The sequence below is a fragment of the Coptis chinensis genome, chromosome 8, assembly GCF_015680905.1.
Source record: "Coptis chinensis isolate HL-2020 chromosome 8, ASM1568090v1, whole genome shotgun sequence".
NCBI lineage: Eukaryota > Viridiplantae > Streptophyta > Magnoliopsida > Ranunculales > Ranunculaceae > Coptis > Coptis chinensis.
In genome coordinates, this window is record NC_141463.1 from 2638786 (window position 1) to 2699733 (window position 60948).

At 36.4% G+C, this 60948-nt stretch overlaps 2 protein-coding genes across 2 annotated transcripts; both read left to right on the forward strand.

Moving 5' to 3' along the window:
- Positions 1-5209: 5209 nt before the first annotated feature.
- On the forward strand, positions 5210-14967 carry LOC147479305 (chalcone--flavanone isomerase-like). Its single transcript, XM_086580499.1, has 4 exons — positions 5210-5318; positions 5409-5570; positions 12200-12423; positions 14518-14967. The coding sequence occupies exons 1-4, from the start codon at positions 5210-5212 to the stop codon at positions 14704-14706; spliced, it is 684 nt and encodes a 227-aa protein (XP_086436625.1). The 3' UTR covers positions 14707-14967.
- Positions 14968-32462: 17495 nt separating this feature from the next.
- Positions 32463-60662, forward strand: LOC147479306 (uncharacterized). The gene is made up of 4 exons (XM_086578399.1): positions 32463-32781; positions 57636-57988; positions 58092-59039; positions 60582-60662. The coding sequence occupies exons 1-4, from the start codon at positions 32463-32465 to the stop codon at positions 60660-60662; spliced, it is 1701 nt and encodes a 566-aa protein (XP_086434525.1).
- The last annotated feature ends 286 nt before the right edge of the window (positions 60663-60948 follow it).

Genomic DNA, 60948 nt, shown 5'->3' on the forward strand with positions numbered 1-60948 from the left:
AAGCATCAAACTTCCAAAGCTCCTACCTCTCGAACCGGGACTCTAATGCAACAAGAGAGCTGCTCGGATAATCGTATGCGATGAATTCTACGCGATAGGCGGAAGTTGTAAAACCGCCCAAAAATACCGGATCGCCATCGATCGCACATGGACCCACTATCTTGGGGCCACAAGATTGGATGAGTCATCAATCATGGAGCATGTCAAGACAAAGATAACAAATTATTGGTGCAAAGTTGACACCTTGCATGTAATAAATTAGATTAGGTGTTAATAGTGAAAAAAAAGGCAAGGTGTCACTTTGTTTTAATGTGGTAGATAAAAAATGAATCAATGTGGTTTGATAATTCAATGGGAGGAAATGAGATTTCTCTCAAATGGAGAAGAAATTAGACAAATGTGGGGACACTCCAATTACTCCCTTGACTTATTTTCCTCACATGACATTATTTTAGTTCCTTAGTGAAAATGAGTTTTTAGTTTTTGGATTTTATTAAAAAGCTTGTAATAGTTTTAATGGAGGAACACTTGTTCTTCTAGGAAATAATAGAAGTGAGTTTGGTTGTGGATTTTCTTCTCTCTCTCTCTCTCTCTCTCTCTCTCTCTTTCTCTTTTGAGTTTTTATTAGTTCATAAGTCCTTGTCCCAAGGATCATGAGCTAACTTCCCTTTTGGGGAGTTAGTCTAACTCATGTGAGGGTAAACCAATTGTTGGTTTGGTAGGTTTAGGAAGAACAACTAATCCCCTACATCCTACCCCAAAATGGTAGTTGGTGTAGAGTTTAGTTAGAAATCAAGCAATGAGCTTAGAGATAAGTCATTGTTTGGTTTTTCACTTGCTAGCATGTATGAGCTCTTTAGTAGTGAGCCATGCATGCTAGGGATCAAATCTATTTTTCCGCTTAGGAACTTGTCTATGAGTTTAGGAAGAATCAAAACCTATTTCAAATCAACACTAATGGTAGTTCACATGAGGAGGATTAACTCTCCAACTTCTCTTTCAAATTTCTATTTCGGTATTAAGTGCATGTTTTCATTTTAATGTTTTTGTTAATGTTTGTGTAGGAAGGAAAAAAATCTAGCATTAATAATTACTCCTTACTCTTTAGTTCCCTTATTGTAAATTCCAATTTGTAGTTGTTCTAAGCTTTAGTTTAGTTCGAATCTTTATTCCAACTCTACGAAACGAAGATCGTGAGTAAGGAACCTTGATTGCTTTTTCACCAATTTAGAGAGTTCAAAACTCTAAGTAGTGTTCTCCAAGCTTATATCACCTAACATATAGACTCACAACATATGTAAACATATACTTTTCAAAGAAAAAGACAATAATGTGTAGGATTTGTTTACCTTGAAAAAATGAACATATTACCTTTACTTGAAAAAATATATTCTATCCCAATCATGTGTAGGATATGTTGAGTTGTTACAATAGACAACATATTTTCAATAGATTAAAAAAATGAAAAAGAAAAAAAAAAAAAAAAAAAAAAAAAAAAAAAAAAAAAAGGAACTTCCTAGCTTGTAACAATGCAGTACCACTTGTGAACCTAGATTCCAAATTTTCATGCACAGGTATTGCAAAGATTGACTACAAAATCAACCCCATATAGTAACACTTCGTGAAGTTACATATAATATTGTGTTGCTTTTGACTTGATAAATTTCAACTAACTGTATAGGAAACATTAAATTGCATGTAACTACCTTCATAGCATTTGTTGTGTTCTCCCTGAAAAAGTGATTAATAAGCTCATGACGTGACTAAACTTACAAGCCATAGAGCTGCAAAAGAGAGAGAGGTTATTAATCAATTATCACAAAATCATCAGTGAACACTTCAACAATACCAAAGCCAATTCTAGCACCACTATGAAGAGAAACACAACCATAACATGCCGATTGGGAGTATACAACTTACTGCAAACATTTGGGAACTTTTAGCAGCTTGCAAAGAACGAACGGGTTGGGAGTCTCCACTTACTCTTTAACCAAAACAAAAGACTATCCAACTTATACTGCAAAACATTGGGAAACTTTCCGCCAGCCAGTTGTAAGGAATACCCACTTCTCTGTCAATTTTTGCTCAAGCCCTTGCTAAATAGTTGTATTAACTTGTATGCTTGCTATCATAAGCCCACTGTCCTACCTCCTCCTAACACAAGTGTATACAATTATCAAAACATCAACTATCAAACAACCAGATGAAATAATTTAATTTCACGGGAAGGCTAGAAAATAATCATTCCAATCTAGTGTACAAAACTCTTTGGACTAGTCATGAGCCAAGGACCTTCTATACTCCCAAAAAAACTAGTCAACGAATACATACCACATTCTTATGGTTATAAGTAGGGACCGTATTTTGTAAACAAAGTTTAGCAAGACTCATATAGGTGTAACAAGCAAATCCATGACCTATGGCTTGGCAACATGCCCATGCTGAAAAAAATAACCTCACAAAGGTCAAACACAAGTGTTACAGAGAAATGAGTGATGATACCTACCACTTACCTTAACCAAACGTATTTAGTGTGCACAATTTTTTTTGGTAACCAAGAAATGGCTCAAGTAGTTGATATCGTAACAATTAATTAATAAAAGGTGAATACATATGTTCATCCTAGAATTGCTAGGATTGCATGAAAAATGATAAAAAAAAAAATAAGTACCAACAGATGATAAAGTGAGAAGAAGTGTCAAACTAGCTTCCTGATGCTCAAGTTACAAAGTAAATGCAGACATCCGTGATTATTTGCTTTGGTCTTGTACTAAAACTAAAGCAATAATCTAGGATACCCTATGTGTTATGTTCAGTTTTCGAGCAGACTTCAATACCGAAGTACTTAATCTCCAACAATCTCCCAATGCTTCTAAACACTTGAGCACCTTCAGAAAAGCCACTAGAAGCCCGTGTTATTCACATGAAGGCTAGAGAAAACTAAACACAAATACCACATATCTAGTTTTCACCATTGATTATATATCAACTACAAAGCCTGCATTCCACTTCTCTTAACACTTCAGACCCAACCATTTTTTAAACCTTTGTATTCTAAAAGGTGAGAAAGCAAGATTTATAACCAACTGTTAAATCCACACAATCCATGAAAAACTTCGCTGCCAATTTGACGACAAAGAGAATTTGCAATTTTTAACTGTTGAGAGCAACAAACGGTCGAACACTATAGATCGAGCGATTATTAACTTGTTGTTGCTCATTTGTTGATCTCGCTCGATTCTCTTTTATTTGGAGAGTAAACCAATAAATTCAAAACAAGTAAAAAGGGTGGAATAATCAATGGTGCAATGGTGTTTTGCGACCATCAAAAGAAGATCAGAGTTATAATGGAAAAGGAAAACTAGCTTACCAAATTCGATTCACGTTGAAAGATGAAAGTATGAAGTAAATCCCCTAAGACAGTAACAGAAGAGAGTTGCAACTTGATTGTAAGATGAAAGGGAAAAGGGAATGAACTAGCGCAATGGCGGCATAAGAAGATTAATCCTATTCTATATTCATGAACTCCTCAATTCCCATAGAAAGAAAATGGGGCAGAGATGACCTACAGTTGGGTTGGAGGATAGAACGAGGATTTTTCTAATTCCCGTTTCTCACGAGATAAGGTGAGACTTCGAAGTCCCGCTGAGTGTGGGAGTCCAAGTCTGACAACAATTCTAATTCTAGTAGTTTTTTTTATCCAAACGGGCTGTGAGAATGGTAAAACCCACCAATTTCAGTTATGGTGGGTTTTCTCACTGTTGCAGGAATCCTAAGAGTCGTAGAACTGTAGAAGTTGTGGGGAGAGAAGAGAGAATAGCAGGAATCCAATTTGAATGAGTTTCGTACGTGTATTTTTTTTTCCGTGTATTTGACTATTTGGCATAAACCACGGTAGAAAGTGGAAAATTTATATACCACTGTTTATGTTTAAGGTAGTGGGGATGTGGAGTACTCTCATGCTAAAAAAAAAACTAACCATGGTATATGGCCCAACTTATATATCCCCACGGTTTTCATGTAACTATGGCATATACTAGTAAACCAATGACCAAAGAAGTTTCCGCCATGGTATAAAAGTATTTCCCACGGTTTTTGGAAGAACTGTGGTATACGTTCTTATTGACCGTGGTATATGTGTCATTCTGTAGTAGTGAATAGCTATGAACAATCACTATTCATATCTCAACATGAGCTATGAACAATCAATGTTTATACCTCAACATAATGTATGATCAGTAATAACATCTATTGTTCATATGAACAATCATTGTTCATACTTATTTGGGTTATGAACAATCAATGTTCATAAATTAGTGATTAATATATTGTATGAGGTACGTTTACCTATTTGGGTATGAACAGTCATTGTTCATATATCAGCATAATGTATGATCAGTAAAAACACATATTGGAGTATGAACAATTATTGTTTATACCTTAATATGAGGTATGAACAATTATTGTTCATACATTAATATGTTGTATGAGGTACGTTCACCTATTTGAGTATGAACAATCATTGTTCATATATCAACATAAGGTATAAACACTCATTGTTCATAGCAAAACGACAGAAATGTTAAAATCGGAAAATATTTATTTCAAATCCAGACTATTTGTCCTTATGAGTTATTTTCACTCGAAAATTGGTTTTTAGGATTATTTTCACCCGAAACTTGTCCTTGAGAGTGATAAAAAAAACTCTGGCTGTGAGAGTTATTTTCACTCGGGCCTTGGACCAATTTCTTGCAATGCAAAATCATGTTCCATCTTACTGTTGATGTCGCCATAAAACCACTCAGGGAGATGTCTAGTAATGACCGAGTCAGGTATATGTACTAAAATCATTTTCCGATTGAAGCATTACATTTGTAGAAACATAAATGTATGAATCTTCCACGATGTAACTGATAACTTTATTCTTTTGATAATGCAATTACCCTTCAGCGAAAAACAACAAAAAAAAAAGAATCCTGTTTAAGAGCTCAAGAAACAGTTGAGGCGGTGGTTTAATAGATATATCTCAAACGGTTGTGTTAATTAAGGACAGATTGGTAGTAATCAGTTCACGTTTAACAACTTTTATACCAAATAACAATCAGCAAATTTTTATTACCTATACATTACCACAAAAGGAATTGACAGAAGATACTCAAAAAGACACAGTCCGTAATTGATTCATCTTCGAACTAAAAACTAGAGAGAAATGGCCCGACAAAATACCGTAACAGAAGTGAAGGTGGAAGATATCACTTTCTCTCCAACAATAATAAAGCCTCCTGGTTCAACTAACACCTTCTTCCTTGGCGGTGCAGGTCAGTGCTTCAATATTAGCACTAGTGAAAATCTATTTACATTTTAGTTCATTCTCTTCTAGCATTGGTAATGTTATTTTGCGCATGCAGGGGTGAGGGGTTTGCAGATTCAAGATAAATTTATTAAGTTTACAGCTATAGCCGTTTACTTGGAAGAAGAAAAAGCAATTCCGTTCCTTGCTCTTAAATGGAAAGGCAAAACTGTTGACGAGTTGGAGAACTCTGATGACTTCTACCTCGACATCATTACAGGTAAGAATATATAGTACTACGAAGAGGCCTACCCGCTACAACTGGAAGTTGAAGTTAGAACTAGTCAGTCGAAACTAAATTTTATTATTAGGGATATATGGATGATTATTATGTTGCGCTATATATTCGATCTAGCTCAAGCCTCAACGAGACTTTTCTCAGTCCAATATTTAATCACCAGCTTCGCTCTCTCTACTGAATCTTTGAAGTAAAAAACGGTAGTAGAAATTTTAGTCCTTGATTTGTGTGTGTAGTATGTAGCTGTGAGCCTATGAGACTTGAGTAAACAGAGAATCTGTTCCTCTTTCTAACGGGTTCTATATCTACTATCACCTCTCTCTATATTAAAGCAGAGTACATCTTATGTGGGTTTAGCGTTTAGGGTTGTTTAGGGAGACCTCTAAGAGAAAATTTTCTCTCTCCTAACTAGGTGGCTTTCTACCATGCTTTCTACATGATGTGGAACCTCTTTAGAGAGTTTTACGATTACTACAATAACTCTCCCACTTCGTTTCATATTTCAGTGCAACTCTTACTATATATTAGGACAACTCTCCCATCGTAAGTCTCTAAGAGAAAATTTTCTCTCTCCTAGGTGGCTTTCTACATAATGTGGAACCTCTTTAGAGAGTTTTACGATTAGTATAATAACTCTCCCACTTCGTTTCATATTTTAGTGCAACTCTTACTATTAGGACAACTCTCCCAACGTAAGTGCAATTCAAATTAGTGGCTTCATATTTCACTACTCAGCTAGAAGCTACACCAAGATGAGACATGTTTTGTTTGTATTCATAGACAAGAAAGAAAGCTTTGTGCCTTTGTGCAAGTATAGCTTTCGTCGTTGTTGAGAATGAAGTCGTAGAAAACAGATGAATGGTGGGATGATCATGGTGGTTGAATTAGATGCATTAACTTAAGGAAAGGTAAACAATACGTGAGCCAGAGAAAACATGCATATATACTCTATGAAAAGGAAAACCCCTGAAATTGTTTCGAGAGACCATCAAATCTACATATAGAGGTTCAATACGATGCTCTGATATGATGATCAACAAATTTTCACCCAACTCGGTTTCTTTGATTATCTAACAAGATGTGCTAGCAAGCATGATAGCTCAGTCTCCATGAAAGGCAACATTGGGATTTCAGAAGGGATACCAAACAATACTTCCAGCCTATTTGATTTCCCTGGATAAACTTTTCTCTAAGCACATTCAAGAGATGAGAACCGGTATGGATGTTGGCCCAAAGTGCTATTGTGTGAGATATTTGGAAAGGTGAAGCACCCTAAGAAAATGAGGATTCGAATCCCTACTGCAGAATAATTTTTTTTTTAGTCCAGTCAGCAGAAAACCAACTCATCTTTCGCTTCAGCCTCATCTTTCACTTCAACAGGGAACCAAATATAGTGCATATAAGAATTCCATAGTATGTATATATAGATAAAAAGTTTCGAGGTTTCAAAATTAGATTCTATTGAATTCAAGACGGTGGAAGATGATAATCTTGGTGATATTGCATTATTTGTGGGATTGAAATATTGAATAACTCATTTTCCTTTCTGGCATCTGATTTCCCTAGATGTGAAGGGAATTGCATTTACTTATTCACTGACGACCAAAAAGGTGTCGATCAATTTGGAAGATGGTACTATCGAAATAATTTTTGAAAAAAGATATTCCAAGTGATTCTCAACATGTCTATAAGTTGTTGGAAAGTGAGAAGAAATTGATTATATTGTGCGTTCATGCTTTTCTTGGCACTATGATTTTCCTTTTGTAATCTGTTTGTTGCTTTAGTTTTTAAAATCACGATTATTATTATAATTAATATATAGGGTCTTGCCACTGATCCATTTATTTTTTAACACTTGCCATTGATCCATGAGTGAAAATGAATTGATATTGAAAGTCCAAAACAAGTATGATAATCAAGTTGGGAACCTCGATTAATCCCGGGCCCTATTCCAACCGGGTACTGCCACACCAGTGACCTTGAGGGGAATCGAACTAGTGACCATTGGGGAGCAAACCCAAGACCGGACCAGTTGTGCTACCCCTCAAGGATTTGATGTTAATATCTATCTATACTATCATTAGCTTAGTGTTTTCAGTCTATGAGGATTCTGCCCAATTGGCATCTTGAACATTTTGACCTCAATTAAAAAGGAGATGAAGTGCCAAACTTTGGATTTTTCATTCTCTATTTTGCCTATCCCTCCCTATTCAGTGGAAATGAATTTAGGTAGGCAAGTGAATTTGACTCTTCATTTTCATGGTCCAGTTTGTTTCTCTAGTTTAAATTCATAATTTTTACTAATATAATAGTCTAGACACTGTGGTCTCTGTCCAGGTTCGTCTACCATACCATTTTGCAAAGGAAACTTACAAATAGATAGATAAGAAGAAAAATTTAGAAACTTACAAATAGATGAGGACGAAAATTTGGTAAGATGAGAATGCATATATCTTTAGATCAAGTACTACTTGCACGGATTTTTTAGAAGATGAGAAGACATATATAATACTAATTTGGTAGTTGAGATTGAGACTAAGCGACATAACCACATTCTTAAGCCGAGTGTTAAGATTAACATGTTCCATCGCTTGCAAACATGTGTTGTATTATGTCCTCCCAATTTTTTGTCCATTGTAATATTAACTAGCTAGAAACGCATAAAGGGATATTCTGATTACATTTTATGGTAAGGCAAGTATCATAAAGGGAGGTTCTTACATCAGGAACTAATAAATACTATTGTGGTTGGATTATTAGGTGTAGCTCAAATGAGACTATATATTGACAATTAGATGACTTTCTTAGAGCACTCAGTATCATAAATATGTGATTGAGCACATATATGAGTTTCAGAGCATATTGTGTTTGGGGTTTGACATACAAAGAGGGGTGACATATTAGGGTGGCAGAACATTTTTCCGAGCAATGCAAGTCACAAGAATAAGCATAATGGTTTTGATTTTTTATTTTTTGAAAACTCCAATTCAACTTGGAAACAACTAATTTTTTGGCACACAACTAATGATGCAAACAACATTGAAGTTTTTGAAGGGCAGTTACGTATAGGATGATAACGAATATGAAGGAATAGAGTTTTTTTTTTTTGTATGGTTTCTTACTAAAGCATTGGTCAGACATTCTAATTTTAAGAGGTGAAATATTTAAAAATCCCAGGCGTATGCCCGGGTCCAAAATCTAGTATACTACTAGTTATGTAGTACGCTCAAATTTGCGTTGTATCCCAACCTTAGTGCCCAAGTATACAATATGAGTAATTGTTGGAATTAGTAAATTTAGATCTAGCTATTTTGGTTCAGTTAGAGTTGCAGGTTAATTAATTAGAAAGTTGTGTGATTAGCAAGTATGAGTTGCTATTAGGAACCAAGTTGATATTGGTAATATAAGTAAGATTAGAATTGGGTTGGTATTAGAAGTTTCTAATTAATTAGTAGTTTAGTAGGAATTAGTAATTGGAGAAGCTATATATATGTGTGAGTGCCTAGACATTAGCTTAAGAAGAAGTGAGAGAATAATAAGAGAGATGCATTGTTGAAGTGGTAAGGTCTTTTGTTCATGAAGTTTAATATAAGTGGTTGAATTGATATAGTAAAGTTATTTAGTTCAAGTTTGTCTTCTGCGTATATTATTCAATTTTGTGAGTTTGAATCAAAGTTTATATTTTACATATGGTATCAGAGTTTTACGGTTAAAGATCCAAAAGTGTTGAAATAATGGAAGATAATATGTGGATGGTTCCAAAGTGGGAAGAGATTATGAATTTTGGGCATTGGAGTTTTTAGATAGAGATAAAAGATTGTGTTTAAGTATTTGAATGTATGGGAAGTTGTTGATCAAGGAATTGAAGAACTTGAAGATGAATCATTATTGAGTAAAGAAGAAAAAGATACATTAGAAGAAAACAAAAGAAGAGATAGTCTAGCATTGTGTTGTATTCATAGAGGAGTAGGTGCTCAAATTATATAAGAAAGTTGTTTCTGCTCAAACTTCAAAAAATGCATGGGAGATTTTGCATGATTATTTTGAAGGTACTAGTGAAAATAAAAGGGTTGACAAATCAAAAGTTCGGTGTTACAAGTGTAAAAAATTTGGTCAGTGTAGGTATGAGTGCAAATATATAAAAGATATAGTTGCTAGCTAGAAACCAAGACATTATTAGTAAGAATGGAGAAGATTCTCAAATTTTGTCATTGAGCAATACTATGGATGAAGATCAACACAAGTTGTGCCTAGAAATTGAAATCAGAAGTGTGAAGAAGAAGAGTTGGTTTCAGAAATAGAAATTGAGAAAAATACATAATTGTTTGATCTAGAAGAGTCAATTGCCAGTCTTGATTTTGTTGATGATGGAAAAGAAATTGGGAAAAACCCAAATATGTTAGACTCAGAAGAAGTGATTGTTAGTCTCTTGATTTTAATGATGATGAACATGAAGTACATGATGAAGAAAAAGAAAAAGCAGAAAGAGAAGAAAACGAAGAAAAAGAAAAAGAAAAAATAAATTGAAATTGAAATAGTACATGAAGAAGAAAGTCTTATAGTATATATATAGTAGAGAAAATTCATGGAGATGAGAAATTTGAGATAATGAAGTTTACTGAGTTTCTCTGTGACATGATGGTAATTTGTATCAAACTGATCAATAAGGAAAAATACAAGAAAAATAAGAAAGTGAATCGTTTGAAAACTAGATCTGAAGAAAAACTACACAAGAAGCATTGTTACAAGTCAGGAAATAAAGGAGAAAGTTGTTTAAGAGTCAAATTGGTACAAAAAACACATAAACAAAATAGGAAAAGATACAAGAATGAAAAGGGAGAAAGTTTTGTGAAGATTTTAATGGCACCAAGAGTATGCAAAAAAGATGCTAGAAGATCCAAACCAAACTTGAGAAGATACAAGAAGGGTTCAGTATTTCGTGGGAAGAGTAAGAGTGTAGAAGGGGAGAACTCATCAAAATCTAGATTGGTTCCAAGTGTTCGTAAGAAAAATCAAACACTGTACAAGCAAAAATTAAAGTGGTAGAAGTCTAAACTAGAACGATACAAGAAGGTTTTGATATTTCATGGGAGGAGTAAACACACGGAAGTTAAGTGTAAGTATAATGTTAATGTTGTAATGGAATTTCATCAACTAGGATGTCAAGTAGTAGATATCATCATGGAGCCGCTGAAAGTCAAAAAATTTATCAAGCTGAAGATGTTCTTGGGAATGACTGCGTTCCAAAATCTCAATTTAAAGGAGGTTATTGTTGGAATTACTAAATTGAGATTTAGTACTTGTTGTTATATTTCAAATTAAGAGAGGCTGTTGGAATTAGTAATTTTAGATCTAGCTATTTTGGTTAAATTAGAGTTGCAGGTTAATTAATTAGAAAGTTGTGTTATTAACAAGTATGAGTTGCTATTAGGAACCAAGTTGATATTTTATACAAGTAAGATTATAATTGGGTTGGTATTAGAAGTTTCTAATTAGTAGTTTAGTAGGAATTAATAATTGGAGAAGTTATGTATATGTGTGAGTGCCTAGACATTAGCTTAAGAAGAAGTGACAGAATAATAAGAGAGATGCATTGTTGAAAAGAGATGTATCGGTATGAAGTGGTAAGTTCTTTTGTTCATGAAGTTTAATATAAGTGGTTGAATTGATAAAATAAAGTTATTTAGTTCGATCAAGTTTGTCTTCTACGAATATTATTTAATTTTGTGTGTTTAAATCGAAGTTTAGATTCTACAGTAATGTATAGACACTAACACAACGTGGCTATCGACATTTACACTTCTGAATTGTTGCTTAGATTTATAACTGGAATACACCCTCAGCTTGCAACATGTTTTCTATAGTACTGGAATACCATTCCAATAGCACATACATGGTCTGATAGGTTTTCCAAGATATGATCTTCATTTTAAAGGTTTGTACTGTTGGAAGTTGGAACCCTTGGCCTCTTTTTAAGGCCATGCATATCATTTAATTGCTCTTTTAAACATAATTTGAAAGGGCTTGTGGCCCTCTATTTTGAAGGAATGAATTGGTGAAGCCATGAACTCATATTATATAGAGGGAATTATTTTTTTCTTCTTTCTTCTTTATCTTTTTTATATATTTTTAATTCGTAAACATGTTTTAAATGACATCAATGATTGATTGATGCAGGCGGGATTCGATCCCAAGACCTCTAGTATCATCACCCAAAGGTTTTACCAAATTTGATAGTTTTTTATATTTTGGGTAAAGATAGTTTTTTTATTGAGTACATGATGTACACACACCCATCATATCTTATCTTAAAATATTTACAACAAACTTTGGTGGTCTCACCCACCATGCCGAACATAAAGATGGAAGTGAAGAAAACATATTAGCATTTACATTGTCCCTATGTATCTGAGGCTCTGTCCTCAACCCTTGATCAGCTGCAATATTAGTCGCCCATCTAGCAAATGTGTCAACAGCACAACTTTGCTAGTTAGCACCTATATCATAAAGTTCTATCCATCATTCATGATTTAGTATAATCTCTGGTAAAGTTCGTTGTTCAGTATAATGGAGCAAAGACTTAACTAATACATCTTTGTGAATGCATGCAGGTCCCTTTGAGAAAATAGTTTTAGTCAAGATGATTTCACAATTAATGGGGCAACAATACGCAATGGGGCTAACAGAAAATTGTATCAAATTCTGGAAGACTTTGGGGAACTACACTGAAAGCAAAGATAAAGGCCTTCTAGAGGAGCTGATTCAAGTTTTCCAAGATGAAATTTTCCCTCCTAATTCAACCATCCTATTCACACAATCTTCTCCAACTTTGACTGTAAGTGATATTTAGTAAATATGTGACCTAGTGACTCTAGGTGGTACCAAGGAGGTTGGGATGACATCCTATATGACTGCATTATTCTCATAAGGAGTTGAGGACAACACTAAGAAATAATTCACTGTTATCCCATCCCAAATTTCATAATAACTGAACACATATAACAAGTGGCATTTCTAGTCATTACAAAACTTGACACATGATATGGAACGGCTATTAAGTCCAGACTGGATAATTAACATTACACAAAGTTAAAAGAACCTCAAATGTAAATAAACAATACACGTCAACCACAATACATCCAATCTCAAACCACAAAAAAATAAAAAATTATATATATATATATATATATATATATATATATATATATATATATATATATATATTAGTCCGTAGCTCCTAAAGGATCTAAAACACCAAATCTAAAACAACTTAACTTCACTACAAAATGATTTAAAACCTAATCTTTTGTGCATATGATCTACTAACCATAAAGAACATCTCTACAAAAATTCAACTCGTTTGACAATTTTTAACATTAGCAAAAGATGATTGCAAAAACTAAACATTTCTGAACCGTTAGATATTTTTTCAAAGTGGACAACAATTTTTATATAAGTTAGAAAATATCAAATGAGTTGAATTTTTGTAGAGATGTTATTTATGGTTAGTAGATCATATGCACAAAAGATTAGGTTTTAAATCATTTTGTAGGTGAAGTTATGGTTGTTTTAGATTTGGTACTTATTTAAGGTCTTTTTAGGAGCCGAGCTGATATATATATATACCAAAAAGTATATACACCCTCGCTCAAACGCCTCCATACACACACGAGAAAAGAAACACATATCCTTACTACAAGATCACTCTTTTTCTCACAAAAAGAGTTAAATACAAAAGGTGTTAAAAATCGTAAACATAGTAGAAAACAAAACTGTACAAAAGGTCTCCCATAAGCATCTAACGTTGTTCTCCAGCGTGCTGCTCATAACCCTGGTCGCCTCTATCTACATTACTGGACTAGAACGCACCCAGCGTGCACAAAAGAACACACTAGGTCGGCCTAAGCTGGTGTGAGTTAAACCATAGCACAACAAAGTATATATCTCGTGCACAATAATATATGCAAACCTAACCACTTACCATATTATATTGACATCCGTATAAGGTAGGCAACCTACAGAAAAATTATCTTATTTTCATGTATAATAAAGTCCTAAAATTACCAGTCGTACTCCACAATGGCCGTCACTACTCACATTACCAGCCTACCCAAATATATATGGACAGTATCAATTTTTAAAAACAACAAATGAGTCATTATATGAGCTTCTTTGATCTAAATAGAGTTAATGCGATATTGAACATACAATTATTTACCAAGAAAAACCATCTAAAAACACAACCTCAATCCATAATCAAAGAAGCACAGTTTATTCATTCAGATCAATTCCTAAAAAAAAATATATATATATATATATATATATATATATATATATATATATATATATATATTACCGGCCGTACTCACAATACGTCACTACTCACATTACCAGCCTACCCAAATATATATGGACAATATCAATTTTTAAAAACAACAAATGAGTCATTATATGAGCTTCTCTGATCTAAATAGAGTTAATGCGATATTGAACATACAATTATTTACCAAGAAAAACCATCTAAAAACACAACCTCAATCCATAATCAAAAGCCGCAGTTTTTCATTCGGATCAATTCTAAAAAAGAAATATATATATATATTATATATAAAATATATATATATATATATATATATATATATATATATATATTCAATTCAATGCACACATAAACTGAAAAGTAGAACTTATTGGGTTTAGGTTTTTCCGGGAAAAGTTCATTGTTGCAATTTTTTAAGGAAGAAGAACTCGTTAGTTTTTTTTTATTGTTTTATTTTTTGGGTCGCCCTTAGTAAGTTTCAACTATAGTTTAATTATGTAGGAGGTTAGTTGTTAGTTGGGTCGCCCTTGGTAAAATTAGTGGTGTCAAAATGTGACAACCCTTATCATATTATCTTAATCAGGGTATATCTTTTGTCAATTACTGTAGATTGGATTCTCCGAAGATGGTTCCATACCAAAAGAAGGAAAAGCAAATATAGAAAACAAGCGGCTTTCAGAGGCAATTCTTGGCACTGTACTTTGTAAAGGTGGTGTGTCACCTGCAGCTAGAAGAAGTTTAGCGGTGAGACTATGTGACTTGTTTAAGGTGGAAGAGCAAAAAGCTGCAAAATGTTAAAGTGAAAACCACCAGTTACAGGCGAAAAATGGACTGGATGCAAAAACCATCTAGGAAGGTGTCTTTTTAACAAAGATGGAAAACAAGTGGCCGCCAAGAGAACAAAATAAGAGGTTGCCAAAATTATATTGGCCGATGGAATATGTATTTAACTATATAGTTTTCGTCCATGTTCACTAAACGACTATCGTTCAATGATAAATGAATGATAACAAAGTACATATCTTATATATCAAATTAAATAGCAGTTGAGTCCTTCATATTTCAGGTTCTAAAGATTACATGTTATGTATCCCCTTTGATAAACTGAACCTTTACTCTATCAAGGCCCTCGTGTCACGGTTGAGCGAAACATTTGGAGGATCGTTGGACCTTGTTGTAACTTTCTCCTGATCGTACAATCACATTGAATACATATCCTGTTCATATACCATCTTGTTCCCACCAATCTTAGTTGAACGCGTGCAGTGGGGGTTGTAATAGCTTTATGAATTAAAAAAGAAACGAATTAAATGACAATGACATTGTTCTAGAAAGAAAATTGAAAAATCTCGTCATACGAAACCAAGCTCTGGGTGAAGAATTTGCTCACTCTTAGTCTCTTACTAAACAATGTTATCAAAATTACTAATGGAACAATTATAGGTGGAAACTTGTTGTGAGATGCTAAGAGAGGCATATATAACAACATCATGATATGAAGATCAAAGAATGTGTTAGTGGACGGGATGGAGAAGAAGAAGAATGGAGGCAGGAAAAATTAGGGTTAGAGTTCATAACATTACTCGACCCCGAGATCCATATAAATACTTGAGTCTAATACATGAAAATAAGAAATAGTAAACATAGCCCGTTTTGGCAACCTGAAACGATAGGCGCACGCCTATAAATACCACACAAATGACATGCGCCCGCCTGTATCCTTCAACCAACCAACCCCTAAAGCTAGAGCATAGATTTAGTCCTCTCATCAAATACTGGGTTAGAGGCAATATGAATGGCTGCCTGATTGTCACAATGTAGTGGTATAGGCATCTGTACTGAGAAACCCAACTCGTGTAACATATTGCATATATACATGAACTCACCAGTGCTATGGGCCATAGCCCTATACTCGACATATGCACTCGATTTTGCTACAACTATTTGATTTTTACTCTTCCATGTGACCAATTACCTCCAAGAATTGTTCTCACATGCATGAATGCACGTAGCCTTCATCCCTAAGTCTTTCAACATCTCATTCATTTTCGTATAACTTCTCAAGGCAACCATCGCCTCAACAAAGGATAAGAGTACTGTCATACCAGTTCCAGACCAACCAAATTCCTTCTTTACATTATGAAGTTCTACAAGTGCTGAGAGAGTTGTCTTAGGACCCTCACACAATTTTTCAGTTGCTTTTTTCTTATAATCATAATACCTCTTTCCTAAGTCTGGTTCAGGAACATAAAGTTCATCAAATTCGATTCCTAAACTTCCATCACCCGTCACCGCATCCCAATCCCGACATCCCCAATGGTTTCTTCCTCGGTGTCCCCCATCTCAAACCCATCATCACCCGAGGTTTTTTCCCCAATATTTGCAACCAATGGAAGATGAACAACAACGTTAGATAAGTCATCACCGTGTAAAGTTCATATAGGATAAGACTAGCTTCTCTATACTTTTTGAGATTAAATGGTATCCAACCTCTTTATAAGTCAACTAATACCTATTCCGGCACTTCTTGCACGGGCAAGGACACTTCTTCTCGCCCAACTTCCACTCTGCAAGAAAAACCTCAACTCCCAATGAATAGACTATGCCACCTCTTTTGTTTTCACTCATCCATTCTTTGTCTATTGGTTCTGACATTCTATACTACATTTAGAAACCAAGGAAAATAATGGTCAACATAAATACCATTTAGCTAGTTTTCCAACTATGTATAAACAAAAAACAAGAAAGAAGCGGCACCATAAATATAAATAATATACACTTTACATACGTAAAATAAAAAACTAAATAAAAACAAGTAAATAAGTCCATCCAATCCTAAATACAAGCACGTTTATTATAGAACTGAGGAATAATGCTCTTCAAAGACATATACACGATCCCCTTCACCAAGTAAATATTTTTTCAGTTGAAAAGATAAGATTCAAAGGCAGATAACATTGTTTTCAATCCATAAGGGGTAGCAACAGCTAGAACACTAAATTTTGCAGGTGTTTAGCTCGTCGCTTAATGCAACATATAATTTCCACCATATCTACAACTGAAAACTAACAAATACAATGAATATATGTCATATGCCCATATTTTCATAATGAAAGAGCCACTAGGAAATTGTATTTGTGAGTACAGATGCTACTTTGGCACTACCTATTGATTTACTTTATTCTAGTGCAAGGCAATTACTAATGCAATTAAATATGCACCAACCTAAAAGAAAAGGTCTAGCCTAGTTATATTCTTATATCCTCAGCAACTAATTATCACATTCCAAGTAGTATTCAATCCAGGAGCTATGTACATAACTAACAAAGAAGCAAACTTTTATAACCACGTACATCTATTAAACCAATAAAGATTAATATTTTACCTCAAAATTAGACTTAGTTGCAACAAGTGAAACTTTTTAGAAAATAAGTCAACCCTTCAAAAAGGAAACATATCAAGTATGAGAAAAAAACAAATACACATTGGATAACTGTCATACACCAACATTTTCAGAAAATTGTATCCACGACTCCACTAACACATCTCTCTTTCTCAATGAATAAAAAATAATAATAACGGAATCACTAACTAAAAGAAATTCTATCTTATAGTTGTTTCTCTAAGCCAACTGCCTAGTATGCACTACTCCCACTTACACATCACAGGCAACGTACAACAAATTTAGGATGCTATGAATAGATTAACATATAATCAATAAGTATTTTCCAGTGAATTCTCAATCAAATTGTGCATACATGCTACTAATCTGAGCAACAATCAACATTCAATCATGAACTTAACAACAAAAAACCTAATGATTCTCATATTAGCATGTGAAACAAGGCAGTACGAATGAAATATAAAATAAACAGACAATCACATGCAATGGAGGAATATCATTAAGTGACACCTACGAGTCATTGTTCTAAACTTTCTAAAAGTAACTACACTTGGGAAAGTTAATTTACCACATGTAAACAAAATACATAAACCTTGCATACATACATACATACATACATACATACATACATACATACATTTTCAACAGGACGCGCCGATGAGTACCTTAAAGGTATGGGGTATTATATAGTAAATTAATAAACCAAGACTAATCCTTTTGGGCATTGAGCACTTAATGTAATATTAGCAGACAATCTACACTAATGAATTACACTGTAGTTCCTTTGAAAGGGATGCTAATCTGATTTGAGAGTAGCAATAAGATCAACTACCAATAACAACCAATCCCTTATATTTTCAGTCATAGTCAACTGAACGGTATTCTCTAAACATGAAGTCTGTTGAGTATTTCAGTATTAATTTCTATTTAATACTGAAATTAGCTTGAAACAGTAACAATGATTTCATTATAGTTTCTCATTAGTAGATTGGATAACCAATCTTACCAAATTGAACCTCCAAGTTTGAGCCATCCACAATAAACCAACCTTCAATGGAATTATGCAAAAACATGTTTACAAACAACCAAGAGGGAGAGAGAGAGAGAGAGAGAGAGAGAGAGAGAGAGAGAGAGAGAGAGAGGAATTAGCCAAAAAAACAACCTTTTTTAATTGAGAATCTAGTGAAGAGATTGACCTGGTTCGTCGAGAATCTAGTGAAGAGAAATTGGAGAAGATGCAGAAAAAAGATAAGGTTCTTCAGAGAGTAGTTTTTTTTTTTTTTTTTTGGTTTCTTGCCCTACGAAAAAAGAGGCGAGATTAGAATTCCTAAATAAGTGTTAGCCGGAAAAAAAAAAAAAAAAAAAAAAAAAAAAAAAAAAAAAAAAGGAAATGTAATCGCGTTACCAAATTTGCCCGCTTGTGATATTTCTTTATTTTTCAATTTATTATGTATATTTTTTTCCTTTTCTTACGGATTGGATATAAGTGTTCTCATTTCCTAACATAACTGTGAAAACATTATTAAATATTAATTCAAGACTTTAAGTAATGCTTGTTGTTACTGCTTCAATAACAGTTATATCCGTTACTTATTAAAAATTTGCACTGTTACAAAATAGTTGTTCTAGTGTAGTGGATCTCATGTTGAAAACTAACCCTGCATAATCAACATTTGCATACCTAACAACATCAAGATTATCATTTGAATGATATACAAGTCTGGCCACGTCCCAGAGCACCTTTCAAGTATCACACAATGTGAATAAAAGCCTTAAAGTGAGGAATTCTAGGCGCATGGATATTCTAAGATACTACACTGACTGCAAAAGAGATATCTGAATGAGTGATAGTAGCATAGATTAGTTTTCCCACCAATTGACAATATCCTTTAACATTTGCATACAACTCTTCCACATCTAACTGGAGTTTGTTGTTCAGATCCATAAGAGTCTCCACTAGACGTGCTCCTAAATTACCAGTCTCACTGAGTAGGTCTAGTACATACGTTTGTTGTGAAAGATGAATTTCACCAAGATGCCTTCTGACTTCAATGCCTAAGAAATACTTCAACTCTCTAAGGTCTTTGGCTTGAAATTTTTTTGAGAGATTAACTTTAAGACGAGCAATACCTTATTTGTCAGAACCAATGACAACAATATCATTGACATACACCACTAAGATAATGATGTCTTGCTCTGTCTTCCTGTAAAATACATAATGATCATACACACATCGAGTCATTCCTTTAGCCATTACCACTTGACTAAATTTTACAAACCAAGCTCTAGGAGACTGCTTGAGCCCATACAGAGACTTACGTAATCGTCATACTTTACCCTTAGACCAACAAAACCAGGAGGCTGCACCATATAAATCTTTTCCTATAGGTCACTATGTAAAAATGCTTTCTTCACATCTAACTAGTACAGGGGGCAGTTGTGATGGACTGCAATAGAGATAACAATACACACAGAATCTAACTTTGCTACAGGAGAAAAAGTCTCAGAGTAATCAATACCATATGCTTGGGTGAAACCCTTAGCAACCAAACGAGCCTTTTAACAAGAGACGGTCCCATCTGGATTGTGTTTGACGTACTATGAAAACCCACTTACAATTGACCACTAGCTTTTTTCCCAAAGGGAAAAATGAGTAAGCACCCAAGTCTGATTAGAATACAATGCACTCAACTCTTATTCCATACCTTACTTCCAACTAGGATGGGAAAAGGTATCCCTGTAGTTAGTAGGCACATATATAGGGAGCAACAAGGTAGCATACAAATGGCTTGACAGGCGGTGGTAAATGATCATGTGAGACAAACTAAGAAATAGAATATTGAACATACCTATTAGGATAACATGTGCTACTGGGAGGACGTTCAACTTTCCTGAGAGCAAAATGAACGTCAACCTCAGAAGGAGGAAAAGGAGGATCAGTAGACAAAGTCGCAGGAGGAGGGGGCAGTGGAGCGGTCTCAGGCGGTGTTACAGTAAGATCCAGTTGGGCTACATCAAATTGTTCTATATGGAAGTTTCCATCAAAACAACAGTCTCTGGAGAATCGACAAGGTTATCCTCCAACATAGGAGCCAAAGATATACTAGGTGTAGTGACAGGTTCCTCAAAAGGTTCTTGTGACATTTGTCCTCCTAAAGAGTAATGTGAAACATCTTAAAAAAAGGACACATCAACACATACAAAAACTTTCTAAGATGAGGACTATAACACTCGTACCCTTATTGTGTATAGGAATACCCTTTATGTGTTCGAGCTTATCATGATTAGGTTGGAGATTGTGAACAAAACAAACACACTCAAAAACCCTAGGAGTAAGTGAAAATGATGGTTGACTAGCAAATATGACAAACTTAGTGGTTTTTCCACCTAACACTGAAGAAGGCAGTCAATTACTCAAATATGTGGCAGTAGTGACTTCCTCCGCCCAATAAAAGTTTGGAAGATTGTTTTGATGAAACATTAAATTGTGAGCAACTTCAAGAATAAGGCGATTCTTTCTCTCAGCAACCCCATTTTGTTGTGGGGTGTCAACACATGAGGTTTGATGAGTAATACCGTGTTCATAAAAGAAACGTTTAAACAGAGCAGAATCATAATCCTTTGCATTATCAGTTCTAAAAAAATTCAACTTTGTTGAGTATTGATTAGTGATTTCAGCATAAAATTTCTAGAAAACATAAAAGACGTGAGAATGATTCTCTATGATATAAACCCAACAAACATGAGAGAAATCATCAATAAAAGTAATAAAATATTTGGTTCGTGTAGAAGCGAAACAATGAGCTTGAAAAGAAAAACAAAACTAAAACTTTGAACTTTAAACTGAAAATGATGAAATATCAGCAAAATCGGCATTTTAGCCTCGAAATGGTAAATATGCTACTTGGATACAATTTCTTTCTATCAAGACCTAAAGATGCCCATTTAGATGTTCAAAAAGATCAAATTGAATTGAAGCCTACTAAACCTGATCAAACTTTTCAGAAAGATCAATGAAAGTTTATTTCGAAGCTCATATCTTTTGATTCGGTACTCCGATTTGTGCATGTGACCTATCAAAACGATCAGCGTATCGAGCTTTGGTAAATAGTAATGGTTTTGGGATTTTCTTCATACTTACCATTACTATTCATTATTTTTACAATCAAATAGATAATCAAAATCCAATAACAAAAATCCTTTCTCTCTTCCATCCTCAATGATCTAATTCCAAGGTTTTTAACATGAATTCCCTTGCTTTTGAGGTGGGCATAATGATACCTTGACTCTAACTATATTCCAATGTTGAGAGGAATGATTTGATGGACATATGGACAGTTAGATTTGTTGTATTTCCTTTGGACTTAGTTTTTATGTAAATGTTAGAGTTCTTGTAAGCTGTGACAGAAGGGACACGGATCCAGCGAACCGGATTTTTTTGGGCTTTCTATATTGTAAACAGACTATTTTCCTATATAAGAAAAAGTGTGAGGAGGGACTAAAACCTAACTAAGTCATCCTCTTTTCTCTCTCAACTTTCTTCTTGATTAGCTATAATAAAATTTCACTATAAAAAAAATGCATTCCATGGTTATAATACAATTAAAGAAAAATGGTGTCGATATCGGGGATTTTTAAAAAACTTCTTGGTTGTGAAATATAAGCAACCATCAACATTGGGACTCTAAAAAACTTCATGGATTAAATCATTAGGGTTACCCTTAGCCCAAGACTCCACCCCAAAAAAAACCACCATTTCCAATTTCATCATTTTTGTTTGGTGTTGGTTCAATGGTAAAGAATTGCTGATAAATCCTCAGCAGCAATGCCATTTGATGGTTGCTTAGTTTTCTTTGATTGTATTTTAACTATGGAATGCATTTTTTATGTACAAGGCCAAAGAAAATACAGCAAGTCCAATTGTCCATATGTCCATCAAATCGTTTCTTTCAAAATTGGAGTATAGTTAGAGTCAATGTATCATTCCCACTTCAAAAGCAAGGAAATTCATGTTAAAAACCTTGGAATTAGATCATTGAGGATGGAGGAGAGAAAGGATTTTTGTTGTTGAATTTTAATTATCTATTTGATTGTAAAAACAATGAATAGTACTGGTAAATATGAAGAAAATTATATATTTGATTGTAAAAATAATGAATTAGAAGTGCCTAAATTAAGATGGAGATTAAGATAGAGATAGAAATGTGGAGAATTGATTTACCATGTGATTCAAACTTCTATCAATGGAAAATATTTTAATTGCAAGTTTTCATATTTACTTTGATTTATAGATCGACAAATCAAAGTAAAAATTCAAACTTTGATCCCTACTACGATTTCTCAATCTCTAAAGAGATTCTACTAGCATGAGAGATTAATTTAGCACCATATATGTGTAGTACCAACTAAATTCTAAACTTGGGTTTGGTAAATAGTAATGGCTTTGGGCTTTTCTTCATAATTTGTTTTCCAATTTGGGCTTTTCTTCTTGATCATTTGTCTTGACTTTGAACCTCACCCAGTCTAGTGAATTGGCTAAATTCATATACCGTTACGTAGAGTTCGTTACGCTGATAATTTTGATAGGTCACACACACAAATCGGAGTACCGAATCAAATGATATGAGCTTCGGAAGTTTCGTTGATCTTACTGCAAGGTTTGATCAGGTTTCATGGGCTTCAATTCAATTTGATATTTTTGAACTTCCAAATGGGTTTCTCTTGGTCTTGATAGAGAGGCCTTGTATCCAAGTAACATATTTACCATGTTTCCATGTTAAAATGCCAGTTTTGCGTGTTGATATTTCATCGTTTATGTGTCGATACCTATAAAAGCATAAAAACGATTAGTATTCCCTATTTATTGAATACATAATTTACCTAAGCAAAGTATTATTATTAGAGCATTCCCAATTCAAGAAGTTTTGATCAACAGCTTGTTACCTCCACATAGGCGCCACATAGGACTATTTCTCCTCATAGCTACCTTGCTGGTGAAAAGCTATCAGGGGTTGCCCAATGCAGATGTGACTTTAAACTTCAGACGGAATGTTTCATTCCGTCTAAATGTAAAAAATGAAAAAATATAAAAAAAAAATGGCCTGATGGAATGAAACATTCTGTCCAAACTAAAAATAAATAAATAACCGAAAAAAAATTGAAAAAACATGTGGGACGGAATGAAACATTCTGTCCTTTCAAAAAACACACGAGACGGAATAAAAGGTTCCATCCGAAGCTCACAACTCAGTAACAATCTAAATAGCAAGTGCTACCCTCATTGTTACTTAGTAAAAAACTACCCTTATTGTCACCCTTGCATTGGGCCATTGTTTTTTGCTCAACAAGGGCGACAAGTTGCTATTTCCCCTCAAAGTTGTTTGCATTGGGAATGCTCTTAGGGGGTTTATTATACAGTTTTGGGTGCTTATCAGATCCTACAAAAGCATGAAGACAAGTGGTAGTAATATGAAGATCACAACCATCATATAAACAAAAACTAATATATTTTTTCAACAATCTTATTATTACAAAGTATAAATAAGTCGATTAGTGAATTAGGAAATTATGCATATAAGGAGTGAAACATCATTGTTGATCTTCCACAGTATAATAATTTTTAGTAGTAAATTTCACTACAACTTCTTGAAATGCTCCAATGTGCAAACACTTGATGGTAGAACAGAGTAAGGATTCGGCTCTTGGAGTTTGTGCCAGTTGTAATGATAGCACTATAGGCTTGGGCTCAAGATGATAATCATATGGGAATCCTCCATCTGTTCACCTATTTCGAGATATTGAACTCATCAAGAACACAGAGCAAAAACAAATGGGAAGAACATGACCACGTAATACAAGGAAAGAAACTATTAATGAAAAAATATATTTTATAGGAACATGTAGTATATATAACTTGGCATTATCCATCCCATTAACAAAATAATTGTTCATGACAAAAAAAAAACTAAATTGAATGATGGTTATTAGTTCTTTTTTTGTTTTAATGAAGAATATGTTTTATTTAATATAAAAAAAATAAAAAATAAAAAATAAAAAAAATAATAATAATAATACAAAGGTAGAAGGGGACAAGCGCGCCACAAATTGTTGTGTGCCGCAGGCCTTTTATGAAAAGCGAAACCAATGTGCCTAGATACAAATTCATTAGAACCAGCTATCATGACGTCACTATCCATTATGCGTTGTAATCTTCTGAGGAGTTCTATTGATTCTAATAGTAGAAAACCTATAATGCCTTGAATTTCAGCCAAGGGTATTTTTGTAATTTTTTGAAACGTTATAAGTTCATGCTACTTGAGTTAATCTTATTATAAGCCTCGATATTAAAATGGTTTAGTTTCCAATATCGAGTTACTGAATTTTCTGCATTCCATTGGTATCATATATTGAATTTGGGACGCGATTGTTAGTTACCTTGGTTCATTTTCATTGTTTAAGTATACTATTGAAATAAGTTCGACAAAGGTTGTTTTTCTTTTTAATATGTCGAAAAGTCAATATTATTGGTACTCCCTATTGATTAAATTTTAATTGAAACTTTGTTAATGGATACCCTCACCAGGATTTAACAAGAAATCGATAAGATTTGTGGTACACTTAAAATGTAAGTAAGTAATTGATATCTATCAATAATTTTGTTTTAATGTAATTGATTATTATACATTGACATAATTTGTAATGGTGAGCATTGGAGTTTAATGATAGGGATGAATGATAAGTGCTCAAAAAGTGCAATTTAACCCTCGATTATGCCTCTTGTTTAGCCATCTTAGTGGACTAATAGTGTTTGTAAGTTATGTTTTATGATTCTACAAAAGAAAAAGTGAGTTTTGTGGAATATTAGAGAAAAAGGGGTAAAACGGAGCAATTCGGAGATTAAAGATCACATGGGAAGCTCGTGGACAATCATGGAGAAGGCCAAGGAATTGGAGCTATTAAATATGTAACTTGGACCTATTTTAAAGCCTATTTGGAAGCCCAAGGCCAAATGATTCGTTGCTTGGACCAAAGCCCGCAAAAGAGGATAGAAAGATAGAGCAAAAGAGACAAAATAGGCTTACGTGTCTGGGACGAATGGATCGAGCGTCCAGACGCATTGATCGCATATGAGATGCATGAATAGTGCGTCCAGATGCATGGATCGACACTGTAGCCAATTTCTTCTCAGTTTTGGAGACGAAGTTGGACTCTGAAAGAAGTCTATTTGTATTAGGAAACAAATGACGGTTTGGAATGCTTCTAGAGCTCATTGTAACCTCTATAAATAGAGGACCTAAGTGCCTCATATAATTGGCCAATTCACTTATACTCTTGTCTCCAGAACTTGAGGCAGAGAGAGATTAATAATAAAAGATTGGTTTTAACTAGCTGAGTCTTAATAAATTAGTCTTTCTAGTCTTATGTTCTTCGACTATTCTTCTTCTCATTCTTTGTGTTCTTCCTTCTTTATGGAAGACTAATCTTCTCCTTCAAGGGAGAAGATAAAGCCGGTGCTTAGGGTTTGTTGATTCTTTTGGTTTATGGTGTTCTTCAATTAGGTTAGTTCTTTATGTTTTTAGTTATTAGTTCCATTGCCCAGACCAGGGGATGGAAGTATAGATTAAGGTTTTTATTTATTGCAATCGAATATCATGCTAGTTTAGGGTTTTATTTATTGCAATTGAATATTTGCTAGTGACATGCTTTTATTTATTGCAATTGAATATAATGCTAGAATAGGGTTTTATTTATTGTAATTGAATATTATACTATTATTCTCTACTTTTCTTCTAGTTGTGTAATATTTTAGAGTAAGGGAAGTATTCCTTGTGTTTGTTTTAGATGGTGATTCATTAAATAGCTACCCAAGCTCACATAAAAGGAAAGAAGATACTAGTAACATGAACATAGGAACAACCTTAAGTAGAGTTATTCGTTAACAATGTTTCGTCCAAGAGGGCATCGGCACTCGCTCGATTGCCTAATTGTAGTCTACTTGTGAGAACAACCATGAAGCAGAAGGTCATAGATCAAAAGTATTGGTAGGTTCTAATCTCTTGAATTCCCTCTCTTATAAATTCTCAATAGTTTAGTTTAGTTTAATTTAGTTTAGTTTAGTTTAGCATTAGAATCTAAAATCTTTACAATCATAGTTTTTAATCCCTCAAACCCCCTTTCCAGTCCTGTCTTTCATATAACATACACTTAAAAATGGAACGATACCCTACTCATCTTTTACTTATTGAGGGATAATTAGGTTTTGATACGCTTCTATTTTGTTCAACGACCATCATCTATTTACATCATCCATATACCATCTCACACACAAAAAGAGGCAAGGTCAATGAACAGGGGTTTCCCTACGTACTATGTAGAATGACGACATAATGTATAACTTGTTAGGGACTACAGTCCACGACTCCTTCGCGGTGATTAGGAAAACTTACAAAGAATCAATACCTGTGTGTATGGTTAAAAAGGGATTATTCTATATTGTTTTGTATAATTTTACTATTTTATTTTATTTTTATTTAAGAATTCATCAAAAATTTATTTCACTAATTTGATAATAGGACGTTGACTAGCGCTAACACATGAAATAGATCTAGGGCTACAAAACCAAAACTATCATAGGCAAATGTGATAAACGGACGTTGGTTGGCACACATGCTTGTTCATGTTTCTCCATCTTCATTTCCACTACACAATTAGCTACTTGCCCTACCCCAAGAACTCCATTGCCAAACCTTAATTAACATGGGAGAGACACTTGTAACGTCAACATAAATGTTCTTACCCTATAACCAGTTGTATAGATAGGAACATATACCGGTCGAAGCGACGGTCTACCATCAACTAGGTCTGTCAAAAAATTGACAAGGGCCTTTTTTTCACTTGCACTGCTACCCAACAAATAACATCATACATGGTCATGACGATATCTTAAACCAGGAAAATACCTACAACGTGCTGCATTATCTCCAAAGGCATCCAATCAGTTCTTCTAAAATGCTGGACAACGATCACCATCCTTGTATGTACAATGGGATCATGAGGCAGCAACGTAGGGTGGCCCAGTACTCAACAGGGGTCATGCGCTAGCCATGATCCTCGATTGGAATAGGCGATGGAGGACAACCAACTGCAAGCAACCAATGACAACTTTCTGTCGAGCTGACAACTCATGATAATGGTTGTATCCCTTTCCTCCTTTCACCCTTTTCTCTCTATTTATTTATTTATTTATTTTATTGGTAAGCCTGTTTTAAAATGAGATCAGTAACTCTTTGATGTTGGCGGGGTTCGAGCCCCAGACCTCTGGTATCATCACCCAAAGGTTTTACCGAATTTGCTAGTCGGCTTTTTCTCTTTTTCCCTCCTCCTTCTCTCTACCTCCTATTTCTTTTTATACCCCTTCCTTTTCTCTCTCAATCGTCCACCTGTCTCCCCATCTCACGGTCTCCTCTCTTCCACGTGTATATCCCGTACTGTGGTCTACATATCCGCGGCCCTAATTCCATACTCCACTATTCCCTTTCTTATCTTACCCCCAAGCCAATCTGCCATCTATCCTTGACTTCCACAGATTGTGACACTACAAATGGCCCCTCTCGAGTCCGCAAACATTCATATGTTCGAGGATATAGAATATCCTTTCTCTCTTTGCCCTATGTTCTGTCATGTCCTTTCTCCAGCTTACGTTGCCATAGTGTACCTGTCATCCCACGTGACCCTCATGCGTGCTCTAGTCAGTGACTCCTCATTTCTTGCGCCTCCACGTGTCGTGCTTTCCCTAGTCCCCATAGAGGCTCCTCGATTTCCATCTAAAGGCTTTTACCATTATACCCCTCTCTGGCTTCAAGTCCCGCTCGATTCCCATCCTTCCTCTAATTCGTTTCAAGCCAACTCTCTCTCTCATTTTCGTCTGCCATTTTTGCCCATCCTTTCTCCAATCCAGTGTAACTCTCCTCTCACCAACAACGTTCTCCGTTTCGGTCTCTCTTTTCTCCTTCTTCAGCGTGACTATTCAAACACCCTTTGCTCGATCGGTGCATTAATCCAGGTTGGTTATATCTTTTCTTTCTTTTTGCTTTCACTGTTCTTGAAGTTTTCGTTATCTTTGAATCTGCCCTTCTTCTTCTTCCCTGTTCATCTAATGTCCGAATCTCAGTCTAAGGATTCATCCTCTTCGCAGTCTAACATGGTGGCGTCTCCTCCTCAGGAAGACCCCATCGCGGCCCCATTCACCTCTGGGCGGCCCTCTGCACTTTAGCCACCATCACCACGATACCGTAGACCTAATTTAGAGGCGATTAGGGCTACCTACGAAATTCCTGATGACGTACTCATAGAGCATGTGCCCCGAAGTAACTTACTTTCCTTATCTGGTTCCCTATCGACCGGGGTATCTCGTAACCACGTTCGGTCAAATCATAGCCGGCATGTGGTTCCCATTGTCACTCATAGACGTCGAAGTGTGCAATCACTTCCACATTCCCCCCTGCCAAGGTATTGGTAACTTCTTGAGGATTATGTACGCCGCGAATCACTATAACAAATCCCGGGAACCCCAGATAACCCTCCACAATATCATTTCTCATTATTATATAAAAAAGTGTACCAAAGATGTTAGCGTAGGATACCACTCCTTCTGTGTCAGTCCCGGGAAACAATCTTTCGTCCTTCACATTACCACCTTGGACAAGGCCTGGCATCACTATCTTTTGTACGTATCAGGGAACTTCCTGTCCGCGGACATCCCAAGCGATGTGACTCTTACTCACCTAGCTTTTCTGACCAGCGGTGATTGTCTTTACCTATTTCCTTTCATATATGTGATATATGCCGCTAACTGAACCTATGTTCTCCCTTTGCACAAGTTGGGGGACTGATTCCAAGTCGCACATCTACACGGGGATTACTTCGTACATCTCCCAACAACTCCACAACTTGGGACCAGCTCAATCGGAAGTCCTCGGTATTGACCTTAGCAATGGGACTCCATTGCTATCTAACCCCGCCCTTCACACCCCGGGAAGTATTCCACACCATTCTACCACCCTCCGCTAGTGGTGTCAAATGGGCTGGCCCAGCCCTCAAACAATGAAGCCCTCATGCTTTGAGGGTCGGGCCAGCCCTACCCTCATTTACTTCGAGGGCCGGGTCGGGTCAGGCCAATGCTTAAATCTCGAAGCCTTTACCCGCCCCTCAACCCTCTCGAGAGGGCTTGAAGGGCCGGGCTTGAGGGCCAAACGTGAGGGCAGGATACTATGTTATACATTTAATTTACAAAATAAATTTAGAAACATTAGTTAAAAATGATAAAATCGAATGCACTTCACAATTAAACCTTCAAACTACTAAAAAAACTTGTTAAAGTTGTATTAGTCAATTAAGATCAATTAAATTCATTTCATAAAATATTATAATGAAATTATAAGGTTGGCAAACTTAATAGGTAAACGTTTTTTTAAGTGATTTTTAGCATATTAATGTTAAAATGAAATATATTGTAAATTTTTTTATTAAAATATATGTAATAAATGTTGAGGGCCTAATGAGGGCCGGGCTTAAGGGAGGGCTTAAGTTTCGAAGTCTAGGCCCTTACCCTCCCCTCAAAGGATTGAGGGCCAGGTCGGCCCAGCCCACGAATGTGTGAGGGCCTCATTTTGAGGGCTTTTTCAGCCCATGGGCCGGGCCGGGGCGGGCGGGCTAAGGGTTTGAGGGCCATTTTGACACCCCTACCCTCCGCCTCCCAAGGAAAGGAAGCCTCGGTCTTCTCCTCCTCTCTCAAGAAGAACTCAACCAAAGAAAGGCCCATCTGGGAAGTGCACCGGCCGCAACTTTACCCACAAAACTTATAAATCCCAAGCTCGTGTCCAAGCTTTGGCGGCCATAATTCACAAAGCCCAAGTTGACCTTCACTCTCACTCCAGCAAAGTCGCGGCCCCTTCCTTCAGATCCATCTCCACCTGGGAAGATCAGTATATTTCTCCCGAGACCCCATTAGTTGATTCTGCTCCTCCTGCCATGGACATTTCCGAGATAAAGCTGTTTGACAACGATTCTGATGATGATGTAATGGAAATTCCCCAATCCGCGGCCGTCACTATAGTGGTGGACGTTTCTTCTCCTGTCTAGACTTCGCCTGGTGAGCCTCCCAACAAGTGGATCCAGACCTCAGTGTTTGTAAAGCCCACTCATATTGTCTCCCACACCTCCCAGGCTCGCTGTCCTGGCAAAGAGGTAGCCACCACCAACAAAGGGGCCCCCACTCTGGAGATCTTCCACCCGACCTTCAAGGTCTACAGCCACCATGTCAACACCGCAGACTCCTCTCTAGAAAACCCTGTGGTAGCCTCTACCTTGTTCTACAGCTCTCACCTTCCCAGGGACATCGCTTATGCGGAGGGGGGTTCATTTGAGCAACATCGGACCTCTCTGTACACTAACTGGGAGAAGGTAATTGCCTCTTGCACCGTAACCTTTTACATTATATTATTTTTTTATCTTACCATCTCTTTTCTTTCTAGGTGAGCCTGGACGTGTCTTACATGATCCGCGGCCTATTCTCCTCCATAAACATGGTAGAGCCGCTGGAGAAGGAGGTTGGCGGCCCTAGCGGGTTGTGTGCTACTTGTGCTTGTTTTCTGCAGTTCTAACTTGATACTGGATTTCATAAGAGCTTAACATCACCACCCATTTTAGCATTCTCCCAGACTTCTCCGCATTTAGTGCTTGTTTGAAGGGCAGATTCGTTACCACCACTACCGCATGGTTCAACTTTAGCGCCGAGAAGATTAGAGCCAAAGCATACTTTTCCACTCTATTGTAACGGGTCTCTGCATCCAACAAGGTTTTGCTCTGAAAATACATAGGTCTTTCTACTTTGTTGACAACCCGAATGAGGACTAAGTTAACCGTGTACTCGGTGACCCCCAGATACAGATACGATTTCTCCCCTTGCTCTGGTCGCGACAACAAAGGAGTCTTGCCCAAGTAACTCTTCAGTTCCTAGAATGCCTCCTCACATTCCGCAGTCCATAAGAAATCTGGTGTATTCCTCAGCAATCGATACAATAGTCTACACTTATTCAACCACTTCGAAATGAATCTGTTTAATGCCACGACTTTTCTCGTAAGTCGTTGTACCTCTTTGACATTTTGAGGGGAGGGCATTTCTACCAAAGATCTTATTTGTTCGGGATTTGCCTTTATTCCGCGGTGAGTCACAATATACCCCAGAAACTTTCCAGTGGTCACCCCAAATGTGCATTTCTCCGGATTGAGCTTCAAATTATGTGTCCGCAGTATGCTAAATGTCTCCCTCAGACCTTCTAAGTGTTCCTCTTCAGACATGCTCTTTTCCACTATGTTGTCAATGTAGATTTCAATTCCTTTTCGAATCTTTTGTTTTCTTTTTAAACAAATAAGCTAGGGTTATGCAGACCCCCACCTATATTAAACTCAATGTTTCCTTACATAAAATTTTCCATTTGCATCCTCATTTACAATGGTTTGTAATTCATAATCTAAGGGACTAGCAAAATGGACCGTAAACCAGTGGCGGAGCCAGGGGGACCCAGGGTACACCCTGGCTCACCCTCAACTTTCGGTAAACAAAAAAAAAGTTTTACTTTGAGTGTTTGGCAGAAACTAAAAAGCGGTAACCCAAAAACAGTATAAAAGACTAAATCCCATCGTACTCCTCACTTTCTCACAAGTCAGGACAAATTTTAAAATATCATCACTCAACAGTATTTGCATAATTGCCTCGAACTAAAAACCCAAACCCATAACCCACAAAAAGACAAAAAAAGCACAACATACACCCAAACAAAAAACTCCAATACTCCAAGATAAATAACGAAACAAAAACCCCGGTACTCGATTTTGACTCTTTGCCTCTTTATTCTAAAGTCTTCTAGGTAAGTCTAATATTATTAAATTTCTTGTCTTATTTTTTATCTTTTCATGTTGATTCCTAAATCATGTTTTTTTAATTTTTTTGTATTCTTTTTGTAAATTCATTAAACCACATATTTTTATTTAATTTTATTTTGTGAATATCATAATAACATTGGTGGTTTATTTTAATTAGTGCAATTTCAATTCAATTGATTAATGGTTTATTTTAATTATTTAAACATATATGTTAAAGTTTTTTATCAAAGGAAAGTCATTGCCAGCTCAACCTACTCAGCCACCTAATAACACAAATAATGTTGCTAGTGTTGAAGTAGGATCCTCCTCAAAGCGAAGTCACCAAGAAACTGAGGATGGCGGTGTTGAACAACCCACGTTAAAGAGGGTTCATCGTGAAGAACTTGACTTGTCTAGTCTTCAGGGAGACCCTGCACTGAGGAAAAAGATTTCAGATTATCATCCTAATGATCAAGACTCGGTGAGAAGAGCATATTTGCTTAGGGGTCCTTGCCAGCCTAATCATGTTTTTCCTCCAAGAACAAGAGGCAAGAGAATCCGACGCTTTCAGAAAGAGTGGTATGAGGAGTTTAGTTTGTTGGAATATAGTATTCACGAGGATGCCGCGTTTTGTCTATATTGTTATCTCTTTAAACCTAATAAGGGGACACAAGGAGGTGGGGATGTTTTTTCTCACAGGGGGTTTACTAATTGGGAAAGGAAAACCAAATTAAAAGAGCACATTGGAGGACCAAATAGTGCTCATAATATTGCTTGCAGGGCAGCACAGGCTTTGTTAAATCAAGAGCAGCATATCGAGACATTTCTTCACAGACAATCTGACCAAGTTCGAAGGGATTATCAAATACACTTAACTGCAATAACTGATTGCATTAGGTTTCTTTTGAGACAAGTGATAAGAGCCCAAAACTGTAGTTTTAACCCCTTAACAATCATACTTTTAGACCAATTATGTGAGTAATAATTAAGAGTTAATACTGATTACGTGTTTTTATGCATTTCAGGCTTCAAACTCCATTATGTGCAGAAATGTGCCACTTTAGCGAGATAAAGGAGCAAAGGTCGGTTGCTAAGGAGTTACGTGAATAAAGGCCAAGAATCAAGGAGACAAAGCCTTTGTAAAGCAATCCAAAAGCTGAAAAAGTCAACACGAGGGGATAAGCGATTACACAAGTCATGAGAACTTCCGAAGGCGTATCTTATGTCAAAACGGTGGCTCGGAAAAGAGCTTTCCAATGGTCAAGCCTTGGCCCAATCGAGGAGGAGCATAAGTGGATGAAACATCGTCGAAGCCAACTACAATTTGAAGAGCCCATTTTGGACTAAAGAAATTGGGTTTTGGGCCCGATTTTCCGGCCCAAAACATGGCTCCAAGCTCATGCACGATTTTTGGATCTGAAAGTATAAAAACAAAAGATTGACTATTTGTTAATGGTAGTTAGGTTAGGAACCTAATGTTAATGGAGTTTAGGGTTAGAAAAAGATAGATCTAGATTAGTTTTTAGATCTAGATCTAGTTTTTTTTACATTCATTCAATTAGTTAGTTTAGAATCATATTTTAGTTTTTAGAATAAAGTATTAGTTCTTCATTTCAATTTAGATTATTGCTTAAATTCGTATTTAGATTTAGTTGTCTTAAATTCATAATTAGTTATTCACAATCTTAGTTCTAAATTAGTTTTAATTTCAGTTTAATTTAATTATGTCTTATTGTTATTATTGTTCTTGTATTGGGAATGGTAGTATAGAAATTTCACATCAAATCATTACTCTCACCATTGTTCCTTTTGGGTTTGATTAGTTGAATTCGATTTAAGTCTAGAGAGTTAAGAGTGGACGAATCCTTACTCATTATATTGCATGATTATGTTTTGAGAGTAAGAATAATTGATTTAAACGTAAGAACGGTAGGATTACGTATTAGTGTTGTTAACATTAATATTTAGGATTCTATTATTTCTACGGTTATCAAATGGCGTCGGCACCGCTGCCGGGGATCGAACCCAGGTCACCTGCATGACAGGCGGGAATACTCACCACTATATTCAAACCCATTCTACAGTTTTGGGCTCTTATCAAACCCTTTTAATTCTAGATCTACCCATTCTCTACCCACCCACCCTTTTAATTTTACATTCTTATTTCTTGAATTTTCGAAACTGTTCACTGTTTTAGGCATAAGGGATGCGGATTCACAGAGAAAAGCACTGCAGTGAAGGTATTTCTAAATTTTCGAAAATTCTAAAAATTTTCAGACATAATATTTAATGTGTTGTTGATTTACTAGAATATTTTCAAAATTTTCAAAGTTGGTTTACCTTGTGAAAAAATACGATCCTTACAGTGCTGCATTTCAGTTTTCACACCGTATGTTCTTGAAAAACAGACGAGTAAGGTTACTTAGGGACTTCTAAAAATTCTATAATTTTTACAGGAGTATCTATCCTAAGTGAGGAGTTTGTAGTTAAAATTTGACGAGTTTTTTATTTGTTTTGACCTCCTAAATAGTAGAGTGTTTCCAGTGTGTTTCTGCAGTGTTGCAAACACTTAATATCTGGAACACCAGCCAATAAGGAAAGGTTGTAGAACTCCAATTGCTCTAAAGTTTTTACAAGAACAAGTAGGATCTGTCAGGAGTCTCCAGTAAAAATTTGGAAATTTTTGGCTTTGTTTTGATGGGTTAACCATTCGGTTGTTTGTATTGTGTCCGAAAACTATTTTGCAAACTTTGCAGGGCAGTAGAGGGACTTTCATAGCTCCGATTGATCTGAAATTTTATAGGCTACTTGCTAAACGTCTTAGAAAATTACTGTAAAAATTTCAAATTTTTTGGAGTACGATAAAAGGCCTAAAATTTGAACACCCTGAAGCGCGACCCGCGCTCAAACACTGGACATCTGAAATTCTTGAGCGCGACCCGCGCCCAAACCGAGCGCGACCCGCGCTCAAACACTGGACATCTGAAGTTCTTGAGCGCGACCCGCGCCCTAAGCAAGCGTACCTGCGCTCAAAACACTGGAAGCTGAACGCGACCCGCGCTCAAACACTGGACATTCACAAAACCCTGAGGCGCACCTGCGCCCAAGGAGAGCGCACCCATGCCCTGAGCTGATTTTAGCCGGATTTCCACATTTTTGTTTTGAACTTCGATTTTTCAAGTTTTTCAGTGTTCTAACTTGTTATATACACTGAACACGCGTAAACAAGACGCTATTCATAAGCGAAGCAAGGACGCAATCAGGTATTCCTTTCTTCCACTCCTCGTTTCTTTTGTCAGAAGAGTTTTAATTTTAGTATAATCAGGCTTGTTTTTCGTAGAAATAAATACAACACGCCTATCTAGAATTTCACACACTACACTTGCATCAATGGCTAAAGAACAAGAGACTCCTCTCTCTGATTTTTATAAAGCCCTAAACGATGGCCCTAAGTGGGTGCATCGTTCTTTGCAGACCTAGTGGGGATTTTTGAATCCCCCTAATATATTTAACTTGTTACCCGGTTTTCATGGTTTAGACCACGAGAAGCCTTACCAAAGACATCGCGTAGGATAGACCAAGTTCTCACTACATTCCATCATCCTAGCGTAAGTCCGGATCAAGTTAAACTTAGGGTGTTTCCTTTCACCCTAGCCGACAAAGGCGGCGTCTTGGTTAACTGCCCCAAACGCCAAACTCGTGGACTCATGGGCTCAACTTGTTCAATTGTTCATGGAACAATTTTACCCACCACTAAAGACAAATGAAATGTTTCACAAGATTCATTTCTTGGCCGGAATCCTCATGAATCCTTTTGAGGAGGCACGGAATCGTTTCATCGATCTTCTCATTGAATGCCCAAGATCATAATCTTGCGAAAGACACGCTTTGTTCGTGCTTTCTTCAAGGGGCTTTCACATTATTATAAGGAGGTTCTAGATATTATGGAGGGGTAGTTTTCTTAGTAAAGGAGCCTTGGAGGCTTATAAATTCTTAGAAGATCAATCTAAGAAGAACACCAATTGGGGAGGTAACGATTCCTCCCGCTCCTTTCCTTATTCTCTTGAGGTTAAATATGATCCCGAGAGCTTAAAACTCTTATCGATGCCCTCACTAAAAGGTAGATGCCATCTCGTTTCAACAACAACCCACTCCGGTCATGAACATTAACTCTACTTTCGTTGTAATGTCATTTGTAGTCTTGAGCATTCCGACTTCTATTGTCCTCTTGTCTATGCACAAACACCACCACAACCATCACACTTCAAACCGGTTAACTCAACATCAAGGACAAGGGAACTTAGGTGACCAGAATAGAGGTTTAGTACCCATAACCCAGAACTATCAACATCAAGACATGAACGCTTAACAAGCTTTAATTCCAATACAACCATCTACAGACAAAGTAGTAGTGACCTTGTTGGAGAAACAAAATCAAATTATGCAACAAAACTCAACTTGATGAAAGATCAAAGATGATCAAAACTCTAATATGATGAAACAAACGATGCAAATGATGCAGTCTTTGTGCCAAAAGGTTATTGACATGTCTTCTAACCAAAATAATAACCAAACCGGCGTGTTTCCAAGTCAAGCAGTGCCTAATCCTAAGTTAACAAACACCGCCTTCGAAATAAAAAGTATTGATGTAATGGTAATATAAACCAAAGGAGACCTCTAGGCAAATACTACCCTTCGTTCAGGGAGAGTAGTTGATAACCAAGTGACTATACCTAAAGATCACCCGCAAACTATAAATGATACCATACCAAATACTGTCATAGAAATTGAAGACCCTACACCTGTAGAGGTTCCAATATGGAAACCTAGTTGGAAAGTGATAAAAGATAAAGCAACGGTTAACAAATATGTTCCCCCTCATATTAGGTATAGGATAAAACACCGCATGAACAACTAGATTTTCCTGTAGAAGGTGAAGTTAAGTCTATTGAGAGTTTTGTATATCACATTAGTGCTTCCGACGATGTCATCCCTACACTAGTACATATCCCTCTTATGGAAGAAGACAAAGATCACAATTTTGACTCTTTGAACATAACTGAACTAGAGAAAGAATTTTCAACCCTGCCTTCTGACCATAGAAGAGATGGACTAAACCTCACAATAGACGAGATAGATGAATTCCTTCAAGATGGAGATGAATACCATAATTATATGGATGCGAACAACCTAGATGAGGAATTCGACGAGTTTCTAAGAGCCTGTGATGATCCACCTTCTCAAGCAGTACCTAGAGCACCACCCTACCACCATCCACCTGAGTTAATCCCTCATAAAATCCAATCATTCTTCCCACCCTTTTCTTCTAACACTTATCCACATTCCAAGTATTTTCCAAAACCATTCATTTACTCACGATCATTCACTTGGACACCTTCTTATTCAACTAAGTTGCGCCATAGAAAGTTTTGGAGCTTGATTCTGTTTGGTGGTGCATTCCATGTTAACTATTTATGGAAAGATCCACAATTGTTTAGATTATTGATATATGGGAAACTGCATGTAAATACATATATATCACTTTAAGTCTAGGGAATCTGACTTTAAAAGACCCACATTTTAAAACAAATTTTTACAAACCTGTTTTCAAAAATTTGTTTGGGGGTGGGGTGTTTGGTTTTTCCATGCTTGATCACTAAACTTCCTATTCTTACCCCCACCTCGCTCCCTTAAAAGTAGCTATATTTCTCCTTATTTGTTGTTTTGATGTTGTTTTTTATTATTTTTAGTAGATAGGATGTTACGTTGTTAAATTCCGTAGTTAACTTTGAATTTGGTAGTTAAATGTTGTTTGAATTTCAATTTTAATATAATATTGTTCTTTTCAAATTGTGCATGGATTTTATTGTTAATTCCACCTTTCCGAATTGTTTGGGGGTGGTATTATTTATTCTATCATGATTTGTAGAAGATCCTCCATTTTAGAGTTTGTTTTGGAGTGAAGGTTGAGAATATTGTCGTAATTGGCATACCTATGATTAGATGTGGTGGTAGGATGAAATCTAAGAGAGTTTAGAAGTTACTATTCTAAATCCAGTATAAAAGATACCAGGGTTGTTATAAAATCAAAAATATGGTTTGTTTCCATTTTCGGGTTTGGAAATTTTCTATTTCCGAAAATTGCCTTAAACAATTTGGAAACTTGCCGATTCGTTTTGGAAGCTCAGAACCTATTTAAACTTCCTTCATTCTACACTCACAACCCACACTACACCCCACCATCATCTCTCACCTTTCACTCCAAGCTTTCCTTTCTTTTTCCTCTTAAACTTCTGCTTCAGCACTTACGAGCGCACCTGCGCCCTAGACAATTTCAAAAAGTTTACTCAGAGGACGGGACCGCCAAGTGGAAGCGCACCAGCGCCGCCTTACGAGAACACGGAAAATTCTAGTTTTTCGGGTTGTTTCGGGTGATTTGCAGTTTGTTCCAGGCGTAGTTTTTGAGATGACATCTCCTACAATAATACCAGAACAGTCTTTCGAAGATTTGTTTCAAAGCACTAATTATGGTGCTTAGTTTCGCGAGGTGATCACACACGTAGGCTGGGAACCGCTTATGGTTCTTGCTAGCATTTGTTCTTGGACTTGCCATGCCCGCTGAAATACAAGACCCATGATGCTATTGGGTAGATAATATGCATGTCTACACTTATGACTTTTTGCATGAGGCTTAGGGGGCAGGCATTTTCCGTATCGAGGACCAAGGCGAATATAACGTCGCCCTTGGTAGCTTGTCCATGAACATAGGAACTGTTATGTTTTGGATCATGCTAAACATTTTAGGGGAATGGCGTTTTTTCTTCTGTGAATGATGCCACTTGCAACGTCTTCCTTGCTTTAACCACGGGACGTATGTGTCATGACCTTCCCAGAACCTTGATGTCTAGTTTAGCACAAGCCCATAGCATGAGGCATAAGTATCTTCTTATGCCTGTTTTAGTTTGCCGTATTATGCTATGTTTTTTCCCTATTTTTTGTGCCCGTTTCACGGATTGGGTTGGGGTCGAAATTGTGAGACCCACCAATTGTATTATCCGATCTTTCCGTGCAATGACTTGGCAAGGGTGAAGGATACAACCTCATCAGGTTGCACCTTACACCCCATCCGACCAAGTGGCGCTTAACAAGTTAGCATCCGTAGATGATAAATGGCGGCAAGCTTGGCAAATTATAATGGCATGGCAGGATGCGAAGGAACCTCACTTCTTTATAGAAGAGGAGGATGACGAGTAAACTTATTTGGAGTGGAGGTAAGTTTTTAGTTTCGGTTAGTGTCCGCTTATGTCCCAAGCAATTTAATTACATTTACCCCATAATGGGTGGAACTCTTATAGAGTTCGTCGGTTTTTATTTCCTATATTAGTATGTTCTAACCTTGTTTTGCAGATGTTCCAGAATTTCACGCGTTTCCATGGTATTTTTCTACCCTCTTTATTTAAATGCTTTGAGGACAAAGCATGCTTCTTGTTGGGGGGCATATAGAAACACGTGTAATTAAGGCATCTGTTAGGATATAGATATGTATAATATACATTTGTTTTCAAGTTAAAATTTTCAAAAATATAAATAAATAAGTTTATGCTATACACTTAGGAATATTGGTATTGTTTTCTTTCTCTATGCTCTTAACAATCTAGAAGTCTCACGTAGCTTTTGCATCAGAATAATTGTTAGAAACTTAGGTTAATATGTAGGTAATAATCTTTGCATCTATCTATAAATATATTACATGAGTATCTATGATTGTTAGCAGTAAGTTTCTGAAATCTAGGCTAGAGTACTTATTCTACAAATCCTGTGAGAATATAGCCTAAAGCCTTATATGAGCGAAACATTTGAGAAATGATACAAGGGAGAAGTAAAATCCGGATAGAGAAATCACACGTCCACTTGCTTGATCACTATGCCATATCCTAAGCGAGAATTTAGGCCCTCTTTGGATCGATATAGCCAGAAATTCAAACCTATGAATTATTTTTTCCGCTAAGTAAGCCCCTCGAGCCTTTCTTTAGCCTTCCATAAACCACAATTCCTTTACCCTGTTACAAAAACAAAACAAAATAAAAAAAAATTCAACTTACCCAATCTAGAATAAGTCTGAGAATAGAATGAGTGAAGAAAGAAGAAGAGAAAAACCTGTGTAAACAAAAATTAGTTAGTTGCTTCAGAAAAAGAAAAGAAGTTTCCATCCAAGGAAAAGAAAAAAAAAATAGAAATAAATAAAAACTCCAAAAATAGAATAAAAGGGAGTCAAAAGCCAAAAAAAAAGAAAAAGAAAAATATGGCTAAGGATGGAAACAAAGTATAGAAGCAAAAGAAAATAACAAGGTTTTCTCTAAGTTACATAATATGAAGACTCTATTATCTCAGACTTGTCCTTTTGAATATCCATTTCCTTCCTTCTTAAACCATCTCCTAATCCCATGACACCTAATAAAGACCTCTAGCTCAATTAGAAATATGTTAGTGTGATAGTAAGTGGCGGATGTGTTTGATCGACCGCTTCCTTGTTTGTCATTGAGATTGTAAGGTAAAGTGTGCCCTTTGATTAATGGAGTAAATAAACTTGGAGGAAAAATCAGAGTGGTTTTGTCTTGACATTTATGTGAGGACCTACTTAAGAACACTATTCGAAGTTTTCAAAACGAACTTGCTAGGCATTTCATAGTATTACTCATAGTATATATATTTGTATCATAGATGATTGATTATTATGCATATATTAGTTTAGGTTTTGACTTGGTTATTCTTATTCAATTGCTAGTGAGATGTATAGATAGTTGAGACATGAATGAGGAAACAATAGTTTTATTTCTTAGTCGTTGTAGTATAGATGAAGTTTGTGAGTACCTTCATTGGAAAACTCTCACGAGGTTATAACTTCGTCCACTAGGGAATTCCTAGTGGTTTAAAGGCCTTGTTGCATATGGTCAATGCAATCGCACTCAGTGAAACGAGTGTAGTTAGAACTCCATTTTTGGTCACTTATTCTAATTTCTCATATTTGCTTGAGGACAAGCAAAATGCTGTTTGGGGTAGTTTGATAAGAGCCCAAAACTGTAGTTTTAACCCCTTAACAATCGTACTTTTAGACCAATTATGTGAATAATAAGTAAGAGTTAATACCGACACGTGTTTTATGTATTTCGGGCTTCAAAGTCCATTATGTGCGAAATGTGCCACTTTTAGCGAGATAAAGGAGCAAAGGTCGGTTGCTAAGGAGTTCTGTGATTAAAGACCAATTTCCAAGAAGACAAAGCCTCTGTAAAGCCCGGTCAAAAGATGAAAAGTCAAAGTCCACGCGGGCAGAAACAACACACAAAGTCAGCAGAACTTCCGAAGGCCGTATCTTTAGACTCAGACCCTTGGAATGGGGCCTACCTTATGTCAAAACGACCGGCTCGGAAAAAGCTTTCCAATGGTCTAAGCCTTGATGCAATCAGAGGAGCAGAAGTGGACGAAAAGTCTGTTGAAGCTAACTGCAGCTGAAGAGGCCTTTTTGGACTGAAAGTATTGGGTTTTGGGCCTGATTCTCTGGCCCAAAATGTGGCTCTAAGCCCATGCACAATTTTTGGATCTGAACATATAAAAAAAAAAGCTTAGCTCTTTGTTAATGGTAGATAGTTAGGTTAGAAAATAAGTTAGGTTAGGAAGCTAATGTTAATGGAGTTTAGGGTTAGAAAAAGATAGATCTAGATCTAGTTTTGAGTTTTATCCCATTAATTAATTAGTTTTCATACCTTGTTTTAATATAGATTATTGAATCATTGTTACTTTTCATTAGATCAATAAAGTTAGTTGTTTTTTATAATCTAGCTTCATTTTCCATTAAACATCTATTGCAATTCATTGATTTAGTATTTGTCACTATTAGTTTAAATCAATTCTTACATGAGTAGTTTCCTTTTAAATTCGAATAAGCAAAGTTCAACCCTTTATACCATGTCTTGTTTGATTTGCTTGGGAAATGATAGTATAATGATATTAGAAAATTCACATCACACATTACTCTCACATTGTTCTTTGTGTCGAGTAGTTGAATTCTAATTAAGTCTTGAGGGTTTAAGAGTGGAACGAATCCTGACTCTCTTATATTACTTCGTTATTGAGAGTAGGAATATTGATATAAACACGTATTTACGTAAATTGATTATTTGTGTTTAGGCATAGATAGTTAGAATACGTAAAATCACTTTTATCAAATGGCACCGCTGCCGGGGATATAATGTGTAAAATCATGCGTAAACATTAGCTTGCTTAGTTTGATAAACGTTAAAATGACTAGTTTACCTACGAAATGAACGATGAACTCAAAACGTAAGTAAACTAAAACTATTTACGTGTCTATATTTATCAAAGTTTCTACTCTCAATTCTATCGAAATAGAGTGGAGTAACAAATTCGTTCCACTCCTAGTTCTCTAGCATGGAATGTTTTCTAGTCTAATTAATCGGTCTTAAGTCTAATGAGAGCTTTACGAAGGGTGTTATACTACGATACAATATGAAATTGATTATGTTGAATTTAAACTACTTAATGCTATGGAAATATGATTGTTTTGAATCTAGATAAAGGATTAGAGGGAATTGAATCCACCTCGAATCCAACTTAATAACCTAGCATAGATTCTTGTATCTCGATTCTCACGTTCTTTACGGCAAGAATTTCGAAGTTCTAATCCCTAGTGTTCATGGCATTTCTACCAAATACTAACTAGCATGTGAGGTCGCCCACCCATTCTCATGGCTTAATCACGACCTTCTAGAGTGGAATAGATTCTACAATGCTTCTACACTATACCACTAAGTTTTCATCAAAGCTTCATCAACCCTCTAATGGAGGTTTTAGCCTTGAGTCATCAACCCATCATTTCCCATTGAATTATAACTACACATCATATTAAAATTTAACTTAACTAATTTAACTAACAATGTTTCAATCTACTTAAACTACTTAAAATGATAATCAACAAGAATTAAAATTAGATCTATAAATTGAAATGACAAAAATTGAAATTGATAAAAATAACTATTTTATTTATCTAATCAATCAAGAACAATGATTCAAAGACTTAATCTAAAACAAGAATTGAAAATGGAACTTAAACTTAATTACTCTACTGAAAACTAGATCTAGAATTATATATATTTTTTAGGTCTAACTAGCTACCATTAACAAAGAGTTAAGCTTTGGTTTTTATACTTTCAGATCCAAAAATCGTGCATGGGCTTGGAGCCATGTTTTGGGCCAGAGAATCAGGCCCAAAACCCAATTCTTTCAGTCCAAAAAGGCCTCTTCAGCTATAGTTATCTTCAACAGACTTTTTGTCCACTTCTGCTCCTCTGATTGGATCAAGGCTTAGACCATTGGAAAGCTCTTTCCGAGCCGGTCGTTTTGACATAAGGTAGGCCTCATTCCGAGGTCTGAGTCCAAAAATACGGCCTTCGGAAGTTCTGCTGACTTGTGTGTTGTTTCTGCCCGCGTCGACTTTTCAGCTTTTGACCGGGCTTTAAAAAGGCTTTGTCTTCTTGAATCTTGGCCTTTAATCACGCAACTCCTTAGTAACCGACCTTTGCTCCTTTATCTCGCTAAAGTGGCACATTTCTACACATAATGGACTTTGAAACCTGAAATGCATAAAAACACGTAGTCAGTGTTAACTCTTAATTATTACTCACATAATCGGGTCTAAAAGTATGATTTCGGATGGTTAAAACTACAGTTTTGGGCTCTTATCAAACCACCCCCAAACAGCATTTTGCTTGTCCTCAAGCAAAGATGAGAAATTAGAATAAGTGACCAAAATGGAGTTCTAACTACTCTCATTTCACTGAAAGTCGCGATTGCATTGACCATATGCAACAAAGCCTTAAACCACTAGGAATTCTCTAGTGGACGAGTTATAGCCTCGTGAGAGTTTTCCAGTGAAGGTACTCACAAACTTCAACTATACTACAACGACTAAGAAATAAAATTATTGTTTCCTCATTCATGTCCCAACTATCTATACATCTCACTAGCAAATGAATAAGAATAACCAAGTCAAAAACCTAAGCTAATATATGCATAATAATCAATCATCTATGATACAAATATAAATACTATGAGTAATACTATGAAATGCCTAGCAGGTTCGTTTCTGAAAACTCGGAATAGCGTCCTTAAGTAGGTCCTTACATAAATATCAAGACGAAAACCACTCTGATTTTTTCCTCAAGTTTTTACTACTCAGTGTCACGTTGTGGGCACACTTTACCTTACAATCTCAATGACAACAAGGAAGCCGGAGTCGATCAAACAAATCTGCCACTTACTATCACACTAACCTATTCCTAATTGAGCTAGAGATCTTTATTAGGTGTTGCGGGGATTAGGAGATGGTTTAAAAAAGAAGGAAATGGATATTCAAAGGGACAAGTCTGAGATAGTAGAGTCTTCATATTATGTAACTTAGAGAAAACCTTGTTATTTACTTTTGCTTCTACACTTTGTTTCCATCCTTAGCCATATTTTTTTCTTTTTATTTGGCTTTTAACTCCTTTTATTCTATTTTTTCAGAGTTTTTATTTTATTTCTATTTTTATTTTTCTTTTCTTTAGATGGAAACTTCTTTTCTTTATTTTCTGAAGCAATTAACTAACTTTTGTTTACACCGGTTTTTCTCTTCTTCTTTCTTCCTCATTCTATTCTTAGACTTATTCTAGATTGGGTAGGTTGATTTTTTTTTTTAAATTATTTATTATTTTTTTTTATTTTGTTTTGTTTTTGTAACAGGGTAAAGGATTTGTGGGTTATGAAAGGCTAAAGAAAGGCTCAGAGGGGCGACTAGCGGAAAATAATTCATAGGTTTGAATTTCTGGCTATATCGATCCAAAAGGGCCTAAATTCTCGCTTAGGATATGGCATAGTGATCAAGCAAGTGGACGTGTGATTTCTCTATCCGGATTTTACTTCTCCCTTGTGTCATTTCTCAAATGTTTATTTCATATAAGGCTTTAGGCTATATTCTCACAGGATTTGTAGAATAAGTATTCTAGCCTAGCTTTCGAGAAACTTATCGCTAACAATCATAGATACTCATGTAATATATTTATAGATAGATGCAAAGATTATTATCTACATATTAACCTAAGTTTCTAACAATTATTCTGATGCAAAAGCTACGTGAGACTTCTAGATTGTTAAGAGCATAGAGAAAGAAAACAATACCAATATTCCTAAGTGTATAGTATAAACTTATTTATTTATATTTTTGAAAATTTTTAACTTGAAAACAAATACATATTATACATTTCTATATCCTAACAGATGCCTTAATTACACGTGTTTCTATCCCCCCCCCCCCAAACAAGAAGCATGCTCTGTCCTCAAAGCATTTAAATAAAGAGGGTAGAAAAATACCATAGAAACGCGTGAAATTCTGGGACATCTGCAAAACAAGGTTATAACATACTAATATAGGAAATAAAATACCGACTTTAACTCTATAAGAGTTCCACCCATTATGGGGTTAACAGTAATTAAATTGCTTGGGACATAAGCGCACAATAACAAAACTAAAAACTTACCTTATCTCCCGCTTTAAGCATCCTCCTCCTCATTAAAGAGATGAGGTTCCTTCAAGATCCCGTCCACCCATTATAACTTGCCAAGCTTGCCGCCATTTATCATCTACTAATGCTAACCTCGTTAAGTGTTATTATGTCCGATGGGATGTACGGGCGATTAATTGAGGTCGCGACCGCCATCCCGGCCAAGTCATTATTCGCGAATGAGCTTAACCACCTAATGGTGGGTCTCATGACTTCAACCCTTTTCCAATCTATGAATTGTGCACGTATCATACGTAAACAACTACACATGATGCGGCTTTACCAATACGGGCATAAGAAGATACTTATGCCTCATGGTTTGGGCTCTCTTAAGACTAGCGACTAAAACTCGGGGAATGTCATATCTAACGCCCCTCGGCTAAAGGAGGAAAATGTCACCAGCGAGCATCTTGTTTGCAGAAATGAACTGCCATTCCCCCAAAATATTCATCAGGATGAATAGCATGGTGGTGCCTACGTTTAGGGAAAGGCTACCAAGGGCAATGTTATATCGCCCCTGGTCCATTACTCGAAATGCCCCTCCCCCATAATACTCATGGAAATATGTATAATCATAAAGATATGTATTATCGGTCATATATGCCCATGTGTGAACAGGGTCAGGTATTTGTAATCCTGAAACTAAAGCGACCACATTTTTATTGAATTTATATGTCGTGTCATCGACTACGACAGAGAATTCTTGTTCTCCATCCTGATTAAAATAGAATTTAACGTGGTCGTAGAAATAAGCAAAGAAGTCGTGGTGAATATGAATCGTCATCACTTACCGGTAGATGACGCCATCCTAATCGTAGGATCCCGTGGCCGGAACCAATGTCCATAGGTCTCGGTTCCCAACACGCCTTCGAAAAGACTGTTGGTATGACTATAGGAGATGTCATCTCAACGACTCCTTGAACAGTTCCAAAAATCTTGGAATGACCCTCAAAAAAATTGGAACTTCCGTGTTCACAGATGGCAGTGGCGTCGCTTTTTGAAGCGTTGTTGGCGCTCGTGGGTTTTAGAATTACAGAGTTTGGGCGCAGTCGCTAAGAAGCGCTGGTCGTGGCTCGAAGTTTTATAATTACAGAGTTTGGGCGCGGGTCACACTCAAGGAGGGCGCGGGTCGCGCTCTGACTAAACTTTGTGAAAGTGTACATGCAGGCGCAGCGGCTTCGTAGAATCTTTGAAAACAGGAGTTTAGAGGAAAAAGAAGGAAAAGCTTGGAGTGAAAGGTGCGGGATGATGTTGGGGTGTAGTGTGGTTTGTTAGTGTAGAATGAAGGGAGTTTAAATAGGTTCTGAGCTTCCAAAACGAATCGGCAAGTTCCCAAATTGTTTTAAGGCAATTTTCGGAAATAGAAAAATTCCAAACCCGAAAACGGAAACAAACCATTTTCGTGATTTTTAAAAAATCACGGTATCTTTCATAATGGATTTAGAATAGTAACTTCTAAACTCTCCTACATTTCATGCTACCACCACACAATTCATAGATATGCCGATATCGCCAAATTCTCAACCTTTCCTCCAAGACAACTTTTCTGTTGAGATGATCATATAACGAATTATATTAAAACTTAAATTTAAAACCAAACAACATAAAACAAACACCTTAATATTTAAATTTAACAACTGAATTAAAATCCAACTAATAAAACAAAATCATGAAATAATAGCGAACACAAACTGATGGTGAACACCTAGTTATGTGATGAAGATGGACCCTGAGATGGAGATTGGCCCTGGGATGGAGAATGGCCCTGGGATGGAGAATGGCTTGAACCATCTGTCCTTCGGCGACGACGCTCATGCCTGTCGGACTCGGCTGAAACAGAGTCCTCCACGGGTGGCATGCGTCGTAGCATCTCTATTCGGAACAAGCGGCTGCTTCCATCTCGATCGAAGTTCTCGCATAATCGGGCTTGTTGATCTTTGGTGGATAGTCTCCATGTTAGACAAGATATCGTCCTGAACCCTTTCGAGCATTTCAAGTCTCGTCTGAAGGTTCGTTTGCTTATTTCGAACTACAATCTGTCCATCTCTGATATCTTCACAAATACCATAAACGCAACGCAAGCCAGTTTGCAACACTTGCATGCATTCTAAAGTAGAACTACAAGTATTTAATGCATCGTCATCCAGACATGTCATATCCTCCCTTTCATCCTCCGACTCAACCACCTTTCCTTCAGACAACGGCCACGTCTCTTGGATGCAATCCGTATAGATACTTGCATTAGAATGCAATTTGATCTTAATAGGAGCAGATTTTGCGACAGCTCTAAAGGAGAGCATGATCTTAGTGATCAATACGGGGAAGAGGCCAAGCTCTTTCCCACTCCTCTAATCACATTAAACATTAAATCGAGGATGCAGAAATTATACTTATTTGTTTGCAAAATCCGAGAACGTCGCGCACATTGCAGCCGATATCATCGACTTTGTCTTTCAGGGGCGTTCCTACCAATCCACTAAGCTACTGACCGGTTGATTGGTTCTGGAGGTTGGCGGATGCAATGAGATGTCGGATTGTATTCACCCTCCACGACGGTATCCTTCATCAAAGCGGGAACTCCAAAGATATCGATTCCTGAATTGTCGTTACTAGGTTGCTTTCTGCGTAATTCCTAACGATTCACCAACAACCGCCTCGTTACTTCCCTCCTCGTTCTTGCTACCTTTATGAAAATCCTATCCCTCCAATTCTCGGTTCTTATAAAACTGTTCTACCAAATCATAGTGATAGAACTCCTCGGTCGAAAGTACCGAGTCCGTTCCAATCCCTCCTAATCATCTCCGTGCCGTAAAATGGGCGAAGTCGTTCGGAAGCAAACGCGTGCTCCGGCAAAATTCTTCGTCGTAGCGCCATTGAAGTTTCTGAGACAACTAATGGTTTTGTAGACTGTGGGGGAGGCGAGTTTAAAGAAAAAACAACTAAAAACAACGGTGGTGGCGGTGGTTACTTGAATTGGTGGCTGTTTTCGGAGTTGGGGTGGTGGTGGTAATGGTTTGGAGAAGATTTTAGTTGGATTTGATTTTCTTGGCGTGGGTGCAGTTAGGTTTCTTTTTCTCTCTTTTATTTTTTTTTTATTTTTTTTTTATTTTGTTGTTTAAGGTTTGTTTTAAACCTTGGTAACCGGCGGGATTGAAAAGGAAAGAACTATGCATTTTTGGGAATGAAGGAGACGCACAGTCGTGCGTGCGGTTTGGGCCCAAGCCCAATTTGAATTCCGAGTTTTCCGATTTTTCGCGCAATTTCAAATTCAATTTGGCGCTTCGTTACTGGTCCGATTTTGGCGAATGAGTTATGAAAATGATCAGTAGAGAATTTCCAATTCAATGATCTATAAAACACTCAATTCCAACCATGGGTGACGTATAAGAAGGTGGAAAATGCCTCGAAGTGCGTGTGTGACGTAAGTTATGCGAACGAAGAAAATCTAAGTTTAAGATAACGTCAACCCTATTGAACTACAAGTAATGGGCCTAAGCAACACAAATGGAAAGTTAGGGCAATCCAGATGGAAAGACCGATTGCCCACCCCCAAACAAATTTTTAAACACAAAATTTGTTCTAACGTGGGTCGTTTAAAGTCAGATTCCCCAAGACTTGTTGGATTGCTATTTCTATGATTAAGAATTTTTTATTATTATTTATTTTATTTTATTTTTTTATTAGTTTATTATAAGAAAAACGAAAAACAATAAATACATAATTCACCTCATAGAGGAACATGACTCCAAAACCGAGAAAACATGCAAAAGTGGAAAACGTGAATTATGTTAACCGTGGACTTAGGTTCTGGTACTTACAGCCACACACTCCCTAGGGAGGGCCTGGTTACCTGAATGGTGCACTTACCACTATATGGAAGTGAAAGGAAGTACACCAAGGACAAAGGTCAATCCTCATAGACAAGGTCCTGTAAAAGGACTTCCTCTACATCAGGGGACAGAAGTTCGTAAAAATGTTTTAACTATTGACCATTAACTTGAAAGGTACTGTTGTCATTGGGATTTACCAAGGTGATTGCCCCGTAAGGGGTGACTTCAGTAACCAGAAAAGGACCAAACCAACGGGTTTTTAGTTTCCCTGGGAAAATATGTAGACGGGAGTTGGCCACCCACCCTTTTAAGTCTAGAGAGTTAAGAGTGGACGAGTCCTTACTCATTATATTGCATGATTATGTTTTGAGAGTAAGAAGAATTGATTTAAACATAAGAACGGTAGGATTATGTATTAGTGTTATTAACATTAATATTTAGGATTCTACTATTTTTACGGTTATCAAATGGCGCCGCTGCCATCTTAATCTCGTTCAAGACAAGAATTCAATTGTTTGAATCCAAGAGGCAATCCCCCATTCTCTACCCACCCACCCTTTTAATTTTTCATTCTTATTTCTTGAATTTTCGGAACTGTTCACTATTTCAGGCATAGGGGCTGCGGATTCACAGAGAAAAACACAGCGGTGAGGGTATTTCTAAATTTTCGAAAATTCTGAAAATTTTCATACATAATATTTAATGTGTTGTTGATTTACTGGAATATTTTCAGATTTTTCAAAGTAGGTTTACCTTGTGAAACAAATACGATCTTTACAGTGCTGCATTTCAGTTTTCACACCGTATGTTCTTGAAAAACAGACGAGTAAGGTTACTTAGGGAGTTCTAAAAATTATATAATTTTTACAGGAGTATCTATCCTAAGTCAGGAGTTTGTAGTAAAAATTTGACGAGTTTTTTATTTGTTTTGACCACCTAAATAGTAGAGTGTTTCCAGTGTGTTTCTGCAGTGTTGCAAACACTTAATATCTGGAACACCAGCCGATAAGGAGAGGTTGTAGAACTCCAATTGCTCTAAAATTTTTACAGGAACAAGTAGGATCTGTCAGGAGTCTCCAGTAAAAATTTGGAAATTTTTGGCTTTGTTTTGATGGGTTAACCATTCGGTTGTTTGTATTGTGTCCGAAAACTGTTTTGCAAACTTTACAGGGTAGTAAAGGGACTTTCGTAGCTCCGATTGATCTAAAATTTTACAGGCTACTTGATAGATGTCTTATAAAACTACTGTAAAAATTTCAAATTTTTTGGAGTACGATAAAAGGCCTAAAACTCGAAAACCCTGAGGCGCGACCCGCGCTCAAACACTGGACATCTGAAATTCCTGAGGCGCACCCGCGCCCATACCGAGCGCGACCCGCGCTCAAACACTGGACATTCGAATTTGCACTGAGCGCACCTGCGCCCAAGTGAAGCGCACCCGCGCCCTGAGCTAATTTTTGCCGGATTTCCACATTTTTGTTTCGAACTTCGATTTTTCAAGTTTTTCAGTGTTCTAACTTGTTATATACACTAAACACGCGTAAACAAGACGCTATTCATAAGCGAAGCAAGGACGCAATTAGGTATTCCCTTCTTCCATTCCTCGTTTCTTTTGTCAGAGGAGTTTTAATTCTAGTATAATCAGGCTTATTTTTCGTAGACATAAATACCACACGCCTATCTAAGAATTTCACACACACCACCCCGATATAATGTCGAAGAAGAAAGAGAGACTCCTCTCTCTGACTTCTACAAAGCCTTGAGCGATAGTCCCAAATCTTGCATCGTTCTAGCAGACCCAGTGGGGGATTTCTGAATCCCCCCAAATATTTTTAATTTATCAGCACATGCGTAGGATTGAACAAGTCCTAACAACATTCCACCATCCTACGGTTGGTGCGGAACAAATTAAACTGAGGGTATTCCCTTTCACCTTAGCCGATAAGGCGGCGTCTTGGTTAACTGCCCAAACGCCAAACTCTGTGGACTCATGGGCTCAACTTGTTCAATTGTTCATTGAACAATTTTACCCACCACTAAAGACAGATGAAATGCTTCAAAAGATTCACTTCTTCCGCCAGAATCCTCATGAATCCTTTTCAGAGGCCTGGAATCGATCACTGATCTTCTTATTAAATGTCCGCATCATAATCTTGCGAAAGACAAGCTTGTTCGTGCCTTCTTCAAGGGGCTTTTACATCGTCATAAGGAGGTTCTAGATATCATGACTGGGGGTAGTTTTCTTAGTAAAGGAGCCTTGGAGGCTTATAAATTCTTAGAAGATTAATCTAAGAAGAACAACAATTGGGGAGGTAATGATTCCTCCCGCTCCTCTCCTTCTTCTCTTGAGGTTAAACATGATCCTGAGCCTAAAACTCTTATCGATGCCCTCACTAAAAAGGTAGATGCCATCTCTGTTCAACAACAACCCTCAGGTCATGAACATTAACTCTACTCGTTGTAATGTCTGTCGTAGTCTTGAGCATTCCGACTTCTATTGTCCTCTTGTCTATGCACAAACACCACCACAACCATCACACTTCAACCAGTTAACTCAACATCAAGGACAAGGGAACTTAGGTGACCAGAATAGAGGTTTAGTACCCCCATAACCTAGAACTATCAACATCAAGACATGAACGCTCAACAAGCTTTAATTCCAATACAACCATCTACAGACAAAGTAGTAGTGACCTTGTTGGAGAAACAAAATCAAATTATGCAACAAAACTCCAACTTGATGAAAGATCAGCATGATCAAAACTCTAATATGATGAAACAAACGATGCAAATGATGCAGTCTTTGTGCCAAAAGGTTATTGACATGTCTTCTAACCAAAATAATAACCAAACCGGCGTGTTTCCAAGTCAAGCAGTGCCTAATCCTAAGTCAACAAACACCGCCTTTGAAATAAAAAGATTTCTTGTAATGGTAATATAAACCAAGGGGACCTACTGTGCATCACTACCTCTTCGTTCAGGAAAGTAGTTGATAACCAAGTGACTATGCCTAAAGATTACCCGCAAACTAAAAATGATACCATACCAAATACTATAATAGAAACTGAAGACCCTACAACTGTAGAAGTACCAGTTAAACCACAACCAAAAAGGAAAACATTACAAGACCCAATAATAGAAAGTGAAGACCCTACACCTGTAGAGGTTCCAATATGGACACCTAGCTGGAAAACGGCTAGAGATAAAGCAAAGACTAATAATACTTTTATCCCTTCTGCTAAAAATAGTGATAAAGCACAAAATCCCCAAAGACTAGTTGTGTTTAAAAAGGACGAGAATTTTGATGAGATTAGGAAAGTGTTTAAAAATTTGACTATAAACCTACCTTTTCTAGAAGCTATAAAAAGTCTACCTGGACACGCTTAAGTTTCTAAAAAGTTGTGCACCAAGAAGAGGAAAACCAACATACCCCCACGAAGCATTCTTAACTGAACAATATCCCTCTTTATCCGAACATAACGGAATTGTTAAGTACAAGGACCCCGGTCGATCTATCTTGATAATGCACCTTAGGTGATACCTTCATAACATTTGTTTTTTATTAGACACGGGGAAGAAGTGTTAACTTACTCCCTTTTATTTATATAAACAACTAGGTCTAACAAAACTTCAACCAACCAAAATGACTTTTTGCAGTTAGCCGATCGTTCTATTAAGTATCCCAAGGGTGTAGTTGAAAATATTCTCATTAAAGTTCAGGATTTTTTTTACTATCCGGCCGACTTTGTTATTCTTGACACGAAGTTGCTCATGATTCCATTCCCATCATCTTAGTATGCCCTTTCTTGGCAACCGCCAATGCCCAAATCAACTGTCGGGATGGCTCAATGACTCTTTCTTTTGGAAATCTTTCTGTAGAAGTTAACATGTTTAGACAAAAATAGGGACAACTAGGTTTGCCTGTAGAAGGGAAAGTGAAGTCTATTGAGAGTTTTGTACCTCACATTAGTGCGGCTGACACTTTAGTTCCCACACTAGTAGATACCCCTCTTATGGAAGAAGAGAAAGATCACAATTTCTACTCCCTAGACGTAGATAACATCAAGGAGAATTTCCTTCGACTCTTTTGCAACCTTTTTTTGCCGCCTCACGAGTTCTCTCCTATTGACATCCATTCATCTCCTGACGCCATGACGGAAGAAGAATTTTTCACCCTCTATCCCAGTGATTCTTCTTACCTACCTATTGAGGAATGTCTTGCATATCTCAAGGCCTCTGATGATATAGACCTAAGACCACTAGTTGAACACCATTCACCCACCTCACATCCTCATGTCACTCATTCACCTTCCATCACGAATGTTCCTCGCCCTCTACCTTTTCAAAGAACCATTGAGTTTGTACTTGACCTTGGTGTTTCTCCTATGCTTCATAACTATCTAAAACCAACTGGTGACGAAGTAACACCAAAGGACAAGCCACCTGACACTTTTTAATTTTTTCCATTTTTTCCTTCTCAAAATTATCCACATCCTACGTATCTTCCACAACCATCAATTTTCTCACATTCATTTACTTGGCATCCCCTTCGTAGGAGGACAAAGAAGAAACTATATGCTCGATTAGGTTTTAGATCTATAAGGCTTTGCTCTCATTCCACTAAGCTACGTCATAGGAAATCTTGGTGCTTAATTCTGTTTGATGGTGCATTCCATGTTAATTATTTGTGGAAAGACCCACAACTTTTTCGATTATTGATATATGGTAAACTGCATTTTAATCCATATATATTAGATAAAGTCTAGGGAATCTGACTTTAAAAGACCCAAGTTTTCGTACAATACCAACTTTCTGGAGTATAGGCCAAACAAAAATTTCAAACTTAAAAAGAGTTTTCCAATTTTGTTTGGGGGTGGCGTATTTTGGTATTCATTTCAAATCATGTTGCCACCCTAAGCCTGTCATGTTTACTCCAGTAGAGTTTCTGTTACAGGTACTGCCAATTTTTGCCACGTTTCTATAGTAAATTCTTTCCTTATCTCTTTACACTTTGAGGATAAAGCGTTCGATTGTTTGGGGGTGGGATAGAAACATTTGCAAAAATTAGACACTTTTAGGATGTAAATTACGCACTTTTATTTATAAAATGTTAAAAATTATAAAAATTAGTTAGTTACATAATTTAATTGTGCTATTGAATTGTTTCATGAACCCCCTTCTCCCAAATTGTTTGGGGGTGGTATAGAAACACGATGTAAATGTTAAGCACATATTAGGTTGTATATTACGTATTATTTGTCTTAAAAATAATAAAAATAAAAATAAAAATAAAAAGTTTATGCTATACACTTAGAAATATTGGTATTGTTTCTTTCTCTATGCTCTTAATAATCTAGAAGTCTCACGTAGCTTTTGCATTAGAATAGTTTTTAGAAACTTAGGTTAATATGTAGGTAATAATCTTTGCATCTATCTATAAATATATTACATGAGTATCTATGATCGTTTGGCGATAAGTTTCGAAATCTAGGCTAGAGTACTTATTCTACAAATCTGTGAGAATATAGCCTAAAAAGCCTTATATGAGTGAAACATTTGAGAAATGACACAAGGGAGAAGTATATTCCGAATAGAGAAATCACACATCCACTTGCTTGACCACTATACCATGTCCTAATAGAGAATTTAGGCCCTTTTTGGATCGATATAGCTAGAAATTCGACCTAAGTATTTTTTTCCTAGTAGCCCTAATCGAGCCTTTCATTAGCCCTTTCATAAACCACAAATCCTTTACCCTGTTATAAAACAAAACAAAACAAACAAAAAAAAAATCAACCTACCCAATTTAGATAAGTCTGAGAATAGAATAAGGAAGAAAGAAGAAGAGAAAAACCTGTGTAAACAAAAGTTAGTTAATTGCTTCGGAAAATAAAGAAAAAAAGTTTCCATCCAAAGAAAAGAAATATAAAAATAGAAATAAAATAAAAACTCCAAAAAAATAGAATAAAAGGAGTCAAAAGCCAAAGAAAAAAAAAATATATGGCTAAGGATGGAAACAAAGTGTAGAAGCAAAAGTAAATAACAAGGTTTTCTCTAGTTACATAATATGAAGACTCTATTATCTCAGACTTGTCCTTTTTCAATATCCGTTTCCTTCATTCTTAAACCATCTCCTAATCCCCGCAACACCTAATAAAGACCTCTAGCTCAATTAGGAATAGGTTAGTGGGATAGTAAGTGGCAAATGTGTTTGATCAACTTCGGCTTCCTTGTGTGTCATTGAGATTGTAAGGTAAAGTATGCCCACTCCACACTGGAGTAGCAAAACTTGAGTGGAAAAATCAGAGTGATTTTTGTCTTGACTTTTATGTGAGAACCTACTTAAGGACGCTATTCCAAAGTTTCAGAAATGGAGCTGTTACTGCATTTCATAGCATTACTCATTGTATATATGTTTATTCGTAGATGATTGATTATTATGCATATATTAGCTTAGGTTTCGACATGATTATTTTGTATTCATTTCTAGTAAGATGTATAGATAATTGAGACATAAATAAGGAAATAATAGTTTTATTTCTTAGTCGTTGTAGTATAGATGAAGTTTGTGAGTACCTTCACTGGAAAACTCTCTCGAGGCTATAACTCGTCCACTAGGGAATTCCTAGTGGTTTAAGGCCTTGTTGCATATGGTCAATGCAATCGCGACTTCGTGAAAACGAGTAGATAGAACTCCATTTTTGGTCACTTATTCTAATTTCTCATCTTTGCTTGAGGACAAGCAAAATGCTGTTTGGGGGTGGTTTGATAAGAGCCCAAAACTGTAGTTTTAACCCCTTAACAATCATACTTTTAGACCAATTATGTGAGTAATAATTAAGAGTTAATACTGATTACGTGTTTTTATGCATTTCAGGCTTCAAACTCCATTATGTGCAGAAATGTGCCACTTTAGCGAGATAAAGGAGCAAAGGTCAGTTGCTAAGGAGTTCTGTGAATAAAGGCCAAGAATCAAGGAGACAAAGCCTTTGTAAAGCTCGGTCAAAAGCTGAAAAGTCAACACGGGCAGAAATAGTGCACAAGTCAGCAGAACTTCCAAAGGCCGTATCTTTGGACTCAGACCTCGGAATTGGGAGTATCTTATGTCAAAACGACCAGCTCGGAAAGGGATTTCCAATGGTCCAAGCCTTGGCCCAATCAGAGGAGCAGAAGTGGATGAAACATCTGTCGAAGCCAACTACAGTTGAAGAGCCCATTTTGGACTAAAGAAATTGGGTTTTGGGCCCGATTTTCCGGCCCAAAACATGGCTCCAAGCCCATGCACGATTTTTGGATCTGAAAGTATAAAAACAAAAGCTTGACTCTTTGTTAATGGTAGTTAGGTTAGGAACCTAATGTTAATGGAGTTTAGGGTTAGAAAAAGATAGATCTAGATTAGTGTTTAGATCTAGATCTAGTTTTTTTTACATTCATTCAATTAGTTAGTTTAGAATCATATTTTAGTTTTTAGAATAAAGTATTAGTTCTTCATTTCAATTTAGATTATTGCTTAAATTCTTATTTAGATTTAGTTGTCTTAAATTCATAATTAGTTATTCACAATCTTAGTTCTAAATTAGTTTAAATTTCAGCTTAATTTAATTATGTCTTATTGTAATTATTGTTCTTGTGTTGGGAATGGTAGTATAGAAATTTCACATCAAATCATTACTCTCACTATTGTTCCTTTTGGGTTTGATTAGTTGAATTCAATTTAAGTCTAGAGAGTTAAGAGTGGACGAATCCTTACTCATTATATTGCATGATTATGTTTTGAGAGTAAGAATAATTGATTTAAACGTAAAAATGGTAGGATTATGTATTAGTGTTGTTAACATTAATATTTAGGATTCTATTATTTCTACGGTTATCAACAAGGTTTAGCTTTTCGTGGCCATGATGAATAAGATGAGTCAATCAATAAAGTTAATTTTCTTGAACTTATACGGTTTCTGAAAGATCATAACGAAGTCATTAAGAAAGTTCTTGATAATGCTTCTAAAAATCGGAAATTGACCTCACCTGATATCCAAAAAGATATTGTGAATTCGGCTACTGTGGAAACTACAAATGTTATTCTAAAAGATTATGGAAATTCATTATTTGCTATTTTAGTTGATGAAGCACGTGATATATCAATTAAGGAGCAAATGGCAGTTATTTTACGTTATGTCGACAAGAAAGGTTGCATGATTGAGAGATTTTTTGGAGTTGTGCATGTTAAGGAAACTAGTGCAGTAACACTTAAAAAGGCAATCGATGAGTTGTTCTCCAAGCATGGGTTGAGCATATCTAGACTGCGTGGACAAAGGGTATGATGGGGCCAGCAATATGCAAGGTGATTTGAATAGCCTAAAAGCACTTGTAATGAAGGAGAATGAGTCTGCATTTTATGTTCATTGTTTTGCTCATCAGCTTCAGTTAACCCTTGTATCAGTTGCAAAGAACCATGAGTTAATCGTTAACCTTTTTAGTATTCTCTCTAATGTGGTAAATACTATTGGAGCATCATGTAAGCGACGTGATATGTTGCGCGATGCAATGAAGGCTAGAGTTGTTGCAGCGTTACAAAGCGGAGAAATTTCAAGTGGCAAAAGGTTGAATCAAGAGACTATTCTTAAACGATCTGGTGACACTCGATGGGGCTCACACTATTATACACTTCTTGGCATAATAACCACTTATGGTTCAGTAGTTGATGTGCTTGATAATGTAGCAAAAAATGGTTCAAGCTCAGAACAAAGAGGTGATGCTTACGGATTATTGGATTCAGTGCAGTCTTTTGAATTTATCTTCAATTTGCATTTGATGAAAGCGATACTAGGAATTAGCAATGATTTGTCAAAGGCTTTGCAACGTGAAGACCAAGACATTGTCAATGCCATGGCTCTTGTTAAAATAATAAAGGTACGCTTACAGGCGATGAGAGATGATGGATGGGATAGTCTTCTGACTGAAGTTTCTTCACTATGTGCCAAACATGATGTGGTTGTTCCAAATATGGAAGAGAGGTATATGGCTCGAGGGAGGTCTCGACGAAAAGCAGAAGGAAACACCAATTTACATTACTATCCTATTGGATTATTCTATCATTGTATTGATTTGCAACTTCAAGAGTTCAATGACCGGTTTAATGAAGCAAACACAGAATTACTTTTTTGTATGGCATGTCTTGATCCTAGTGAATCGTTTGTTTCTTTCGATAAGCAAAAGTTGATCAGTTTTGCTCGACTTTATCCCGATGATTTTTCAGAGATAGATCAGATGGAATTAGCAGATCAGCTTGAGAATTATATTATTGATGTGCATTCTGATACTAAGTTTGGTGCAGTAAATGGAATTAGCAGCCTAGCTAAAAAAATGGTTGAGACGAAGAAAGACATTGTGTACCCACTTGTTTATTTGTTGATTAAGTTGGCGCTGATTTTACCTGTTGCTACTGCCACTGTGGAGAGGGCATTTTCTGCTATGAATATCATAAAGAATCGTCTGCTCAATCGGATGGCGGATGAATGGTTGAATGATTGTTTAATAACATATATTGAAAAAGAAGTTTTTGATAGCATTGATACCGAGTTGATCTTACAACGCTTCCAGAAGATGAAGAAAGATGACAAAAAAGAAGGCCGCCGAGGACAACTATGAACAAGTACTTGTTTAGATTTGATTATTTCTAATATTGTTTAGACTTGATATTATTATTATTATTATTATTTTGTATGCTTGGTTTTTGTCTGGCTGGCTCACCCTCACTTACTTTCCTGGCTCCGCCACTACCGTAGACAACTCATGATTATGTACAAGTCCTGCAAGATAGTCAGCTACTCTATTCACTTCTCTAATGACATGTGAAAAAGTAATACAGCTAAACCTATCTTTTTTACTCTCAATAGCCGCCACCACATCTCTACAGTACTAGGGAGGTTTCTTAAACTTGTTAATGGCATTTATGGCTCTAATGGAATCACACCCCACTTCTACCTCAGCAAAACCTTCTAGTATGCATCTCTCCAGACAAACCTCAATAGCCTTGAGTTCTTGGAAAATAATTGATTGATAACCTCCAGTCCCACTAAAAGTTGCAACAACTCTACCTTCCTTGTCCCTCATCACACCTCCGTGACTTGGACCATTCTTGTTTAGAGCACCATCTGAGTTAGCTTTAATCTTGTTGCCCATTGGATGATTCAATGAACAATTAATATTCACCTGTTGCTTGAACTGGGTGGTGATGTTTAACCTGAGGAAGAGATTTCGAACCTTGACAGTATCTTGGACATCAGGACGCAAGACTTGTATATAATTCCTCAAATCTTATACCAGCTTGTTGACCAGTGTTTCTGAAGGTTTAGAGGTATGCTGGAACCTTCTTTCATTCCTTTCTTTCCAAATGCTATTCACCGATGCACAAAAGAATATTTTGTAAATCTCCCCTACTTCTGCGTCTTTACTCAATCTCATTAAAGAAGCCCATTCTCGATTTCCATTACTCGTATCGGTAGAAATTCCCAACAACCTCTTTACTCTTGAGAAGAAATCCCTCTAGTAATGACACTAAAAAAATAGATGGGCGGAGAATTCTTTACTGTGCGAATAGAGACAGCAGGAAGACTGATTAATAATTTTCTTGCGAACTAACCTGTCTGTTGTGGGGATGCTGTTAGAAAAGAGCTTCCAAGTAGTGAATGAATGTCTTGGCATCACCCACTTGCCCTAGACCATTCGACTCCATCTTTTCTTATCTCGAACAGGAGACAAAGCTGCATAAGCATTGCTGGAAGAGAACATCCCACTATGTTGTGGTGTCCACACTATGAGTCCGAATCCATATGCTTATTTATGTTCACTGCCAAAATGCTTCCTTTCAAATTTTGAGATTGTAAGCTATGTACTTCTACATTCCAGCTTCCAGAAGTCATGATAACACTCACTTTAGCGTTCATAGGAAAATCCCAAGCAGCCACTGTAACACCCTCATTTTATTAAATGTCCAAAATTAATTATTTTACAAAATAACAATAATAATAGTAATATAATATTGACTAAGTCTTAAGTTAAGTGGAGTGAATATGTATGCTTGACTTTTTGGAAAAAAAGAGGGAAAATAGTTTGTTTGGTTTGTTTGGTTTGAAAAGGATTTAATAGGAAAGTTTTTAAGTTTTAAAATAATGTGTAGAGATTGTATTAATAAGGAAACAAGGAGAGAATAATTCCGAAATTTATGGGAGAATATATGGAAAGTTTCTTAAAGTAAAATATGGTAGAATTCTTT

Bases quoted from the DNA above. Each gene is read 5' to 3' on its own strand.
- LOC147479306 (XM_086578399.1), top strand. From the start codon at position 32,463: ATGTTAAAGTTTTTTATCAAAGGAAAGTCATTGCCAGCTCAACCTACT. The intron at 32,782-57,635 runs GCAAGAGAATCC...GGTTTCTGAAAG, and splicing joins TTTTCCTCCAAGAACAAGAG to ATCATAACGAAGTCATTAAG. The intron at 57,989-58,091 runs GTATGATGGGGC...TTTGCTCATCAG, and splicing joins CTAGACTGCGTGGACAAAGG to CTTCAGTTAACCCTTGTATC.
- LOC147479305 (XM_086580499.1), top strand. From the start codon at position 5,210: ATGGCCCGACAAAATACCGTAACAGAAGTGAAGGTGGAAGATATCACT. The intron at 5,319-5,408 runs GTCAGTGCTTCA...TTGCGCATGCAG, and splicing joins CTTCTTCCTTGGCGGTGCAG to GGGTGAGGGGTTTGCAGATT. The intron at 5,571-12,199 runs GTAAGAATATAT...GAATGCATGCAG, and splicing joins CTACCTCGACATCATTACAG to GTCCCTTTGAGAAAATAGTT.